This window comes from Rhodamnia argentea, chromosome 1 (assembly GCF_020921035.1).
Source record: "Rhodamnia argentea isolate NSW1041297 chromosome 1, ASM2092103v1, whole genome shotgun sequence".
NCBI lineage: Eukaryota > Viridiplantae > Streptophyta > Magnoliopsida > Myrtales > Myrtaceae > Rhodamnia > Rhodamnia argentea.
In genome coordinates this window covers 8,280,145-8,350,954 of record NC_063150.1, presented here as the reverse complement: position 1 = coordinate 8,350,954, position 70,810 = coordinate 8,280,145, and the positions used below count along the sequence as shown (strand labels likewise).

General features: G+C 40.3%; 7 protein-coding genes and 1 pseudogene across 13 annotated transcripts in view; 5 read left to right on the top strand and 3 right to left on the bottom strand.

The window, feature by feature from the left end:
* The window catches only part of LOC115739969 (plasmodesmata-located protein 7-like), a 6,843-nt gene extending 3,517 nt beyond the window's left edge, over positions 1–3,326 (bottom strand). Inside the window, exon 1 of the mRNA XM_030673287.1 lies at positions 2,956–3,326. Within this exon, the coding sequence (XP_030529147.1) occupies positions 2,956–3,326 (371 nt within the window). The remainder of the gene's footprint in view (positions 1–2,955) is intronic.
* A 9,120-nt stretch (positions 3,327–12,446) lies between these two features.
* LOC115756952 (ankyrin repeat domain-containing protein 2B-like) lies at positions 12,447–17,349 on the top strand. Its single transcript, XM_030696950.2, has 9 exons — positions 12,447–12,632; positions 13,477–13,512; positions 14,392–14,531; positions 15,151–15,360; positions 15,457–15,605; positions 15,739–15,904; positions 16,294–16,386; positions 16,797–16,936; positions 17,035–17,349. The coding sequence occupies exons 2-9, from the start codon at positions 13,479–13,481 to the stop codon at positions 17,132–17,134; spliced, it is 1,032 nt and encodes a 343-aa protein (XP_030552810.1). The 5' UTR covers positions 12,447–12,632; positions 13,477–13,478; the 3' UTR covers positions 17,135–17,349.
* Positions 17,350–23,798: 6,449 nt separating this feature from the next.
* LOC115756948 (F-box/kelch-repeat protein SKIP30) lies at positions 23,799–31,130 on the top strand. 4 transcript variants are annotated; one of them, XM_048280804.1, is made up of 4 exons: positions 23,800–24,156; positions 25,105–25,167; positions 25,927–26,056; positions 29,828–31,130. In XM_048280804.1, the coding sequence occupies exon 4, from the start codon at positions 29,905–29,907 to the stop codon at positions 30,940–30,942; it is 1,038 nt and encodes a 345-aa protein (XP_048136761.1). In that variant the 5' UTR covers positions 23,800–24,156; positions 25,105–25,167; positions 25,927–26,056; positions 29,828–29,904; the 3' UTR covers positions 30,943–31,130. The 4 variants fall into 4 exon arrangements, with proteins under 4 accessions (XP_030552806.1, XP_030552807.1, XP_048136761.1 ...); XM_030696946.2 differs by lacking the exon at positions 25,105–25,167 and having other exon boundaries at positions 23,799–24,156; positions 25,927–26,093; XM_030696943.2 differs by lacking the exon at positions 25,105–25,167.
* A 1,370-nt stretch (positions 31,131–32,500) lies between these two features.
* On the bottom strand, positions 32,501–35,134 carry LOC115756946. 2 transcript variants are annotated; one of them, XM_030696940.2, is made up of 4 exons: positions 34,928–35,129; positions 34,728–34,823; positions 32,906–34,590; positions 32,501–32,823 (listed from the first exon to the last, which is right to left on the bottom strand). In XM_030696940.2, exon 3 carries the CDS (start codon positions 34,577–34,579, stop codon positions 33,959–33,961), a length of 621 nt encoding a protein of 206 aa, XP_030552800.1. In that variant the 5' UTR covers positions 34,580–34,590; positions 34,728–34,823; positions 34,928–35,129; the 3' UTR covers positions 32,501–32,823; positions 32,906–33,958. The 2 variants fall into 2 exon arrangements, with proteins under 2 accessions (XP_030552800.1, XP_030552801.1); XM_030696941.2 differs by lacking the exon at positions 34,728–34,823 and having other exon boundaries at positions 34,861–35,134.
* A 12,596-nt stretch (positions 35,135–47,730) lies between these two features.
* Positions 47,731–48,615, top strand: LOC115756958 (annotated as a pseudogene).
* Positions 48,197–48,971, top strand: LOC125312563 (late embryogenesis abundant protein D-34-like). Its single transcript, XM_048282167.1, has one exon. The coding sequence runs from the start codon at positions 48,197–48,199 to the stop codon at positions 48,596–48,598; it is 402 nt and encodes a 133-aa protein (XP_048138124.1). The 3' UTR covers positions 48,599–48,971.
* Positions 48,972–49,329: 358 nt separating this feature from the next.
* Positions 49,330–59,372, bottom strand: LOC115756962. Of its 3 annotated transcripts, none has more exons than XM_030696962.2 (9): positions 59,236–59,372; positions 57,017–59,076; positions 56,327–56,468; positions 56,171–56,253; positions 55,353–55,591; positions 53,746–53,832; positions 52,804–52,903; positions 51,714–51,927; positions 49,330–51,593 (listed from the first exon to the last, which is right to left on the bottom strand). In XM_030696962.2, the coding sequence occupies exons 2-9, from the start codon at positions 58,916–58,918 to the stop codon at positions 50,050–50,052; spliced, it is 4,311 nt and encodes a 1,436-aa protein (XP_030552822.1). In that variant the 5' UTR covers positions 58,919–59,076; positions 59,236–59,372; the 3' UTR covers positions 49,330–50,049. The 3 variants fall into 3 exon arrangements, with proteins under 3 accessions (XP_030552822.1, XP_030552824.1, XP_048138232.1); XM_030696964.2 differs by having other exon boundaries at positions 57,017–59,071; positions 59,236–59,359; XM_048282275.1 differs by having other exon boundaries at positions 56,327–56,465; positions 57,017–59,071; positions 59,236–59,359.
* Positions 59,373–65,398: 6,026 nt separating this feature from the next.
* Positions 65,399–69,578, top strand: LOC115756963 (NF-kappa-B-activating protein). The gene is made up of 2 exons (XM_030696968.2): positions 65,399–67,298; positions 69,201–69,578. Exon 1 carries the CDS (start codon positions 65,480–65,482, stop codon positions 67,289–67,291), a length of 1,812 nt encoding a protein of 603 aa, XP_030552828.1. The 5' UTR covers positions 65,399–65,479; the 3' UTR covers positions 67,292–67,298; positions 69,201–69,578.
* The last annotated feature ends 1,232 nt before the right edge of the window (positions 69,579–70,810 follow it).

Genomic DNA, 70,810 nt, shown 5'->3' with positions numbered 1-70,810 from the left:
GCGAAGCATGTCACTATCCATCGCCACGAAATTTTTGCAAACTATTACTCAGAAAAATATGCGGACAAAATGCATGGTTAAGCATGAACTAAGACTGAATAGTATGCAATCTATGCAAAGATTTTCACCTGTTTTATTTAATTTACATGCCGGACTTAAGAAAATGCACAAATAAATCCTAAATTCTATGTAACAAAAATTAACCTACATGCATTAATTAAATTACTAAATAACATGATTTTTCGTTACAGGAAGATTATGGATTACCTTAAATTAATCTATATGCATGCTAGAACTAACATACTCTAAATCCATACGCATTATGGGAATAATCATGCATGGCCCTGAATATGCAAACCCTAAAAGTGTTAGCGACGAGTAAGGACAACTGAACCTTGCGCCGAGGAAAATTATTTAGAGTTAATTATTTTTTTTCAAAAAATCTGCTTAATTTTCATTTACGCTGTTAGTTTTGGAACAATCGTTTCTCAGAAGACTATTTCAGTCAAGACCTCTTATGTCCTGCCAAGCTAGAATGGTTTTATGACAGAAACAAAAGCTATAATTGTTTTAACTGTAATATGTTCAGGTGAACAAACCGAAGAAAAATATGTGAATGAAAGATGTTGCTTGACGAAATTATTTTTTCTGCGATAACTGTATTTCTAAGTGCTTGAGATGTAATATTAAATTGATAAAAAAAATATGGACCGCTGTATTTGACAGAATTCATACCATATGATCGTTTACTTGGTTAATATACCCGAAATCTCACATTTCAAACTCGATTTCGTGTCACAAAAATCGAGGAAATTATTACCAAATTTATTCTAAAACTATTATGCGAATACCAATTCAATCCTAAACTTTTCAATTCTACCAATGTAGTCCTAAATCTTTATATGGAAATACAATATAGTCCTTCCAGTTAATTACTGCTGAAAATCACCGACGTCGTGCTCTACAAGTTATCCACATCAGCATGTCATGTAGGTCGTTCGGCAATGACTGGACATCACGATAGCAACATATGGCGGTAATTGACTAGAAGGACTATATCGAAATTTTGCGCAAAGGCTAAAACAAGATTAAAAAGTTTACGATTGAATAGGTCTATCATTGATTTGGTATGTATCCAAAAAAAGAAAAAAAAACCCAAAATAATACACACATGCCACATTTAAACAAAACCATATTCGGTGTTAAAAAAATAAAACTCAAACTAGGTCACATTTACCCCAAACTTTCAAGAATTTGTTGTCTCAATTTTGAGATTATTTTATCACAAAAAAATCTCAAAGTGTAGGTGAATGTATTATGAATGTACCAGTTTGAATTTTTTGTGACACAAAAATTAATTTGGTTGTAGACGTTGGCATGTGTACTAGTATAGAATTTTTTGTGACACAACAAGTAGGTTGGGACGGGTGTACCGGTTCAAGATTTAATGTGGTATAAGCCCAATTGTTTATATGTATAATATATCAAAATACAGATAACATATTCTGTGTATACAATATTATGAAGGAACTCAAAGTCTAGATCGTCGGTCCTAGAGTGGCAAGTTCACATTCCATACAGAACCAACCTTATTCCCAGTAAAACAACTCCGTAGTTATTGATTAACTAAATAATTTTGTGTGGGTGGAGGCACTATTGATGCGAGTAAAGCAATAATCATCTCGAAAGTTCAGGCGCACAAGCTCCATAGCCATACACTGTTTCAATCGATCCGAAGATGAAGTACATTACGATCTCTGTTGCGAGTCATAAAGAGTCCAATTACTATAGATGGCTAAGACCATCTTGAACATTAATATACTCGGCAAACCTTTGTCCAGTTGAGATGATTGGCTCTATTACATTCTTACCAAGTCATGACATTAAAGAGAGATAATCAAATTGGAATATGTTCTGGAACAAAAATCGAAGAAAAATTGTAAGAGTTCCTAAAGTAAGATTGGACATTTCATTGATGTGAGTGGAAGCTGTTCCTTCACCACATTATTGTTTTTTATGCTAATTGTATTCCTAAATGCTTGAGATGTAATATCACATTATGTGATGTAAAAAAAAAAAAGAGAGAGGTTTGAATCGTAAGATCCCTCCATTTATGGAAAGTCTAGAAGGTCTGTTGACGAGAGACAAGTTCACATTCCATGCCAAGCAACACCTTATTCTCGGTAAAGCAAATCCTTAATTACTCAGTATATAAATACGGTTCAATTTAACACTGCAATCTCCGACTTGCAACTGAACTTCTGTGTTATTTGAGGACAGACTTTCTAGGCCGCCGCACTGGACTACTGATGCAAGTAAAGCAATCGACTCTGGAAATCTTGGAGTACAAATTTCGCGGCCATAGACTGTTTCGATCGGTACATGATATGTGTAACAGTCGTTTCGTCTCGTTCCATGCGTATATTACTGTCACGTAGGGGTCCAACTGCTATAAAAGTTAGGACAATCTTGAACGTAGCCGTAACTTAGCTTATGTGCAATTTCTTTCTTCTCTTTTTTTTTTGTTTTCTGCAGAGACCGCGGGTAATTCACCTTTGTCGTCTTGAGATGATTGTCACTTTAACTTTATTCAATGTGATTTCTCTGAGTGAATCACTCATTACCACGTATAGGCAATTCAATCGTAATATATTCTGGAGAAAAAAAATAGAAGAAAAAGGGTTAGAGCTCCTAACCTATGATTTGACTTTTCGTCGATATGAATGACATATGTTTCTTGACCAAACTATTTTATTTTATGATGATGGTATCTCTAAGTGCTTGATACAAGAGGTAATTAAAAAAAAAAATTGTCTGATGGAAAAGAAGAGAGACTATTGCAGTGACGGATTTTATTTCATATATATAGCGGCAAGTTCACGTTCTATACCGAACAACACCTTATTCTTGGTAAGACAACTCCACGATTATTCAGTAAATGAATACTTTTCATACCTGATTCTGCAATCTTCTCCGTACCGCAGCTGAGCTCCTGCGTTGAAGGGGCAGTCATCCATTAAAGGGTTGATCGCACCAACCATGCACGAATAGCATTGGCGTTCACTGTATCCTGCAACACAAGCTCCATGGCCATACACTGTTTCGGTTGTTCCTGCAGACGTGTAGTAGTCATAACGTGCATCTGTGGCAGCTGCTAAATCTTGGAACACCTGAGTCAGATGCTGATGGAAGAGACTTCCATATTCAAATGTTTCACCGTTGCAAATGGGGTCGTATTTGCTCGGATCGAAGTCCGCTCTCACGGAATTGCGAATGATAAAGAGTCCAGTTACTATGGAAGCTACGGCAATCTTGAACGTAGCCATAACTTAGCTTGTTTGCAATTTATTTCTTCACTCTGTTATATTTGTTGAGTAGACCACCAGTAGAGGTTTGTCACTATATATATAAAGGATTGTCGGCATAGGTTTTAGCGTTACCTATCAGAGTAATTTATGTGGTTCACATTAATGTCATTCTCTTAGTAGATCACTCATTACCACTTCAGGAATGACAAATCAAGAAAGTGTTGATGTTGATGTCTTGTATTCTGTTATTCAAGAGATTATGAGGCGGTTCCAAAAGGCCCCCTGCGACTGGACAGCACGGGGGTCCCGCTCCCCGGTGAGCGAGCGGGGGTCCGGGGGGGCCGCCCGGGCGGGGGTCGCGGGCGCAGCGCCCCCGAGCCGCCAGAGGTGTGACATCCCCTTGTCCCACATTGCTTAGGAGGGGAGTCTTGGGCTTGTTTATAAGGCAATGGGCCCTCTTAACTTGCAAGACGCGTTTTCCGGGCGTTGTATGGGCGACGCTCGGAGGAACAAAACCGTGAGGACTGTGTGTCCAAAGCGGACAATATCTTGCAAAGTGGCGCAGCGGAAGCGCGTGGGGCCCAGGCCGTTACAAGAGGCGTTTTATGTTCGGTTATAGAATGATTTCTATGGGAAAATTAAATATTTGAGGCTATGTGGGCAATTTTGTAATTTGTGCCATGTAGGGTTTCGCTATATATGTTTAAGGTGAAACAGGTCTCTATGATATAGAGAGGGTGTGAGAAAGAGCGGCTATACACTTTTCTACGTTATTAGTGAAACAGATTTCATCTCCCCGTGGACATAGGTAGGTGGAACATCTCCGTTGCCGAACCACGTAAATTCTTGTGTTGTGCGAATTTCCATTACTTTCTTGCATCGTTGATATGATCGAATTTAGATATTCGACAGAAAGGCTTTTACCTTGTATAATATTCGGGGGGAACAACCGAAGGAAAGAAGTTTTGGAGATCAAAAAACAGGATTGGACTTTTCATCGATCCGAGCAAAAGATTTCTCCTTATCCTATTATTTCATTGTACGATGATTGTATTCCTATGTACTTGATATATAATATTTAATTATCCCATAAAAAATATACTAGAGTGTGGTTCATACTTCCAATCAAAAGAAAGGCACGGGGCGGGTAGGGGGGCCAAGGGCCGCCCCGGTGGGGGTTGTAGAAGCCAGAAGGCGGCGCTTCGGGACAAACAATCAAGCGGCAAACCACTTTCAAAGTGGTACTTAATGTATTACTTCAAAGATAATCTGCAAATTTGATTGCTCTTAACCCAGATAACAAAATATGCCTTTTTGGATTTCGTATTGTCGGCAATAAAATCTACCGGCTAATTCTTATTAAGAGCATATGAACTTTTGCCAACTTAATCCCAAAAATAAAATCCGCGATCCACTTTTCAAAGTTTGAACTAGTATGAACCTTAATCTCAATGGAGTTATCGTTTATAGATAAGGTGGCTAATTTAACAAGCGATATATACAATTAGCATCTTGTGAGTACTGTGTAACTAGGACCTTATAAGTACGCATCTTGAGGGTTAGATGCATTATCATGTAATCGCTTTTGGGTAGCATACATGACATGCACTTTATACATGACAGCCACCATGAGAATATATTTTAACTTTCGTGAATTACCATATTTGAGTGTATGAACCACTAAGATTAGTTACTCTTCAACCATATACTGTACATGTGACCTTTTATGAATCATTATTGTGTAATTTGAAACTGCATAAGTACACATTTCCGAGAGTTACATATATCATCATATAATCACCTTTGTGCAGAATATATGATATGCGGTTGTAAACTCTCCACATGACAACGGTCGGGAGAATATATTCCAATCTTTGTGAATCATCACATTTGGATGTATGAATCACTAGAAATGGTCAATCCTCAACCACATGCTGTACATGTATCCCTCCATAATCAATACATAATCACCTTATTTAGGAGTATGATCACGTATTAGAACAAAAGACATCCCACCACAATATGAGATCGATACTTCTCAAACTCAATCAAGTGTGCCACTTTGGCAGTCACTACTCAATTGGATCTTTGAAACTCTCTCACACGAAGGATATAAACTTTACGTCTTACATTTACCATATACTTACGATTTTAGACTTGATTATAGGGGCACTTTATCCGAAAATCACAAGCGACGCCAATAACATTGCTCCACTTATTGATACATGTTGAACCTTATACATGCCAACACTTAATAACACTATACACATTCTATATGTGGTCATGTTCATGTGAGCTAGCATTTGCATCTCCGGAAACCATAAGGAAAAACAAGAAAAAATACCAACAATACCCCCAAAAAGTATACATATATATGGTATTTATGCATTCTTCTACCTTCAAAATTTTCAAACATTTCAAATAAATATACCGCAATGTAGAAAATCTTCATACGAGCATGCCGGTACCAAGATCGCTCCAAACGAAGCCCGAACATGCCCACATGCACAGCCTAAAGTTTTAGTGCTTGGGGATCATGCAACGCACGGATCATCCAAGTACTGGGTGTGCCTGCCGGTCCAATGACAGGTCCAACCGGCTTGACCATGACCGGTCCGACAGGCCAACGGTCGGGTCAATGCCAAGTCGATCAAATGGTCAAACCAGGTCGGGTAGATCCGATCAAACCGAGTTGGTCAACAGGTCGACCTAGCCAAACCTGAATCTAGGAGGCGATGGCTCACCGACGTTAGCGGCTACATGGTACATGTCGCACTCACGTGTCACGCGCGTAACGCACGCACCGGGTGCACACGAGAACCGAGGCGATGTTACTAGTGCTGCGCGTGCGGCCTCCTCCGAAGGCGCACCACCCATCGAAACACTCATATCGACGAGCACAACCGGAATATATGATCAAAAATTATTTTCATCCAATAAAATTTTTGAAAAACGGATAAAAATCGAAAGTTTCAGATCTAGACTATGAAAGCTCTAATACCGCATGTAAGACGCTATAAAACCTTAGAACGACATCTTAGGATTTTCTTAGCTAGAATCTAGAAACACACTAATGGTTTAAAGGAATTTGTAGACCTAATTTGAGATCCATCATTCCCGATGCAGAATAGCGATGATCTAATGCTTAAGTTTTCTCCTTTATGACCCTCTGTATCTACGGTTTAATGAGATAGCCCATCAACGACGCCAATCTGTATGTGTTCTATATGTGAGGTTGTTATGAGTTCATTAGGGATAGCGGAGGCAAATGAGAACTTTTTATAGAGTTTTCAGCCAGGCATCTTTCATCATAGATCAAGCTCAACTCGACCTACACAATGCCAGGCCCATATCGGAGCGATTAAGAATCCTTATATTTTATGTTATTAGACGAATTCCGTAAACGGTAAATTAATCCCAAAAAACGGTAATTACAATCTCAATTAATATAAGCCCACATCGGGAAAAATTTATACTTTATCCTCTTTGTAGGTTCACTGGGATTCGTACTAGTTTGAATTTCTCCAAAGGTATTTTTAGGCTTTTTTTTGGAGTTTTATAATAAAAACACTTTAGGGATCGAGTGAAACACTAGGATACCATTAATTTTGTGTAATTTGGGACTCTTTTCAACTAGTGATGTTCTTCTCTAATTAATGCTTTCTCTTTAGCCACTAAGGCCCTGTTTGGTTCAACATTTGATCAAGGGACTTTGAGAAAATGCAAATATATTTGGTCTAAAGGCATTTTTTAAAATGTAAGTGGTGTTTGGTAAAATGTATTTTAAAGATACATTTGGAAAGTAACTTTGACGTAAATGTTGTTTGGTGAAAAATAAACTTTGTAAAGTATTTTTACTTTTTGAAAAAAAAAGCGGCGGCGGCGGGTGGCGGCTAGCAACGAGGGGTGGGCGACGGCGGCCGGTGAGTGGACGATGCCCGGGGGGGGTGGTGGCGGTGGCAACAATCGGCGACAGGCTGTGGTTGGGAGCGGGACGGCGAGTGGCGTGTGGAGGCGGGCGGTAGCGGCGAGTGGGCTGTGGCGGGTAGCCGGCGGGGGGTAGACGGTGGCCGGTAACGGCCCGGCGGCTAGCGGTGGGGGGCGGTCGGCGGGTGAGCGGGCGATAGGGGCTGGCGGGCTGTAGTCGGGCGGCGGCGGCGGCAGGGGGCGACAGGGGGCTGCGGTAGGCGGACGAGTGGTGACTGCTGGTGGCGGGCGAGCGGCGATTGCAGGTGGCGAGGGGCGGCTAGCGAGCAGCGGCAATGGGTGGGGGCGAGCAGGCAGCCGGTGGGCGGGTGACGGCAAGCAAAGATGACAAAGTTAAAAAAAAAAAAAATTGTATTTCGCAAAAGCCCTTTAGCCCGAGGGGGTTCTTTGGGCTAAAGAACTTTGGAGAGCATTTGAGATGTAATTGTATATCCTCAAAGTGAGCAAAAAAATGAACCAAACACCATTTGCATTTGGCTAAGGGACTTTAGAACCCCAATACTCATTGCCATTCTTGAATCTAACTCGAAACGAAATTTAGTGTTTGCTTTTATGTGAAAAGTCAAACTTTTCTCTTGTAAATACAAAGTTGAACTTTGCTCTCCTTATAAAAGCCACCTTGTTTTCTTGGAAGAAAATAGACACATCAAATGCTAATATTTATGTACGGGTGCTCACTTTGGTGTCGATATTTTTTTTTATCACTTAAATGCTAATTTTTTAAAAAATAATTATTTAAGTGCCAACTCCGGTGACCGTCACTAGAAATCTTACATGGCGTCTACGTGGCTCGCTGGACGATCCCGATCAGCAATAAAAAAAAAGAAAAAAATTAATAAATAATTCCACATAATATTAAAAAAATAAATATAACCTAAAAACTAAAAATTAAAAAAAAACAGAAATTACAGTGGCGAAGGCTTGCATAGCCCTCACTACCGCCGCCCCACCATCGTTGGTAATGACCGGCAAGAGTCGCCAAGCCCCGGACAATGGCCGGTGACCCCCGCCGATGGCTAGCGAGGTTGAGACTGCCCGGGGTTGGCAAGGCCTGGCTGTCGCGGAGTGAGGTCGGCCTTGCCCGGCCGCGGCGAGGCTCGACCTCGCCCGGTCCGTCGCCAACCCTAGGTGGCCTTGCTCAGGCGCGACGAGGCTCGAACTCGCTAGATTTGCAAGGTCGAGCCCTCGTCAGCCATTAGCGAGGGTCGCTGGCCAATCCCCCACCCTCACCAGCCATTGCCGACGATAGTGGGGCTACGGCGACTAGGGCAGTGTAAGCCCTCACCACTATACAAAGAAGTTCCATTTTTTTTTTAGCTTATCAGCTTTTTTTAAAATTTTTAATTAACATTAAAAAAAAAAAGCTTAATTTGTAAAAGTCAATCCTCGTGAACTGAATTTTCTAAAAATAATTTGACACGTGGACTTATTTTTAAAAAAAATGACACTTGAACTGCCTTTTTTGAAAGAAAAATCCACATAAAGTTAAAAAATTAATAATAATAAAATGCCACGTGGACTGTTTGGCCAGAATTTCTCACCGTTGGCACTTGAATGATCGTTTTTCTCCGATTTGACACTTAAGTGATCCAAAAAAATAATGGCACCAAAATGAACGCCGTAGATAAATATTAGTACTTGAGGTGTCATTCCGTTGATACTAAAAGCCATGAGAAAGAAATCATGAAAAATGTAAGGTTACGCTTGATAGTCGGAATAAAATATAAGATAAGATAAAATTTATTATATCATGTGATTTGGTCCTTGCCTAAGACAGGATAAAGTTGGATATAAGAGAAATATAACGCGGATAAAAATATCCCAAGGCATAGGTAAGATAAAGGTGTAGATGATTTCTAATAACCATAATATAAATGTTATTTAAGATTTGAGGTGTATATGATTTCTAATATCCATAATATAAAATTTATTTTTCTTAAATAACAAAATTATTGCATTAATAAAATTCAAAAAAAAATTGAATTCAAATATAAAAAATAAAATTCAAAATATAAAAAAAAACAACAATTTCGTTTTTAGTTATTCTTGATTTTATTTATATATTTGAATTTCTTTCTATTATATGTTTTATGCATTTTTGTACTAGGTATATTAGTACAATTTATTATTTATTAATATTTTACTAAAGAATGATGGAATGGGAAAAAGAAGAAGTAAAAAAAAGAAAAGAAGTGAAAAAAAGGAGAGAAAATAATAAGAAATAAGCAAATAAAACTGAAATATGTAAGAGTGTCGTGAGAGATTCTTATCATCTTCTTTTTTGCAATTTTTACGTTCATTTACACCGATATGCCTTTTATACTAAACAATGAACGTAATAATATGTGAAAATATCTGACTTTATTACTACAATTCACCAAACAATGAATAGAATATAACAAAGTCCCTGAATTCATATGTTAATCATGGCTAAAAATCCAGACAATCAAATGCAATCTAATTAAGGGTTCTTAATTAGGTCTTCGATTTAATTGAGATCGTCCTAGCAATTCTATACCATAAATCGTGAAATTGGATGTTGGCTATTATCCAATGAGCTCTTCGATTTTACTGTGCTGGAATTGAAAGCAAATTGGTGAGACGGGCTTTTTCATATCCTTCTCAGCGAGCCGGAATCGCTCGCGGCATCACGGAGATGATGCCGATATGGGCTTCCATATTCAGATTTTCTCCATTGCAGCCGGATAACATGGCCTCATCCGGGCCTTGCTCTCGCGTGACAGACCAATCATAGGTTTTGAAGTTATATGCCATATCGACTAACTATGCATTTTTGGTCTGAATATTTTTTTGGTTAAAGAGCTCACTTTGTCCTAAGGGGATTGTCCTAGTAGTTAGGGGTGAACATGGTTCCAGAGTAGAGTTAGGAACCTGAAAACGAAACCTAAACCTATGGGAACATGTTTGGTTTAGGTTCTAAAATTTGTAGGATAGGTTTCAAGTTCCAAAAAAATGAAAAAGCTATTATGACATATAGGTTCCAGATTCAACCACCTAGAACCCGAACCTTGAAACATGAAACAAGTTTTTATATTTTTCTTTATATATGTCTTCACGCAATCCTACGGTATTCTATGATATCTGATAATGAGTGTATAATCTAGAGCCACTAGTTTCGACCCAAAAAAAAATCTAGCCGGTTACATTTACGACTGAAACTTTTACTTTATAAATGTTTCATATTTTTACTGTGTAGGAATGAATTGTGGTTAGTCGATTGTAACAGCAAGTGGTGGTCATTAAATACGATCAATCATTATAATCGTTCAATTAAGAATACAGGTGAAATCCGGGTAGACCCTAAAATCAACTCTGGAACCCGTGATAGGGTAGGTTCCAAGGTATGTAAGATAAGTTCCAAGTTTCAAAAAATAAAAAAAGCTGTTCCGACGGGTAGGTTTCAAGTTCTAATTGGAACCTATGCGAAACCTAGAACCGCTCACCCCTACTAGTAGTTTTCACTAATTAAAAAGTTGATCTCGCAAATTCATTCTTAAATACTCAATTATTGTTTAGTCGATAGCACCTAATGTTTCCAAACTTTGGCAGTTCAATCTATGATTTCTCATTCTTGGACGTTGATAAGATCTTTCCACTTAACAGCACCTTGTGATGGTATAGCCATAAAAGTGAAGTGCGATATGCATGGCTTATGAACTAGAAACCATTTTAAGTTAGATATCAAAAGTGAAACTGCGTTTAGGCTTATTGAATTCTCTTCGAAAAGACAAATTTAAATCATTTCTGCTTGCACTTGAGCTCGAAGCAAGAACTATAACAATAGATATAGGGGAGAATGACTCAATCGGTCCTAAACTTGATGAACATATGTCAAACTCATTTTTAAACTTTTCAATTTTGCCAATTTAATTCTAAATATTATTGTGAAAATCCAATTAAGTTCTTCCTGCCAATTTTCGCTGAAAATCGCTAAAGCGACTATCCGATCAACGCAATAAAACCCACCGGGAAACCTATAAAATTGCTTAGAGTGCGTAGGAGGCTTAGCAATAGGCTGCGATCTTGTCGGCGAGGCTCAAGTGTAACTACTGAAAATCGTCGGAAGACGGTCCTACGAGGGGTCGAAAATGTGCGAACAAGGGCCAGCAAACATCAAGAGGCTGTCCGCGGGGCGCACCCGCAGAAGTTGTAATCGTGGGTTGGACTAGCCCGCCGAGGACGTCAAGGCACCAGAGAAGGCCCGGTGGCGAGACACCGGCAATGGTGGAGCGGTGGCAATGACTATCCCGGGAGAAGACGTTCTCCACCATGGGCCTCCTTATGTCACCACAGGCGTTGGCCGTGAATTGCTGAGTAACTTGATGAACTTCGGCTAACGGCATACGTTTGTTTTCCTTTCAAAAGCTTAAAGCTATGAAAAATTTCGGATCGTCGCATGTAGCCCAAGCCCAACCCCATCCTTGATATTATGGGCCGGGCCCTTGACAATGGTACAAAGGTTTGTACTCTTTTCATTCCTGATAAATACAAGCTGAGAAATGAAGATGAGAAATGACATTCCATTCTCCATGTTTGGTATCCGAGGTCAATCAATCTATCTCTATAAGTTAAAAGGAAAACGCATTTGAAGGTGGTGGCTAATCTTGGGCAATTCTACATCAATGCCACATTAGCTTTTTCGTTATGAGTTTCGTAATGTTTAATGTTGCATAAATTAAATGATGAATTCTACGAGCATGATCATTCCTTTCCATCCCTCGACATTTTGTCATATATATACACTTGTTCAATTTCTCGAATATTAGCTCGATAATTTCTTTCCACTAACAAGTAGAAGTTAAAACCTCGAAGATACGCAAATCGGATCCGAGTAATAGAAGCTTCTCACCATTCATAATGACCTTACCGACAATATCCCCGATCAATAAATGAATTGAAAAAACTAAAAATATTTGAGTAATTTTTTTGTCCCAAAACTTTATACCGGAAATGTCGTACACAAAGAGATCCTCCAAATGTGATTTCTATGTTATTTAAGTGATTAGAATGTATATTTCTTAATATTCCGCAGATCCATATATAAGGAAAAAAAAGTGAAAAATATATATAAAAAAAAGTGAAAAATATGAACGGAAAGAAAGAGAGAGAGTAAAGCAAAGTGACCAGTAAGGAAGGAGATAGAATACACAGAGACATCCTCCACCCCAAATTTAGAGGATGTTGTCACTACTTCGGATCGGATAACGAGATCGACACTGGGGAAGAGAGCAAGACAAAAAGGGCTTTAGCTTGCGCTGCAGGACGGTGGCAAATCGGTGGCGAAACACCCGGAAATCCCGGAAGCAACCCATTTGGGTAAGAACCCGAACCCAATCCTTTGTTGGTTTCTTCAATTTCGTAAGAGCCACGATGAGCTCGCTGGTCGACCGATTCCGACCACTTTCCGGCCAAACTTCGAGACCCCTTGAGTCCCACCATTAAAGATCGTCTTTTTTTTATGTTTCTTTAGCCTAAAATGGAATTTGCTTTGAGTGAGCTTTTCAGCGTCACGAGAATCATCCTGCACGGAGACTTGTGGAGTGAGGAACGGATATATATAAATATAGGTGGCGCAGCGGACACAGACGCCTAGATTGACCTCCTCCGGCTACCGATTCATAGCTGGACTTGAGAGCTTCCAGGGACACCAAAATCTCTTCAAGCGGTGCCCTGTGGAGAGTTATTGCTTTGGCTAGCTGACCCGTGAATTTCCATATGCTGACTTGTTATTATTTGAATTTAGAGCTTATCTCTTGTATGCATTTGGCAAATGTTGGACGAGATGATTTAGGAAGATTTATGTACGGTGATAAGTATCTCATGGCATGTTCCTGGGATTATCGGAAACGGAGAAATAATCATTGCATACTTTTTTGAAAAATGCATTTGGCATCGGATGTGTTTCGAGCATTTGAAATAGCATTGAAATTATCATTGAAAATCAAAAAGCGTTTACTGCTTACAGATATTTGTATTTAATTACACTCAACAAAGGTATACGTTTTACACAAATGTGTAAAAAAAGTATGTTTTTCTCTTATGGCGCGTAATCCCGAACCTTCAACTTTCTTGTTCAGCCCAAAAACCAAAAAGTTCAATTAACCATTACCGGGTTGTTCCTAATAAGTTCATGTGATTCTGTTCTTGTGCTCAATTGCAGATATGGCGTCAGATTTGCCAAAGGGTGCTCCACCTGGTAAGCTTTGACACTAACCAAATTGATTCCACTAGTTTAACTTGTTATTATGTTGAGATTTCTATCCATTAATTGGTTTGATTGTATCTTGTATATGGTTTCGGCGAGTTGACTTGTGAACTTTCTTCTCTCTTTTTCCCCACTAGATTGGGAACTTCGCAAAAATTTGTATTCTAGATCGTGGCTTGTAAAGATCTGAATTTCGAGTTTACTTAATGAAGCATTGATTGCAACACAATTACATCTGCAGTGGAATAGTTGAAGATCGGTTTCGATATGACCTAAGATGGGAATTCAACTTGATTTTCGTAGATTTGAGCTTCGAGTGCTTTTGTCGTTTTAAATGTAAATGAATGTTAATGTTCTGTCATCTTTGATATTGGCACGAGAATAACTGTGCTTTTGATGTTGGTTCACTCTCATATTGCTTTTACCTAGTTGATTGTAATTTTCAGGAGTGTTGCTTGTACGCAAGTCGACCTTCAATATACCTCATTTAGAAACCTTGTGGTCCAAGCCCAACTTGGGAGTTGAGTATAGACCCTCTAAAGTCATCCCTTAGATTGAAAACATTGGCTGGTGTTAGAGGCTTGCTCGAGGACCTAATGCACATGTCGTTGAAGAAATTCACCAATCAAAGTTCCAAGTTCCAGTTTTCTTGATTCTTTGTATCTCATGAAGTTATGTGTTGTACTGTTTTTCGCATTGTCTTTTTTGCATGTAATGATATGATGTGCTCATAAGACATTTGCAAGTACTGGATTTGTTTTCTGCGAAGACTTCCTTCTCTAGTGAAGTAAATTGTTAAGTGGTTTCTCTGCTGGTTATAAATGCATTTGCTAGAAGCCATATGATGATTGTTGTTTTGGACTTTTTCAGGTGATAAATCCAGTGATGCTGACGGCATAGGTCCCGAGTCTGGACCATCCGTTTCGGAGGTGTCATCAGATGCTTTTCCTCCCGAAGTTGGGTTGGCTGGCAACCCTTTTGATTTCTCAGCCATGTCAAACCTTCTTAGTGTATATTCTGCTTATCCGTCTCCTCCTTTTCTCTTTTCGTGATTGTTTCTGAAGGAATTTAAGCATATTTTCTGAGAGTTATCAAATGCAGTCATCCTATAACTAAACTTATTAAAGATATGCAACTTAAAGAAGAATACACATAAGATTGATGATGTAGATTAATGCGGTTAAAAGGAAGCGGTTGGATGATTTACTCTGGTTTAGAGCTTGAAGTTAACTAATCCTTCAAAATAGGAGTTTTATGCTTGTGGCAAAGATTGTTTTTGTTCTGATAGTTGCTCCATTTGGAAAATGATATTTGGAAATGTTGGCCCTAGATGGGGCAAGATGCATGGGGGAGGTGACAGTACCGATCTTGTCTTTTTTCTTTTTAACATGGTCTTAGGAGTTGCTCGGAATTCAAGTTTGAGATGAAACGATGTCTGTTGAAAGTCTTCTTTATTTTTTTTCTCGTGTTGTTACTTTAAGTTCGTCTTTGATGTCTGGATGTTTCACCGTGTTGTGTTTTGTCTATTGTATTGTCTGAAGGTTCACTTTTGGATTTTACTCCATGTATATTCTTCATCTAGTGCATGCTATCTCTTGATCTTGTTTATCTGTTGTGCGATATGTATAGGACCCTAGCATCAAGGACTTAGCCCAACAGATAGCTAAGGATCCTGCATTCAACGAGATGACGGAGCAGCTGCAAAAGACTTTTCAAGGCTCGGCTGAAGAAGGCATTCCGCAATTTGATCCTAGACAATATCAGTCCACCATGCAGCAAGTTATGCAGAATCCTCAATTCATGGCTATGGCTGAGAGACTTGGGAGTGCCCTAATGCAAGTAATGTTGCTTCGCTTAGTATACATGCTTCTGGCTTTCTTATCTGAAGTATTAAGAATGTTGTCATGCCAATATCTTCTTTCTTCTTTTTCTTAGGACCCATCTATGTCTAGCATGCTTGAGAATTTGGCAAATCCATTAAGGAAAGAACAAATGGAGGAAAGAATGGCGCTTATGAAAGAAGATCCATCTATCAAGCACGTATTAGAAGAAATAGAGACCGGTGGTCCAGCTGCCATGATGAGGTTGGAGATGCTTATAGATCTTACAAAGATTATTGTCAGTGTCCAGAGCTTGAGTGAAGAATTATTTCTTGCATGACCTGTGGATTGGGAGCATGATGTTGTGGTGGGTTTTTACGAACCATTCTGTTTACAGGTACTGGAACGATAGGGACGTTCTAAAGAAGCTCGGGGAGGGCATGGGTTTTCCAATTGCAGGAGATACAGGCACTTCAGCTGAAAATATACCAGATGAAGAAGAAGATGTGGGAAATGAGGATGAATCAATTGTTCACCGCACTGCTAGTGTTGGTGATGTGGAGGTATAAATTAAATTTATTCGATCTGCAGATTACTACAGCTTGCTTTAGATATTAGTAAAATTGGTTCTTATCCCATGTATAACATATTATGGTAGTTTAGATGCTATTGCGCTTTCATGACTTTACTCTTGCTTTTAAATTCTGATAAAAGTGAAGTGGAACTTTTCACCTTGTTGACACTACACCAAATATTGCAAAAAGGTTTTCTCTAAGCCTAATGCCTTTTCAGTAAATCCTGGAGGTAAGAATGTATTTCTTTTTATCATAATGTGAATAATGAATAATTATTCTTGTCTTTCTGTTGAAATGTTGAATGAGGATTATTGCCCCTTAATGGGATTTTGTTTTAGATGAAGTGCAAAAGTTGAGATTCACATTTTACTGATCAGGGGTTGAAAAAAGCGCTGGAGTCTGGTGCTAACAAGGATGAAGATGATACAGAGGGAAGAACCGCCTTGCATTTTGCATGTGGATACGGTGAGGTACGGTCAATCTGATTAATGAGGAACTTGGGGGTTCCAATTATTTGTCGCCTTCCTTTTACCTATCTTTCATTTGAAAAATGATAAATATTTTTGTACCTCTGTACAATCTAAGCCAGAACATTCAAACCATTGCTGTCCAGGGTAAATTTTATGTTAGCATAAATATCTATGGCGAAGCCAAGTGGGATTATGATAGCACAACATAATTGGGGAAGTTTTATGAAGATTTTACAGGAATCTGTGTGTTTGTGTGTGTATGTGTTGGATGCTAATATTCAGCAAAATATACCGGTTGCCCTCTCATTGGCCCGTCTCTTTGTGAATTGACTCTTTGACGTAGGTTTTGAGAGTTTGGGATCTTCGTAATCCAAACAAGAAACTTAAATGACCATTCATATCAATTGCAGGTCAAGTGCGCTCAGGTACTCCTTGAAGCTGGAGCGGCCGTGGATGCGCTGGACAAGAACAAGAACACTGCACTTCACTATGCAGCAGGCTATGGCAGGAAAGATTGTGTTGTACTTCTGTTGGAACACGGTGCTGCTGTGTAAGTAAATTGCTCATTTTTCCAATATTTTCTCCAATTCACAAGTTATTGATTTGTGTTTTCCCTTTGCTTTCTTCTTGTGCTATTTGCTGTTCCAGCACTCTACAGAACTTGGACGGAAAGACTCCTATTGATGTTGCAAAGCTAAACAACCAGAATGAGGTCCTAAAGCTTCTCGAGAAGGATGCCTTCCTGTAATTGATAGGTGAGGTGACATGAGTGAGCATCAGTTCTAGAGCTTCGCTGTGTCCTATGCAAACATTTGTATTTTGGTCAGCTTGCAACTGCAACTCAGAGTTTTATCTACATTGCTTTTCTCCTCCTCATTTCTGCTGGTTCACTGTAATTGTCATGCCTGCGGGGGGACTATTTCTAAGGGAAGTACCGTCCAGGCGTTTGCATTCCCTTCCTCACTTTGCGCCATGTCCCATAAACAGAGGTGTATTCTGATACGTGACTGCATAGTGTGTTCTGATACGCGGGTAGTCGTCACCATTTTACAGTAAGATTTTTATGAAAATGTACCTACACAAATCATTCTTCTGCTCGACCCAAAAGAGCTTTAGATAGGGTCCTCATTGTGCAGAAACCCACACCAAGTAGATGGAGCATGTGTTGCTTCCCCCTGAAATTGGTTGCAAATGACATGGTAAGTTACCGATAATGCTTTTTCCACAGGACTGTCCGTTAGACTACAGGAAACCATGGTTGTTCCACTGATGATCTGGTCTGTGTCTAATTTCATCAGAAACTAGAGGAGAGTAATCACCTGAAATTGTTGTACCTTGTATCATTGCCGGATTGCTTCTTGTATAAACTTGTCCAAAAAAATCAATCATTCGATTATTTAGCGCCGTTAGGAACACCTGAGATTGCCATGTTAGTCAATAGAAAATCATTAGGGTGCGCATAATAACCATTCTGCTTTTTCTTCCAAATCTGTTTTTGAAATAGAAATATATTTGATAGCGCAATTTCATATTTTTTTATTTCTGGAATAAAATTTTACTCTAGAAATAGGTTTGGAACAGAAATGGGAAGAAGAAATTTTCTACTTTTCTAATTTTACAACAGAAACAAAAATAAGGATTCTTCTTGTCACTCACTCCGTCTCTCTAGTGTGCGGTCTCCCTCTCAATTTCTACGGTCGCCGGTTGCCGGTCAATGTCCGACGACCGACAATCATAAAAATGTTATGCTGTTATCAAACAAATTCTTGTTCCATAAATAGAAATTTATTGTAGTTACCAAACGTGTTTCTCTGTTCAGAAATTTGTCCAAGAATAGAAATAGATAGTTAGAAATTGTTGCTAGGAACAAAATTGTTACCATTCGCGCCCTTAACGGCCAAAAAGAATATGCATTTTTAAAGTTAGGAAATTGAATTTCGTGACTTGAAAAGGGAAAGTATTTTTCTTTATCGTAAAGTTTTTGCGGAAACAAACACACACCATCAATCACATTCTATTTTTGTTTCCTGAGTTGATCTGCCTGCCGCAATTTGTCAAACAGAATCACCCTGTTCTGCTCTTACTCCGTATTCTTTTGGAATCATGCTCTTCAATAAGTACCATAAAAAGCTACTTCCATCCTCATTTTGCTATTGGATGGGCCGTCTCATTACAAGCTCTTCCAATCTACGCTGCTTTACACCTTCTAGTGGTTATTCCATGCGTATCGTTCAACAAAGAAAGACATTAGGAATTTGACACAAATGCTCTTTGAACTTTATCTTAATGTGTAATGTGATCCCCAAATTTTTTAATTAATTCAATATGCTCCATGAACTTTAATTTAATGTGCAATATGGTCTCTATACTTTTAATTTGTCCAATGTGATATCTGGACTTTTAGTACATGTTTAAAGTAGTCCGTGAATTATATGAAATGTTCAATGTTGTTCCTGATTTGGACTTAATAGAATGACTATATTGAACATTTTTGTATAATTCAAGGACTAGATAAAACATATATCAAAAGTTCGAGAACCACATTGAACAAACTAAAATTTCAGGGACCACACTGCACATTGGGCTAAGATTTATGGACTATATTCAACAAATTAAATGTTCAAAGACTACATTGCACATCGAGCCAAATTTCATAGACGACTTGTGTCATTTTCCCTAGTTTTACTAAGTTTTAATGTTGCACATACTCTAATATTTTCCGTGATACATGTAACGAAGACAATTAGGAATTTTGTAGTTGTTGTCATATTCCTATATCGTATATTGAGATGTGACATGTACTAATTATTTCGAATTTGTTTTGTTTAAAAGAGGAAGATTCTTACGCAATACGATACATTGACGAGTTATTTATGTCATATCACACATTCGAAGTTTACCCAAAGTTTGGGCAAACACATTCGGGATGCCAACAGCATCATTGTAAAGTTGGTTTTGAACTCTTCTAATTGCCCCGGGTACGGACGTGCAAGAATGGTTACGTGACACCATTGTCGGTCAACATTGCGTCACGTGTACATTAAATGTTGACGGGGACGATATCATTTGCATGTGTCAATTGCATCTTTTTAAACGTAATTCCAATCAGATCGATGTGTACATTTCATCGACTTTATTGATGACAGTCTCTTGAATTTTCCTAGCAGAAAATGAAGTATTCCAACAAGTAAAATAGCTCTAATATGTATAAAGGAATTTGAATTTATTACCGAAAAATTTGAGTTTTTTTAAAGACACCGACTGAATATTTGGGAGTTATTTTTTGCAACCCATCGCTTCTAAGAATAAAATGTATAATGAGACACATTAAAGTGATTTTGTACATTAACTAAATTCAAGACCACAAATAAAAACAAGCATAAGAATAATTTTTGGGAATTATTAAGCGGTCAAGCTATTCCCGGACCAGCTTTTCCACATCTCGATTGGTCCACCTATCTCGCGAACTTAAGGGCGTACTCCTCCACATTGGTCTTGTGCATTTAGAAATGTGCTTCCCAACACCTTGTTGGTGGCTACATTTTACTTATATATACAATAAGGAACACATACTTTTAATAGCTTTTTTTTTTCTGGATCATAAACCTTTAATTGTGACTTATCGTCAACTATAACATAAGCAGATACAAGTGGACAGTTCAAAAGGAAAATGTAATAAGTTTGATACTATCCCATATTTCACGTTTAATGCTATAGTTATATAACCATAAGTAGGATATTACATAATAAATAAACCATCCTAAGGTTATATTGGCATTTTAAAAAGTCTAAAGACAAAGCATTATGAGAGTCTATGACATTTTGGAGACGATTCATCATTCATATGGACTAAACCCTAAAAAGAGTCCTAACTTTAGCAGAGTCTTAATTCTACTCTAAATTCTATTTTGTCTCGTAAAAAATCTTCAATTTTTTATCTAGCCGTAATCCTTTTTTTTTTATGGTCAAAATAACGTTTCATTTCATTCACTTCCTCAGGATACAATAAAATAATCGCAATTCAATTGCAAATCAAAACAAATCCCAAACAAACAAGCTTCGGATAAAAAACTACAAAAAGATACCTGGAGTGTCAATATTTATATACGACGCTTACTTTAGTGCCAATATTTTTTTTTATTACTTAAATGTCAATTTTGTTGAAAAACGGTTATTTCAGTGTCAACTTTGGTGAGCTTCAAGTTAATAATGAAAAAATTAAAAATGAATAAAAAAATCAGCGTAATATATAAAAAAGTAAAAATAAACTAAAAAACTAAAAACTAGCTAAATAATAACTAAAAAAAAAGCAGCTGCAGCGGCGAGGGCTCGTAGCCTCGCCGCTACAACTAAAATGTTTCTTTTTCTTTTGATTTTTTTTTTATTTTTAGGTTATTTTTCTATGTAATTTTAATTTTTTTTAAAAAAATAAACTTATTTTTAAGTTTAAAAGTCTATGTGGCTGCCATGTGGACTTCACGTGGATGCCACGTGGCTTGATTTTTGTAAAAAAAAAAAATCATGAAATTAATAAAAATGCCTTGTGTACTGTTTGATCAAAATTGGCACTTAAGTGATCGTTTTGTGCTGAAATTAGCACTTAAGTGATCTTTTTTCTCCAATTTAGCACTTAAGTGATCCAAAAAAAAAAAAATAGCACCAAAATGAGTGCCGTACACAAATATTGACACTCCGGATATCTTTTTGCCGATAAAAAACCGTCAACTTTAGGTCCACTCTCAATTTCATCCTTAACTTTTTTTGTCTCATTAAAAATCATCAACTTTTACTTAAGTCTTCCATCTGCCCCCATTAATCCTCCATTCAAAATCGCCTTTAGTGATCCGGCATTTTCACGTCATTCCTCCATTTTTTTCCTAAATATCATATTCAAAAAACACACCTTTTGAAGATAAATTTCCTTGTCATGCCAAACGGTGTCTTCTTCGATCCGAAATTTAAGGAAAAATTAGAGTAATTAGGGTTGGCTGTCTTGTTCTATTTCACTCCCAAACGCAGCCTGCTTGGTGAAGGGTCATATCGCAAACCGATTCGAAACGATCACACAAATAATAGAAGAAAAATAAACGACACACGGTTTTTACCCGGATTCACCCCAGAATAGGGCTACGTCTTGCAAAGAAATTTCACTATGATTTAAGTTTACAGCCATACAACTCGTTACCATGATCAGTCAAAACAACGAGCAAATATATATGCCCTAAACAGGCCCAAAATCTAAACCTATATGAAACCCCTTTAATCTCTCAATAAATGGGCCAACTTAAACAAAAGTCCAAACTCGTTGTTGTTAACCTAAATCATAGTGAAACCCCAACCCGCCGACCGGGCAATGGGACACCCGTGTCGAGGGTGTTGCCCTTGACTGTCATTGCCGCCGAAGAGGAGGCCCTCACTAGAGAGGTAGCCCGATATGGTGGAGAAGTGGCCCCACATGGAGGAGAGGCGGTGATTATGGAAAAAACTTAATTCTTCTTGTGTTTGCTCTCTTAAGAAATCCTATCCAAGTCTATCTCACTTCCTCTCTTACGATATTTTTATACATGCTATATCCTCTTTATATCCCCTTTTATCATATCATAGGCATTTATCAAACACAGAATATGATAAAATATATCATATCCTGATTTTTATCTTAATAACCAAACATAGCCTTAGGGTATTAGGCCCATTTTGTATGGTACAATAATTCATATTTGAAAAGGACGAGTAGGATAAAAGCCGTGGTCAAGTGAGGCTTGTGCTCCTGCATTACACCGACTATTTTGCAATTTATGAAAGAACTACAACTTAAAAAATGTGAATACTAAGCATAGGTTCAAGAGATATCGTCACTGTACTGGGTCTGGCTTTTTTAATTGCTCCCAATTCATGTAGGAGAATATAGTACTATACATTTACCGGGAACCCATGCACAAATAGATGTACGATAATATATCTATTATCAAAAGGCACCGTCATTCAATATTATATTTTAACTTTACAATACACTTTTTTTAGTTCAATTGTAGAATTAAGTATTTTTATAATTCTATTTGAGAATTAAACTTCTTAGGGTTAATATCATGAAAAACTCCAAACTTGTCCACATATGGCAAATTTACTCCCAATTAATTTTTTTTTATCATAAAAACCTCAAACCGATACACACATGACAAATTTTGCTTTCATCGGTTTCCGTTAAATTCTCTTGTCAAATTATTAAATTAGATGACATATGGCGGTTGACGGGTGTACCGGTTTGGGGTTTGTACCCTTCATTTGTCACAGACTTACCAGTTTGGCGTTTGTAGTATTAACTCAATTTAACAAAAATTATCAAAGGGTAAATTTATCACAAGTGTGCCAGTTTTAATTTTTTCATTGTCAAAAAAATTAGCTTGAAGTAAATTTATTAGAAGTGTACCGATTTTACCCTACTTCTTGAAATAAGAGGTGACCACAAATGAGGAGATAAAATAATGAAGCGAATGGGAGTGACGGAGGAAAATGTGAAAGTCATAATTGAATTACAAAACTAATTACACGAAGTAACGATACATACAATATTTAGCACAAATATCAATTTTTTAAGAATGTCCTGTGAACTAAACTTTCATGCTCCATTTAAAATAAAATAAAAAAGCCTTTGGTCAAAGTAGTCGACAATCAGAATAGTTAGGCAAAAAATTAGGATACATCGTGAGAAAATAAATCTTCCACAAACGAGAAGCAGATGAAAGGCTGAATAAACATTCTATTAAGAATCGAGAATGGGATTTTCATTTGGTATATGATAGGTCGTAAATTAGTAACCGCATTTATCTCCAAAAACGTTCCGAGGGGTTCAAAATTTCTAATTTAGGAATGAAATATTTACGGAATCCCCACGAATAGGACCAAACTTTATCCCATGGTATTATTATTTTGTTAGATTTTATGTTACATTCCATTAATACCGCTAAATTGATAAATAATTATTTTCCATGTAAAGAGGGAAACTTCACCTTATGTTGTGGTTCGTGATAGGGGCACTGATCCCGATCCCAATCCCATGGCTTTGCCAATTTGCCGTCTGTCCAACAACACCATCACTCTCGCAGGCAAACTTGGTAATTATCGGCGTACTCTTTGCAAACAGAGCTAACACATCATTTATCTCTTATGAATTGGGCGATTCATGAAAAGAAGAGAGGTGGGGAGTTCGCATCCACCCAACTGCGATACTCGGTGTCGAAGACTAGAAGTAGACGACGACGATGGTGATAACAAAATAAGACAAAAATGAAAAAAAAAAAGAATGAGATGAAATGTGAAGTCCCCTCCTTGTTTTGAAGTGAATTCGTGGGTTCTTTCCCATTTTGTTGTTACACTTTAGCAACAAGGGCGCGGCGCTAATGAAGGGAAGGCGTGGGGGAAGGGAATGAGGAATATCCAACACGGCTATTCCCTTTTCTTGAGAGGGAGGTGGATCGGAGTGTGAACACGGGATGGACTTCGCTGTTTCCCATTTCTTTATTGTAGATTTCGTGTATGGCTCGGATACGACAGGGCGGAATGGCGTAGCGATCCCAGAAATCGTTCGGTGTCGCGCAGTTCTCACGGTTCCGAAACGACAACATCGACTTCAGTTTTCTTGACGACGCCCTCCGTTTCTCTCCTTCCTCACTCCACATTAACCCCCCCTTGTCTCTTTCTCTCTCGCGGCTCGCTATTCAGCTACCCAGACTCCCGAATCTCGTCCTCGCCTCCGCTGGTCTTCGGTTTCAGGTGACACCCGCTCTCTCTCTCTCTCTCTCTCTCTCTCTCTCTGGGTCGAATAAAGTTCGTCACTTGAGAGTATCGGACCATTTCTCGCGTGCTGTCTCGGCTAACTCGGGTGCTTTTCCCCCTCTTATCGAGGGTTTTGATGGTAGCGTCGGGGTTTCTTGATTTTCCGTTTGTCCTGCTCGTTTGCGTGAATTGCGGGGTAGATTGGATTGGACTGATCGGCGGTTTTGGGTGGAATTAGTGAGTTCCAATCGGCGGTTAGGTTTCAGGGTGCATTTGCTTTTTTATTTTTATTTTTCCTTGGTGGGGATGAGAATCATCGGTTCTTGGCATCATTGGCTGTGTACCAGTTGCTCTCTGAGGTGCAAGGGCTAAATTGTGATGTGTTAGTGCATGACTTAGGAATTAAAGGGTGCTGAGGAATTGTGGGAAAGAATGACGCTTGGGTGATTTTAGCACTGCATCGATCTCGCTGTTGTAATTGTTAAGCTAGAATTGATTGATTTAGCCCCACCTGAATTGGGACATTTGTTTATGTGAGTCATCTGAAGTGAGCATTGGGGTTTCCTTGTCTACCTTTAGCTGATTTTTCTTTTCTTTTGAGACTGAACTTTGATATTGGGCATCGCTTGTGGAAATTTTTGTTGAAAGCATGAGCGCCTATCTTGAGCTGTTTGGTTGTTTAATTCGTGAGGGTGAAATAGAGAAACCTTCTGGTAGTTTGTCGTGAAGTTGATTAAGCCGTTACCAATCATAGAGATTTTACACGACTGTACCAACTATCATGTGAAATTACCCGGTGCTACCCATGCACAGACATGCATACGTTAAAGCCTGTCTAGCAGAAAGTTTCTGCTATTGAAAGCTTTAATACATGGAAGATATTATTACTGGTCAGACTCTTTCTGCACTGCGATAAATTAGGCTCTTTGCAATCAATATCTGTAGAATTGGCTTATATGGCAAAGCAGGAAATCCTCTTTGGGTCCTGAGTTGGAGATTGTTGATTGGGTGAGATTGTTTCCCAGAGCTAGTTTTCTTCCTTGAGATATAGGTCGGAGCTCCTTGTGCTTGGGGTAGTTTAATGCAACCCCGCGACCTTGTCTAGATCCAACATTGCTTAAATTGGTGATGGGAATTCTTGTGTATTGATTAAAGTAGCCAAAACCTTTAGTTCTTCAAGAGCCTACCAAAGTGTGTTGCTGCTTATGGATATTCTAGGACTAAAGCCTACTTATATTTGCTTTTGGATAGAATCCGGTTTTCTATATCTGTGAAGGTGTCATCTGCCCCTTAGATAAAGTTTGAGACTTTGTCATCATACTTCTAAATGGTTAAGGTTTTTTGTAAGAATTTTGAATACAGAAGAAAGAGTTTAAGTGCAGTAATTGCTGTAGATACTGCATCAAGGTTGAATTATCATTGTTTCTTCCATTATCATGTTTACATGTAAAAATTTTGCAATCAACAACCACTGCGATATAGCTTACAAGAATTATGACCCTCTGTAGTAGTTACAAGTTGCCGAAGCTAGGTCATGGTTATTGTTCCCATCATAATTTGGAGGCTAGCAGAGCTATTTGTCTTTCCACTGTTATAATAATCTTGCATCTGGACCTTATAATCACTTTCAACCATATTTAAATCTGGAGAATGTGACTGATTTCTGATGACTGCTACACCACAAGTATGACTTTTGAATATCGAGCTGTTTCTTTCACAACTCTCTAATGGCCTCTTTATTTGATTGGCATTTTCTTTAATAAACAGTGAAAGGAAGCGCCTTTAGGTATTGGAAAACTAAAGATAGCGAAGACCAATTACGTGTTAGAAGCAAGGGAGTTTCCTGAAGATTAGCGACCCAAGTTGTGAAGGCAATTAGACTGACAAACTAAAGTTGGTAAATTACTTCGCTTTGGGAGAGAGCTTCTTATTAGGTGATATTGAGTTTCATATTCTAGAAATTGCTTTTTAAGTTATGCAGTGGAGTAGTATCTCAGCAGTAAATAATTTTGAGTGCTAGGTGATTGTGCGGTTAAGCATAATTCCTCGAATGAAATTTAATTGACAATAATACTACTGAAGTTTCTAATATTGCATAAGCTAGGCTCCTTTCCAAGTTATGTTGCAGTGGCATTTTATCTTTTGAACAATTGATCCATTGGTATGACATACCTTACTGGTTCTTTGAAAGAATTTCTGCCGTGATGCCTAAGAATGCCTATTACTTATCTCAAAATAAGAAGCCAATTAACAGTTTCACGAATATTGAGGAGCCTTCATGCCCAATTTATGTAACAGTTGTATTATACTTGAATCTTCTTAGTTCTTTTCTTCTATCTGTGGGACCATTTATTCCATTTGTCATGGGTGATCTTGAATTTGGTACTCACATCTGCTCAGGTAAAAACTACTAAAGTTTGTTTATGATAATATTCTGTCTGAGGGTTAGTGTCGTGTATGTTGGTGCTTGGATATAATTTAAGGGAATTTGTCTTCTGACTTCTCTGTATGCTCAATTTCTTCTTATCTCAGGTTTACTTTTTTTTTGGCATCTGACATTCCATTGCAATTTTCAATAGCATGGATTTTGTTGTTGGAGGAAGTTTACATGTTACTTCTCTGGTAGTTTTTGACAGTTAAGGTCTTTTGATAGGCTATGCAATTGAACAATGAGATGGTGCCTACGTGATGATGCAGTTAAACAGCATAAACCAATGTGCTGTTTCAAGTAGCTACTAATACAAATCTTAAGTGCATTGGTTGCTTCCTGATTAATGATAATTATTCACTTTATTCTTTGCCTCTTTCCTTCTTACCGTATCCTGCCTCATAATAAAATAAGAGAGTTGATGTTTACTGAGTGTATTGTACCTTTGTCTAATGAAGTTGACCTCCTTTGAGTTCTATTATTGATTGCCAGCTTCCTGATTCAGCACAGAACTCGCCTAGAGTTTCTCTGAATGATAATAATGTTTGTGTATTTAGAAGATGCTCTAATCATAAACTTCTAGAAGAATTTGGCTACATTTCCAGCGATGGAATTTTTAAGGAGCTGTTTGTTACCTAAGGGTTCCAAAGTTGATGCTTCTTATGGTATATTATCATTTCGGCTCTACTTTCTCGAGTGGCAGATAATATATCTACCTGTTCAGGTATCCTTGAATTATTTAAGCTTAAACTTGCATGGATTTGCAGTGATGAACATTTGGCACTGGTAACTCTCTGGGTTTAGAATGTAAACAATACTGGGAATAAAAAAATGCCACATAGTTTCTGCTTTGTTTGAAATAGATAGGAAACATGATAGGTGTCCAAGTCTTTTAATGGGCATACTCAATGGATGAACCTCCCACGTGCATGTCATAAAGAATATGATTAAAATTAATGATATAAATCATGTGAACCGCTATGTTTTATTTTGAGGTTTTGTAATCTAAGGTATTTTTCTCTCTGCAAGATATGGACTTTCTGTTTCACTCTTATGACAGCAGCTGATCCCAATATGTTGATTGGAGAAGAGAAATTAGGATACCTCATTTTATCGAGCTGGGTAGATTAAATATTATCGTCTTCTCATTGATTCATGAGATAGTGAGTTATATGTCTCGCTGTATTTCATATGCCATTCTGGGAGGCAGTTATAACTTGCCAGCTTGAAATATGTATGAGAGAAGTATTTATTTTGCATCATAATTGGTCTATAACTTCCACGTATATTGCTTTTGCTTCTAATTATATTCTGCATACTGTTCCCTTTTTCATCTTAGCAGGCAGATACATTATATTCCCTGCAAAATTAGCAGATGTTTCAAATTAATTTTCTCACATGCTTCTTTTCTGAAATGCTTGAACTACATCTCCTTTGTCGAATTCTTAATCATCTCTAATGAAGACTAGTGATGTCTTTATGGTGTCCTCGCTATAAAACATTGTTCTCAGACTTCGGGCCAGCCAAACTACATACATACCACTGAGAGACCACCAAAGACATCGTTTCTTTTTGTGGTCCTTCTGATCATCATTTATTTTGGAGAATGATTGTAGTATGGTATAAAATGTGTCTGAATAGTATGTTTGTGAGAGCAAAAAAGAACAAGTTTTAAGGTTGTATTTAGTGCATGGTGCATCTGGTGCCCTGTGATTCATGCTCTTTCTTTTTGGCTGAAGTGATTCTAGTAATAAACTTGAATATGTTTTGTCCAGCTTTTGTGTAAGCTGCTAAATAATTGAGACATCATTTCTGTGATCGCAAAAACAAGCCGTTTGTGTAAAATCTGTTTCAGAAACAGTTGTTGAAACAGTTGGCTACACCATCTTGAATTTCTTGTTTCACAAACAAGGGATAAATGCTTAGTTGATTCTTTGTACTTTTTGTTTTCTTTCAGTTTAAATTCTTACAAGTATTTATCATGCCTGTAACATTTGGAGAATTTTGGAAGTGTCAAAAAAGGCATCGAAGCTAAAGCAGAGCAGTAGTTTTAGGATAGGCATTAAAGCTAAACAAAGCAAAGCAGTAGTTTTAGTACTTTGTATGTCATCGGCAGTCTCAGGATAAATGTCTAATTTAGAGATATTGAAGGTTAAATAAAATTCTTGAAAGGAACAGGAGAATCATGTATTTATGACATGGGATTTCTTTCAGTGAGCGCTTGATTTCATTTAAAGTGACGAGTAAGGAAGAATGATTTTGTTCTCTCTGTTCAATGGTTTTGGAGGACATTCATTGCTTGCTCCAGAAAATAGCTACATCTGTTGTTGTACTTTCCTTGGTAGCTCACATGTATGCCATTCTTCTACATCTGGGAAATTTGGACTTGGAGGGAAAACGGTCATCATTCCTCTTACTTTGTACGTAATAGACTAATTAGGTGATTGGCACTGATCACGGCCCTGCCAGCCCTGTTCACTCCTAAGACTGGGCCACTAGTGGGCTAGGTGTTTCGTTTGTGTATGGACCTCACCAGATTAAGTTACCCTGCTGTCTCAGCTGCTTAAAAAACGTTCAATAACTTTATTCTCCAATATCGATTGCTGAGTAGTTTCTATTCAGCTATGCATTAAATTAGGTCGATTGTCACATTTAAGGTGATATTTTCTTCATGAGTAAGTTTCAGATATGCCTGATGAGTTACTGAATTGCCGAATTATGGGGATCTGAACATAATTACTCGGAAAGATTTTTCCATCATTTTACTTCTTGTTGAGCAATTTGCTGGTAGATAATGAATCTGTGATTTAGTCATTGGCATAGTTTATCGTTGTATTGCACGTTTGGTATTAGTTACTTACACCTCGCCAACTATCTCTTCATTAGGGAGGATGTTATTGGCTCCTCCCTTCCACTCCGGCCCAAAGAGTATTGAATACTTGCATCAGAAATTCCCCAACCCAGAATTTTTTGGATTTTCAGCATGAAAATAGAAAAAGAATAGTCTTGGGCTCAGTTATAACTGGGTTGAAGAAATGTTTTTTGAAGGATAAGAACTCTTCCAGTTGCTACATTCGAGTACAACATTATGGCTATACTGTCCTTTTGAAGTGATATTCTCCAATTATCTGTACAAAAATGGCTGTGCTGTATTCAATACATGGATGCATCTCTAAAATTTTAACTCATTTGGACATTGATTATGTAAATTTGATTTGTTAATGTCATACTTTCTGACAGGTCACTTGGAAGTTCCTCCAATATTGTGATAAGTCTGGGGAGTAGAATAACCAGTGACGGATGAAACAGTGTATATTATGTCTGCACTGATTGAAGGCCTTCCAGACGCTGTTGCACTGAGGTGCCTTGCACGTGTTCCCTTTCACCTCCATCCAAAGCTGGAACTCGTTTCTCGGTCGTGGAAAGCTGCCATACATAGTCTTGAACTTTTCCAGGCCCGGCAAGAAGTTGGCTCTTCAGAAGACTTATTGTGTGTATGTGCTTTTGACCCAGAGAATTTATGGCAACTCTATGACCCTCTCCGAGATCTTTGGATTACTCTTCCCGTTCTTCCATCAAAAATCAGGCACCTATCCCATTTTGGCGCAGTCTCCACTGCTGGAAAATTATTTGTGCTTGGTGGTGGCAGTGATGCAGTTGATCCGCTGACCGGTGACCAAGATGGAAGCTTTGCCACCAATGAAGTGTGGTCGTATGATCCAGTTACAAGGCAGTGGGCTTCGCGTGCTTCCATGCTTGTACCTCGTGCCATGTTTGCATGTTGTGCTTTGAATGGAAAAATTGTTGTTGCGGGTGGATTTACCAGCTGTCGGAAATCAATTTCCCAAGCTGAGATGTATGATCCTGATAAAGATGTGTGGGTCCAGATACCCGACCTCCACCGGACCCACAATTCAGCGTGCTCAGGTATGGTGATTGAGGGAAAAGTGCACGTACTGCATAAGGGGCTATCCACTGTGCAAGCCTTGGACCATGTGACTCTGGAGTGGACCGTAAAGGATTACGGTTGGCTCCAAGGTCCAATGGCAGTAGTTCAGGGTTCCCTCTACGTTATGAGCCATTGGCTCATTTTTAAGCTAGATGGGAATGAGAGGAAGTTCATAGGCTCTGCCCAGGAGTTCCGCAGGAGAATTGGGTTTGCCATGTTTGGTTTGAGGGATGAAATTTATGTGATCGGAGGGGTTATTGGTCCCGACAGATGGAACTGGGACATTAAGCCACTTTCTGACGTGGATGTTCTCACAATTGGGAGCGAGAGGCCGACTTGGCGACAAGTGACTCCGATGACTCGGTGCCGTGGTACTATTCTCGGATGTGCGCTGTTGAGAGTTTAGGTGAAGGTTGTAATATCTTTTTCTTTTTCCTTTTTTGGCAGATGGATGAAATGTGAGATGGTAGTCCTCTTGTGGTTGTAGGGTTTGGTTTCTCATTGAGCACAAGAGTGTCCTTTTGCCGTCTCCTCATGTGTTTGTGAACCGTAAAATATTTTTTGCGTCGTCTATGTTTTTTCATCTGTTGAAAAGCTGGAGTATGCTGTTTACTGATACAAATCCGAATACCAGTGAAGCAGGCAAAAATTTGATCCTTCTTGGATCTTGACCCTTAGGAAGGAAACTCGTTTCTTCGCATGCTATGGCTGATCAAGGCGGAAACCCTTCTGATATGTTATTGTGCCTTTTGAAGCCACTGGTGAAATTACTAGGAGTCGAAGATTTAGATAGGCGATGGACGAGATAACTGGTTTTCCGTAAGACTTGACAGAAGTCAACTTTAGGCAATTGCACCAGAGGACACTATTGATAGTTATGTCTCTCAGCAATCAGTGTATCAGCGTGTGGATATCGTTTGTGCGCTGACATTGTTGCTATGAAGAAAGCTGGACAAGGAAAATATGTCCTGGGAATGCTTGTACAGGTTTGACGGGGAATTAGTATTTCAAGACGTTCGCCATTAGATACGTAAGAATGTCGAGCTCATGTTTTAATTCGCCATTAGATATGTTACGCGGCTTGCCACATGACAATCATAGAGGCAAAATCGTTACCCGAAAGATAAAGACATAATAGATTTTCAAGGAGTACAAATTTGAAATTGATTTGCTTGTTTCCTTAAATTGAAATTACGCAGATGATCTTACATGACTCCCCAGGCTTCGACTTTCTTTTCAATATTCATCTCTTATCACTACAGCACGCCTCCATAAACTTTCAAGGTTAAGAACCTTGTGCTGCAGAGCTTGGATGAACTGTACGTCGAGATCAATTTCGTGAACGAGGAGTCGTCCGATTGATCAAAGGTACATGGGGATCCTACAGATAAAGACGTGGTTTTCTCGGGATCCTATTGAATTATATTCAGAGGATGACGCAGGCCTTAGACTCTTGAGGGGTACATCAGAGTACAGAATGTAAATTAAAATTGTGGAAGTAGACAAACGAAACACTTCATGCTTTCTACCCAGTGCTTTCATGCAAAGAGAAAGTGCGCGTGCGAAAAGCTAGAGAATTTCCACTAACATAGATGCCAAACCTCGGCACGCCCAAAAAATAAAGCCTTGGAAAGTGACAACGACAGGTTCTTTCTTCTTTCCAAAAGAAGCTTGATGCATAATGATCAACACTAGGAATCTATATAGACATAAGGAAAACATATCTGCCACCCTAAAAAACGATTATATTGTTTTCTGTCTCTGGAGAGAGTTCACAAGAGCAACTTGGCCAGAAGATAGTGATCCCTCGGCTGCCATCGCCACCATCTTCAGCTGAAAAAGCTCAGGGCAATAGTTTTACTTCCACCGACAACCCCACGAGGACTTTGAAGCAACAACGGATTATACCATAATTTATAAGCCATGAGAAACTTAAAAAGAGTCTAAAAACAAAGCCACCATTGCACAAAGTCAATACTTGATATAGGACGCTAGAGTTCGTCTGAAGGAAAGCACATAAATGTAAAGCACAATAAACTTCAAGAGACATGACGACACCTCCATTGCAAGTGTTTAACCGGCTATAACTCTCTAGATATACAGTGATCAACATGAAATACGGCATACAGGGGAAAACTAGTTCTTGCAGCTAACAGACAATGCTAAATACACAACTGGCTGGACCCGAAGAAAAAGCTAGTAGTTTCCCTTCAAAGATTTTCCTTTGAAAGTGCTGGACTTTATGAGCATTTCCTTTTAGAAAAAGCAACCTCTTGATACTCACCACCTGGAAGAGAAAAAGAACAAAGTTACTGGTACATGTAAACCATCATCATCAGTCAGCAGAACAAACTAAGTAGAAAGCATACCTGGCAAGTTGTGTATAGGTCGGTAAGGTCAATGATCTCCAAGAATGACAGGATAGAGAAACTACTTCCGAGAGGAAGATACGGACAGAGGGTCTCAGAAAGGACAAAACCAACACAAAGCGATTTGGAAAGGGTCAGGAGCATGAAGTGGCAAAATAAACATGTTTGCTTCCCCTTCCCACTTTTCCTTCTAAAAACAGAAAAATGGCGAAGGGAGGCAGCACCCTCATGCAGTGTGAAAGAGTCAGATCCTACCTACAAGGAATCACATCATGAAGGTGAACTCGAAACATACTACAAACTGAAGATGGGATACGAAAATTGTTGACTTATCAGCAGCCGAATAAACAAGTACGAAGTCAATTGAGGAGGATAAACAGAGAAGCAGGAAGATGACATCACTGAGGACATCAGGGAGAGTCGAGAGAGAGGAGTCGAATAGACGATTGTACAGTATCTACATGATAGCTCTTGCTAAGAACTATACCTAGTCAAGAAAGGACTTGCAAGATTAAGATTATATAAAGATATCCCAAAAGGGGAGGACTGGATTATTATAATTTCACCTCCGAATAGAAGATAGATGCTTCAGGCTCGCAATATCAAGAGGTCAGTAGATCCACCAAGTGCTAAAAAGAATGTCTACCAGCATTCTTCACAGCTACACAAATATTATTAGCCCTTTTGCTTTTCATCCCACCAATTTCCAAATGCAGCATCACTGTTTGTCACAAACTAGAGCCATCTGAGATAACCTCACTCGTCTCTTCAGAAATTCCAACGACCAAAAACCACCTCCAGAGCACATACTGCCCTACCATTTGCCAGGAGACTATTGACCCCACCATGGTACATACTACCCAACCATTTGCCAGGAGACTATAAACCCCACCACAGCCATGAACACTCACAAGTCGCAGTTACTTCAACGTTGAGCTGACGGAACGCTACAGACACTACCTACCAAATTATTCATCTCATTTACAATCTATCTAAAGTCACTTCTATGGACAACCCTTCTTCCACGAAGTCCAACAGGGACTCCCCACCACCTCATTCATCAGTGACATCAAGATTCAGAATGCGACGAAGTGTCTTAGTCGCAGAGTCAGCACTGTGGAACAAAGCCTTAGTGGATGATTTGCAGTCCCTAGTAGGAGAAGCAGGAGCAGATTTTGCAATGGGATGCATCACCATATCATCAGAAGCGGAGTTAGGCAAATCAAGAGAGACGGTCCTCTTTGGGCGGAGGGAAAACTTGGGAATTGGCAAAGAACTCGGCGGGGGTGAGTTCGAATAAGCTGGCCCGGCCCACAGCTCGGAAAAGGATATGTTCCCACTAGAGAAATCGTCATAGAAAAATTTCTCATCATTGACAGGTTTGGCTTTGATGGGGATGGGTGTGCTCTGAGGCTTCAGTTTTAAGTCGGTCTCATTAGACAAGAAACTGGCAGAAGGTGGAGTTATCAAGGAACAAGGAGGAGCCTGAATGATCTCGGCTGCATCACAAGCCTTAAGTGGGGTCGGCAAAATACCTGCCCCGGACTGAAAAGTTCTGCAATTGATCTCTCTGAAGCATTTGGACGGCGAAGAATCAAACCTAGCCAGGCCGTTCGGCTTCGTTCGACTGCCGTATTGATTCCGGTGCTGCGCCACCACCACGAGCGTCTCCATAACGAAAATCACTGAAACCAGACATCACAAGTAAGCCGCTTTCAGTCGGTTGACACAATAAGCAAAAGGATCGAAATCTCAAGCCTTAAACTCCACACACCAACAAGCAGATCTACATCGCAAAAGGATCGAGGATCAGTTCCCCTACCGAATCAGTGAGAACGATGATTCCACGAGTCGAGCATGAACCAGATCTTCGCAGATTGCGATCACAGGCATAGATCACACTAAACCCCACCAGTTACTACACGGAAAGAAAGAGAAAAAAGATGAACACGAACCGCAAACGGAAAGCAAGGACACCAGCCAAGCTCTACTGGATAGCACACGTAAATAAACAGCGATCACCTTCGGGACGAGCAAGTATATCAGAGATCCCGAGCGAGCGAGCGAGCGAGCGACGGTGAGAGCGAGAGGGAGGATCGATAAGATCTGAGTGAAGATGACGAAGAAGGAGGAGGCGGAGGAGGAGGTAGCAGGTGCTACGGATCTGAAATGACACCCATAGCTGGATTGAAATGTGTGTGACGTACGCACGATACTTCACTTGCAGCGAGTATTTACGCCTGTGCCACTGGAATTTGAAACTTTATCCTTGATTTTCTCACTCTATTTTCCCCGATTGGGTCGCCCAATCATCTCTCTGTTTTATGGCGCTCAAGTCGGAGACGACAGAATGTTCGCTTTCGCGTGGCACTTTGATCTGAATGGATCGGATCGAATCAAATTTAGATGCGATCGAATCGAATCGAATCGAATTCAAATTGATCGAGTTTCATAAAATGCACATTTAATAATACATATTTGATTTAATTCATATTTTCAAATTAAAGTGAGAGTAGAGGTATGAAACGGATGGATCGAGTCGAATACGGTCCGATCCATATTGACACATTTAATCTGTTTTAATCTATTTTTATACAGTATAAATTTTATGATCTATACCCGTCTCGACCCATACCCGACCCAATCCATATTATTTAAATACTTATATATTTAACCAAATGAAAGAATTTTTTTTTATAAAATTAAAAAATATAAAAACTGTTTCGCCTATCCCGGCCCGCCACCGCCTACTGCTGCCCCCGCGGCCCACCCACCCCCGCCCCCGCGGCCCTCCTGCCCGCCACTGGCGACTGGGTCTGCGAGGAAAGAAAGAGAAACTTGATCATATAAAGCAGAGGTCCAGTTTTGAAGAATGTACGACACGAACACATTACCCACAGCATCGCAAATGGGAGAAATCCGTTTGGCCGCTTCCTTGTTCTTTGAGAAGAACTAGGGTCGAAGAACACTGCGCAGGCCGAGTTCTCGATCTTGAGCAAGACCAAACCAGGCCGCGTCGTCAAGAGGGCGTTCAGCGAGCACCGCCAGCGGCGCCACCCGGGGTGCGCGACCCTCAACTCGGAGGCCGAGCTCGACGCGGACCGCAACGGTTATCTCACGTTTGAGGACTTCTTGGTCTGCTGCTACTTGTTCCAGACAAGGCCGGTCTGCAAACAATGCAAGGCCATCGCTAAGCTCATCACGACAAGTCGAAAGGGTTGACCTACGATCTCTGCCCCAAATGCTACCGCGATAGGAGCAAGTCCTCGCACCCGCACAATTTGTTCGTCGATAACTATGCAATGGCCAACATCATCCTCGGGGTCTCTGGCAAAAGACCGAGTTCCCGCCAGTGGGCAGCGGCGCATGGACTGGCGTGCGCGCGGGCAGCGTTGGCGGATGGTGGAGCGGTGGCGGCAAGCGGTGGCGGGCAAACGGCGATGGGCGGCAGTTTATAAGTAAATAAAAATAGTCTTACGAAGCTATAAGTCACCGGTCAAAAATGGATTGAGTTAAAATACATATTTAAATAGGCTTTATAAGCCTAAACCTATTTTTTTTACCCATATTTTAAATTTATTAAACCTATATTTGATCCAAATGAATAAAAATAGGTTAAAAAATAGGTTAAAGACCCATATGACACCTAAGTGAGAGCACGAAGTGAGCGATCGCAAAATCAAATGAGGGAGAGAGAGGGTCATAGAAGAGGTGGGTTAGGTATAGATCCGTCAAACGAGCAAGTCGGATAAAAATTGTCCGATCCAAATTGATTCATTCAACTCGTTTTAACTCATTTCCATGCAATATAAATTTAAAGACACATTACCGACCCAACTAGTAGCCAACTCATCCCTTATTGTTAAAATACTTTCATATTTAACCAAGTTTAAGAAAACTTATTTCTTATAAAGTTTTTAAATTTATATTACTAAAATATTTCCATGCAAGTAAATCTAGTAGACAATTTTTACGAATTTTATAGAAATTTTATGCATTTTTTTATATTTTCTTTTCTTTTTCTTTCTTTACGTTCCTTTGTTCCTTCTAAGTCCGATGAGGGCATCCGACCCTCACCGGCCATAGGGCATAGGGGTGTGCAAACTGGACCGGACCGGGCTGGCCGGGTTGGTCCGATCCTTGAGGGGGCGAGTCCGGTCCCCGATTCCATGGTGGATGGGACCGGACCGGACCACCCAAACCGCTCAAAATATATATAGAGATTCATAAAATTATAAAAATAATTAGAAATGTTTGACTTCAAACAAAATAATACAATAATAAAAAAGAAAAAAAGAACCAGCTAACATGAACCAGTAGTTACATTGTTTTCAAGATCCTTCATATTTTTCCATGTAGAAGCCTTACTTCTAGAGCATTAACGTGATGTCATTTTCCATAGCAAGATGATTATATTCCAACTTGTTTTTTTTTATTCAACCGAGGGTATAGATTGTAAATTAACATGCAATTGAAACATATTATATTCAAAGAGTTAGATTTTTATAAGTAGCTAATATTAGCGGTCCCTCTGGGCCAGGACCCGGACCGGGCCGGACCACCGGTCTCGGTCTCGTCCGATCCCGGTCCGATCTGTAGTCCCGAAAATTTGGGGCCCGGGACTACCGGTTCTATCCCCGGTTCCATGTCGGGATCGGACCGGCTCGGACCATACACACCCCTAATAGGGCATAGGGGTGTGCAAACTGGACCGGACCGGACCGGCCGGATTGGTCCGGTCCTTGAGAGGGGGGGTCCGGTCCCCGGTTCCATGGTAGATGGGACCAGGCCGGACCGCCGGGACTGGACCGCTCAAAATATATATAGAAATTCATAAAATTATAAAAATAATTAGAAATGTTTGACTTCAAACAAGATAATACAATAATAAAAAAGAAAAAAAGAACCGGCTAACATGAACCAGCAGTTACATTATTTTCAAGATCCTTCATATTTTTCCATTTAGAAGCCTTACTTCTAGAGCATTAACATGATGTCATTTTCCATAGCAAGATGATTATATTCCAACTTGTTTTTTTTTTATTCAACCAGGGGTATAGATTGTAAATTAACATGCAATTGAAACATATTGTATTCAAAGAGTTAGATTTTTATAAGTAGCTAATATTAGCGATTCCATTGGGCCATAACTAGGACCGGATCGAACCACCGGTCCCGGTCCTGTCCGGTCCCAATCCGGTCCGTGGTCTCGAAAATTTGGGGACCGGGACTACTAGTCCGGTCCCCGGTTCCATACCAGGACCGGACCGGCCCGGACCATGCACACCCCTAATAGGGCAAAGGTCGTGATCCTCACCCTCTGTCAACGAGGGCCAAGATCCTCACCGGAATTCTTAGGACAAAAAAGGGAAAAATGAAAAAAATTATTGAAAAGTTCAATTTTTTTTTTTAAATAGTAGTTACAAAAATTGTTTTGACATCTCCAACTCCACCCAATGCATTGGTCGCTTTATTTTCTACTAAAAGACCGGTGAAAAAGTACTCTTTTTTCATATGGGTTAGTTCTCAGCCCATTTAAAACTCATTAAGTTGTTAGACAATACATTTGTGACCCATGCAAACCTATTCTTATAATTTAAGGCAACTCATTTATGACCTTCATAATCAAATATTAGCTTAAACATGAGTTCTAGACCCATTTTGTCATCACTAGTTAAATATAAGTAAGTTGTGAACCCATTTAACACTCATATTATTATGTGCTTCGCCATAAACCCATTCATTAAAACTATTTGATACCCATCAAATATGGGCTAAGAAATGGGTCTACGATCCATTACACTTAACTTTGGGTGCGTTTGGTTCGACTTTGTAGAATGCCTTTGGGAAAGTGCAAAGGCCTTTGAGTTAAAGGGGTTTTCGAAAATACAAATAATGTTTAGAAAATTGTATTTTGAAAACACATCGGGAAGCAACTTTGACTTAAATATCATCTAGTAAAAACTACACTTTGTAAAGGACTTTTATTGGCTTTTTTTTTTTTATAAAAGAAATTCTTGAACTATGTGCTAGTGAAACTAAGCCGAAGGCAAGCCAAATCGGCCGCGGGCCGGCCTCGCCTAAAGTCGCGCCACCTCAGGCAAGGCTTGGGTTGCGCGACCCAAGCGACAATCACTTGGGATATGGCAACCTCGGGTGCGGCTAGCGATGGCTCGATCTGCCCGTCGATCGCTTGCGAAGGCATTCGCCGACAAAATTAGGGTTTTCGATGACATTTTCGGATGAAAATTGAACGAGGGCAAAGCTGGAAGGAAAAAAAAATTGTACTTCCATTCTGGAAATGCAACGTTCCAAAGAACCTCCACACCTTTCTTGGGTCAAAGCCTTGGTTGCATTTTTCCAAAGTTCTCCAAAAAAGGAACTAAGCACCGTTTGCATTTTCCCAAGGGAATTTAGAGCCCCAAAGCTCCTTGAAAATGCTAAACCAAAAGGACTCAATGTGATTGCCGTGTGCCGAGCCACGCGGTATGATCATGCTACATGACCTATGCTCGATCAATTAGTACCGATTTCTTGATCTATCATCTTGGGATTTCTATCACTTACTAGATTAAACTAGTTTCTAAAACTTATTTACTATGAAATTGAGATTATTCGGCAGATATCTTTTTTAAAGATTAGTCCGCGAGTTTTAATTTGCTAGTTTATTATTCAACAATTAGTCAATTACACAAATTAAATTGACATTTGCAAGTCGAGTTTCGAATGGATTGAATATTTGGTTAAGCCCAAAAAGATAGATGGAAAATCTTGAATTGGCCAATCAAGTTCGAGTATGAAAATCAAAAGCTCCTCTCATCCTCTTCATCAACAGGAGGCCCTCCATTTGTTTCGACACCCCTGACTAATGGAGATATATATGGACTGATGGAGCAAAATTTTGATACCAAAAGATCGCTGAGTCTCTGCTAGTTGTAAGCACATTCATTTTATTCTTCTTCACAACAAAATTCATCGAAAACTATCCTCGAGATCACGTAAGAAAAAGTTATCTCGAAGTTGCCCTTTTTTAACTCAAAGCTCCTCTAGTAACCGATAGGTTACGAGACATGATCATGATATATGAATTCATCGAGGTTCTAATACGTGTTTGAGTGAAAAATCACACGAGTATAATGAACAATTATGTGCCTTCGTTGCAACTCTTTTGTATTTAAATATCTTAGTATGGAAATGTATTTTCTTTTGTTTTTGTTAACTAGTTGATAGCGTTTTTAATCATATAGTTTATGTCCGAAAAGTCTTGTGGAACGATAAAAAATATGAAGAGCGTAACTAGGATGACACGACAAGTGTTTGTTTTAGGAAAACGATGTCAAAATAAACATTTAACATCATGTATAACCCAAACATTTCGTTTAATCAAGCAATATTTAAATAAACTAGAAGATAAGTTGAATGACCATACTGTTGATAAATGAAAACAACACCTAAGTTCCTAGATGAGGGGGAAAAACGTATCCCTGCCTAGTTCTATTGAAACTCCTAGGCTCCTAGCAGCAAAGTAGCTAGGGCTCTAGAAAGCGGTGAAATTGGTCACGTGATGGGAGGGTAGCTAGCCTACTACGTCCTTTCATGTCTAGAGTCGTCATCGATCAATCTCCTAAGTCGATTGGGAAATTAAAGATATCCCTCCGTGGCGGCCTTTCAGTGTCACATTTCTCGGGTTCTTTCTTCCTTGATAATTGCTTAAATCAAATCATTTCATGTATCAATAGTTATAGCTATCTTTTTTAAAACCGAAATTAACCAGAATTATGACGTTGGCATGTGGGAAATGACCTGGCCCCATCTTAGTCTACCCATTTTTCCACTCCACCTCTCTAATTGGCGAGATCCGGTGATGCATGGTGGAGTTGAGAGATTCGAAAAAGTTCTCATTTATTACGATAAGTGCATGGAAAAGTGTTTACTGGGAAGTGCCCAAGGTCCAAGTTTATCACCTAGCTCTTAAATGGCCGAGGAAGTGCCCGATAATCATTCCGTTCTCGAAATACATTTCTCTATCTCTATTTCTGGATGAGTTTTTGAGCAAAAAAATACGTTTGATAACGACTTAAAATTTCTGATCCCGAAACAGAAGTTCGTTTGACAACAATTAAAAATTTCTACTTCTAGAAATTATTATTTACTATTTAAAAATAAAAAATCATTATTGATTTTTTACTCTGGCGGCGACTATGGTTGCTGCGGGTGGCGGCAGTGGTCGGCGGCGATCGGCGATGGTTGCGGCGACCGGCGGAGGGTGGCGGTGGGCGATTGAGGTTGGCTGCAGGCGGTGGCCGATGGCGGCGAAGGTCGGCGGTGGTTAGCGATGGCGGCGGCCGGTGGTTGGTTGTGGCGGCGGCGGCCGGTGGTGGTCACGGTTATGGGCGACAGCGGCCGGCGGAGGTCGGCGGCAGGTGGCAGAGATGGGTGGTGGCGGCCGACAGTGAGGCAGGGGGGACGATGGGCGGCGGCGAATGGTGGTCTACGGCGGTAGGTACTTAAGAAAAAGTGAGGGGTTATTATTTTTAATTTCTGTTTCTCCGAGAAGCTAAAAAATTTTATTTCTGATTTCCCTTCCAAATCTATTTCTAGAACAAAATTTTGTTTTAGAAATAGAAAAATAGAATTATATTATCAAACGAGTTTCTGTTCCAAACTTGTTCCAGAAATAGGTTTGGAATAGAATTAGAGAAGTAGGATGGTTGTCATGCACACCTTAAGTCACCAGCCAATGATAAAGAACTTCGAAATAGGAGATGTTCACCACCAATGAAGTCAAGGATAAAGGATTTCCGGTTCACAGTCAAGGTATAAAGGCACACACAACTAAACAATGATAAAGAACCGGTATAAGAAATTCGCCCTCTTGAGAAAAATCACATATATTCATTAATATTCAAGTCTCTATTACATTTGAGAATTCGTCTCTTTTATTGAGGAATTTTAAGCATAGGAAATAGCAAAAATTTAAAATACCGAGACTACCCAAAAATTAAATCATAAGAACCAGAAAAACCAAAAAAAAAAAAAAAACACACACACACACACACACACAATAAAGACTAAAGATTTAGAAAATGCACTAAAAACACATGGGAACTTGAACTTTTAACTCTTCATCCTTGCAAATCAAATACCCGCTGTCCATCGAGATTCTTCAGGATGTAAAAACTTCATTCTGAGTGTCCTTATTGCATTGAATTAAGGGGGTGCACAAAATTATCTGCATGGTCACTAAATTGGCTTGATACAATGATCAATTGAATGTTCATGTGCTGATACTCCAGCATCAATTACCTCAGGTTGATGAAGATTTGACCTCAAATCTGACATGGGTTCGTCTCTGAGATTGAAAGTAGCCAAGTTGACATAGCCATTCGGTAAAGGAACTTGATTCTGATCATTTCTCGGACCGTTTCTCCGACAAACTAGATGATAAATCAACTTCCCACTAATAAATAGCTTCACGGTTTGCCGAAAAGATGAAAAATGTAGCAAACATATTTTGACAATTGATGAATACTTTGAGAGAGAGAATGTTTCGAGGCATACGGAATGAAAGCGGTGGGTAATTTCTTTGGCCATTATAATCATTACCTATCTATTTAGAACCTCAGTATTTGCCTCAACAAATTTACTTGGAGATTCATCATCCATAATATCATAATTGCTTGATGACCCCAGGAAAGAGGGATAAAACCCGACACCATGGATTCGATCCAGAGAATTATCGCGCCCTACGTCGTCGGAATCCTCTGTGCATGCGACGCCGCGAGAGGCGCTCCGAACCCGGCTGTGGGGTCCTTCTACTGCATCCCGATAACGTACATGGCGTACAGCCCCTACGATTTCACCTTGAGGCAAGTGCTGAAGTACATAACCGACAAGACTGCCGACTCGGGCTACAGCGCTTCCACCGAATCCGACGACAATGGCGACCCGTGCTACGGCTATGGAGCCTGCGACGGAGTTCTCACCCACCCGGACTGCACCTCGTGTCTGAAGACAGCTATGAGCGATTTGTCGGACCGGTGTCCGATGAGCGTCGGAGCACAGATCCAGCTCCAGGATTGTAGAGTCGAATACGAGAACCATCCCTTCGGTGGATAGGAAGAATTGAATACTAGTTGCCGGATGATTGGTGCTTGAAATTTTCTTTGTTAACCTCGCTTGTTATGTTCTGATTGGTTAAAGTGAGTTTTTTTTTTTTTTTTTGGTGCCAATGATGGTAATTAATCAGTTTCTCCACGTTATCTCTACCACTTGATCTACCCAACTACAAAAGTGATGACCGCTTAAGTATATGCATTGGCTTACGTCTCATTCAATAAGACATCTGATCATTCGTTGTGAGAATCGTAGATCCGTCGAACCAATGAGTCGGATCAGAATTGGCCCATTTAGCACAATCCATGTCTGACCCATATTATTAAAACACTTATATATTTAATCAAATCTAGGAAAACCGATACTCAAATTGAAGTGAGAGCACGGAGTGTGCGAGCGCGAGATCGAGTGAGGGCGAGAGAGAGAGACACACATAGGTGGATTGGGTCTAAGTAAGCTATGAATCCATTTAACACATATATTTTCGGTTTTACTATTATAAATTTATCTAATACCCATTTACTAAACATAGCTAATCCACGTAACAACACGGCTCATGAAATATGGGTTGAGAAATGGATGTATGACCCATTTTGACAAGTTTAGAAACTCGGGATGCTAAATTTAAAAAAAAATGACGTCCTCATCTCGCCCGATGTTACTCCCGCATTGGATGCACTGAAGGCTGATCTATTGTCTTTGTTTGATATATACTCACTTTAGCCACTATCACCTCTTTTGTGGCGGCGGCGGTGGCTGTGGCGGCCGCGGCGGCGGCGGCTATCTGTGCATGGCGTATCTGCAGACTCATGCCGCTCAAGCTTTGATTCGATTATTCTAATATTCATGACAACTAGTTCGATGAAAACTGCACCAAGACACTACTAAGCTTCGAGATTCTCATGAAAAGACCCAAATGCGTGGGAAGGTGATCATGCGGTCCTGATGCGTCACCGGTGATGTCAACAGAACTTTGGGACATTATGCTATGCTGCCTTAATTTAAAGATGATGAGATCCTTAAGGGAGTCAAAACCCTCGACAACTAATTATATCGAAGAATAGTTAATCATGTAATACCGACCATTCCGTGGCGGCTACGGAGTGAAGAGAGCCACTAGCGCCGATCGCCCTTCTCCACCCCTCTTTCTCTCATATTAGTTAAGTATGAGATCTTACAATGAGAACATCGGCTGGCCCGTGAAATCTATTTTCTGTTGACATGACTAGACTATCTACTATCATCTCAATTAGTCATTTGTATCCATGCGGAATCGTATGCAAAGAACTTCTTAAGCGTGTATCATTTGATTGGGAGAAAGTATCGAGAAAGTCATAATCCAATTACAATTGTGTCAATCCAATCATGTACCTTATCTTTTTGCCAATTTAGTCCAAAAACCTAGGGCCGGCGAGGGAAAAAAAGGCAAAAGTAAAGATGTCATGGGTAATTATCACAATCGCAATAGGGTCGGGATTAAATTAACATAATTACAACTTACAATAGATTGAAGACTTTTTTGGCAATTTTCCCGTTTGATGGGTTTCATGTGTACTTAGAGATAGTTGTATAACCGCATTAATGCGGGAGTCGTTTACATTAGTATGTACCTTAGAGATTAGTTATTTCTTGTACCATGAAACATAATACGACTTGGAATCTATCCCGTTAATGTGGAAGTTGCAAGAAAGGTGAAATTACAAGGAAGAAGTAGAATATAGCCGAATCAAAACGATGGGAGGGCGTTGCATTCTAGTTTTGGAAAATCATATGGTACGGACGAACATGATGATGTAAGAACCAGCAGCTCAAAGTCCTCTTATAACTGAGCCATTAGGGAGCAAATTGAAAGGGCGATAAGCACAGAAGCTAACAGCTAGAGAATTGCAAGGTAAGGATCATGGACTCTATTCGGCGACTCACAACTACCGCCACCCGTCGCGTTCTTCTGCATTTGCCGAGGACATCGTGTCCGGGGGATGCAGCCCGGTGACCTTTACGCCCGGGAGCGCCTACACGTCGAGCGTGGAGCAAGTCCTGAACTACCTCAAGTACAAAACCGCCGACTTGGGCTACAACTGCTGCACGCAATCCGCAGCCGAGGGCACGAGGTGCTACGGCCACGGAGCCTGCAACGGGGACCTAGCCGTGCATGACGATTGCACGTCGTGCATCAAACACGCCATAGACATGATAACCGCCGCGCGTTCCACGAACGTCGGGGGGGCAGATCCAGCTTCAGGACTGTAGAGTTAGGTACGAGAACTACGAGTTCATGGAATAGTCAATTACTTCCTTGGCGAGGAGGCTTGATTTTATTCTATTTCACTAAATTGCTTTGTATGCTGCACTCAAAATGCTTACCGAGGTTGAGAGAAAAAAAAAGATTATGTTTCAAAAATTTTGCTTTGTATGCTGTTTTGTCTCACCCCGTTTTGTCTCCCTGTCTCTTCCTATGAAGTCAATTTTGTGAAAATATGCGTGATCCGTTGCTTTCACCGCATGAACGATGTATTTCGCATGAAAGACACTTTTCTTCAAAGAGAATGTTAGATTATTCATTAGATCATCAGGTGTAGAGAGATTCCATACGTACGATCACATCTCTCGTAGACAGCCAACACGGGGAAACACTTCCTCGCATGCTAAACCCGACTAGGAACAGCGCGTGGTATTGATCTAATACCAATATTAAGGCATATGAGAGAGTAACAAATGAGATTTCTGTATTGTAATCTATTCGATGAATCAAGATGAAACATCGAGTTAGACAATCGGAGACAGGGAACATTAACTTCGTATGTTGTTGCAGTTCACTGTGTGCATAACTTTTGTTGTCCTAATTCGTTATGGTTTCCTTTCTTAGAAGCCCTTGATCGAATCCACCCGCAAAATTTGTCAAAAAAAGTCTTAAACCTATTACACTTTTGCTAATTTAATCATAAACCTTTTAAGTTTGTCAATTCAGCCCTAAAACTTTTTACATTTGTGTCAATTCAGTCCATCCAGCCAACTTTAGCTGGCCGACCACGACGTGAATGTCGGCCGGTCTTGACATAGATAATTTTTAATATTATTATTATTTTTTTATTTTTTTTCTTCCCTTTTTTCTTCCTCTAGCCGATCGCTCAACTAGAGGCTAGGGTTGGTGAGCTTCGCCCTTGCCCAAAAATGGCGGGGCACAACTCACCCGGATCCGGCCCGGGTGAGTCACTCCTCGCCATGGCCAAGCAAGGGCAATCTTGCCCGAATCTGGCCTAGGCGAGTCACGCCTTGCCCGGCCACCGATGGAGGTGGCCTTCTTGGCGACCACGACAAGGCGCAACTCACCCAGATCTAGCCTAGGTAACCCTCGCCTTGCCATGGCTAGGCAAGGGCAAACCTTGTTGGCTCTAGCCTCCAGCCGATCGCCACGATGGCGACCGCCTGGAGGAAGAAGAAAAGAAAAACAAAAGGAAGAGAAAAAAATTAGAATATTATTATAGTTGCCCATGTCAACACCGGCCGGCATTCACATCAACGTCGGCCTACCAAAGTTGGTTAGATGGATTGAATTGACACAAATACAAAAGATTTATGACTGAATTGGCACAAATGCAAAAGGTTTAAAACTGAATTGGCAAACTTAAAAGGTTTAAGTCCGAATTGACAAAAATGTAATCGGTTTAGGACTTTTTTGATAATTTTTTCGAGTCCAACCCCGGCCGAGAAAGGACATCCGGTGAATCAAAGTTCAATCGAGGGCAATATTAGAAAGAGCCCTTTGAGTAAAAATATCCCTAGCAAAATTATCAAAAAAATTTAAATTATTGCAATTATGTCAATTCAATCTTAGAGCTTTTCTTTGTAATTAAGTCCTAAAGCTTTTGTATTTGTACAAATTCAGTCAATTGGGTCAATTATGATCGAAATCGCCGACATGAATGCTGGCCATCATACGTGGCGTGTTCAACGTCGATATGAATAATTTTTAATAATATCTTAATTTTTTAAATTTATTTATTTATCCATTTTCTTTCTCTTTCTTTTTTCTTCTTCCCTTCATTCTCTAACCCGCCGAAAAGAAAAGAAAAAAATAAACAAAAAATTTGAAACAATTTTGAGATATTATTAAAAATTATCCACGTCGGTGCCGATCGCGCCACTTAAGATGGTCGAAGTTCATGTTAGCGATTGAATTAGCATAAATGCAAGAGATTCGGGAGTCAATTGGCCAAAAAAAGAAGTTATGATTGATTGACACAATTATAACAGGTTCGGGAGTATTATGATAAAGGAAATGCTTTCTTGATAATACTGTCATAGATAATATAATATGAATCGTAAATCTGCATATCATCATCGTGAATTTTGTATAAAATATTTATTAATCGAAAGATCGTATAATAAAAAGTAATTGACAGCATTATCTGACACTCTTAGGCTAATAGCTTCCTTGCGGTGGTCCTCGCAAACTCCCCTCGAACATCGAAACGATCTAGAAGTCAAAAAGCGTGACACAATCGGTGCCCCTCAAATTTGACAAACAATCAATTACTCCGACATTGTGTCAGCACCGAGACGTCCCAAGTGCATGCCAAGTGCCAGAATTTCCTAAGCGGAAGTGTACACTCATCGCCCCATATGTCTCTCCGCAATCGGCGGTCGTTTCCTCATAAATGGCCCGCCATGCAGCGCGATTCCGAGGCGATGCGCCGTGGCTTGCAATTGCAACCCCGTCCCTCTAGTCGGAAAAAATGAGCCAGCAACAACCCCAGAGGGCCCAGGGTGACGCGGACCCCATCAAGTACGGCGACGTGTTCGACGTCTCCGGCGACCTTGCGGGGAAGCCGTTCGCCCCGCGGGATGCGGCCACCGCGCAGGCTGCCGAGAACGTGGTGCTCGGCCGCCCGGTCGGCTGCGGACGTGAACGTGCAGACTGGGGCGGTGAGGCCCAACCAGGCGAGCGACGTCGCGAGGGACCGAGGCGTGACCATCTCCAAGGCCAACATCGGCGGCAGGCGCGTTGTTAGTGAAGCAGTCGGTGGCCAGGTAAAGGCAGAAGACCCACAAATCTCAAATAACAATACGTGAACTCTATCTCCGGGACAGGCTCTTTAAGGACGGCCTTGCCGTCGAGCGTTATTGTTCTTTTAGTTGTGATGACAATAGCTTGAGGATTTCTGTCCATATTGCATGAAGGTCGTGGGTGGATACGTCCAAACAGCCGTGGACGCCGGGACACCGGGAGGAGCTCTCGACCGCAACGCAATGACCATCGGCGAAGCGCTGGAGGCGTCCGCTCTATCTGCAGGAGACAAGCCATTGGAGCAGAGCAACGCTGCCGCAATACAAGAGGCCGAGGTAAGAGCCACTGGCTCCAACAAGACTGTGCCCGGAGGAGTCGCATCTCTGGCTCAGTCTGCTGCGACGCGCAACGCCAGGACCGCGGCTGATGAAGACAAGACCAAGCTCGCTGATGTTTTGATGGTAGTTAACGACGGATTGGAGTTTGGCTCCTCAGTAGTAGAATTTCACTTTGGCGTCTACAGAAATAGCATGATACTTAAAATTTTATCTATTCACAAAATTGATTAATGGAAAGATGGTGGAAATGGCGGTGCCATCGATGCGGTAGTCTTGTCAATATGATCAAACCTTTTCCTTCGCAGGTTGCGACGGACATACTGCCCGAGGACAAGGCGGTGACGCAGGAGGACGCCGACAGGGTGACTGCAGCCTAGATGAGGAACTAGATCGAGATGACGACCACTCCCGGAGGTGTGGCAGACTCCATGGCAGCAGCCACCACACTTAACCGTATCAAGTGATCGACGGATGGGCCGAAAAAGAACAATGTGGTCGCGAGCTTTGTAAATAGAAAGAACAGATATGTTTTTGGAGAGAGTGGTAGTCTTATGTTTTAGCACCTGATGCCTCATGTAAGCCATAGGAAATACTGTTTATACTTCGTGTTGGAATAAACGTGGGGTTTTTTTCAGTGGGAAGCAAGAGAAGTAGGCGAGATCATAATCCGGAATAGTTTATACTTTGATGAAAACCCAGTTAAAAAAACAGAAAATAATTGCTATTTGCAGGAGATTAAGATATCAAAGTTCAAAAAATTAAAGAGCTAAAGAGATGACCTATCAAGTGGAAAAAGCGGGTTTACATTTGAAAATTGTTTCTGTGCGCCCACCAAACAGATTCTTTTCAAGACAGTCAAAGCTGCAAAGTGCAGATCACAACTCAAGACACACGTTAAAGCTGCCCCCAAACTGATGTTGATGTGAGAGAAAGACTTCAACTGTTTCTTGTTCTTCTCTATCCATCACCTGCATCGCTCTACCGTCGTTGGAGGTGATCTGTGTAATGGGAGACAGAAGCAGCAAAGAGAAGAGAGGACCTGTTCGCAGGTACAGCAAAAAAGGTTGTGCAAAAAGGAAAACCGGGGGGGATCTGTAACGGGCACTACTCTTAAAATCACTATGTACAGTAAACAGGCTGCATCCAAAACTCAAAAGCATGAGCCAAGCAGCCACTGTGTCCACAACTACAAGCACAGCACTAGCAACCAAGAAGCTAAACCACAGCATCTCACTCTTATCTACAGGAGCGCATGGGATGACATTAACATCTCTCGGTGACTCTAAAAAACTCAGCTTTGTGAGAAATCACGAATCTTTTTAACACTCCGAAATCAAAACCCCCTCATTGTCCTTCAATGGACACGGTCCTTGTAAAGCTCTCGGCGAGCACCATACGGCATCAGAAAGTTTGCTACAATACCTAAGCTCCTTCGCGCGAATCACTCCTGCTTTGCTAAGGCAGGAGCAGGAAGAAATCTAGTTAGATTAGAACGTTACCTATGCTGGTTAGCAAGTTCCCACCATCCCGGCATAACCTCAGGCATCACCGTACATGCGCACAGTGAGCAGCCGCACCTGGTCACTAAAGTCAGCTAGCGGGTAAGAATTGGAAAGGCAATCAGTATCTATCACAAATCCAAGTACCGAGAGCAGAGTCAAGTTTGTCAGTCGCCGATTTGACTAGTGGATACCGTCCACAGGTTGCTTCTTCGAGTCTGACTTGACCCCAAAGGATATCCCATGTCCATTGCTGGTCGGAGAGAGAAAATGGGGCTTCTCAGTGCCATTCTTGGGAGCCTCAAAAGGTTCTTGATTCCGGACATCGACGCAATCAGAGTCAACCAATCCTTGGGATGTAACCACTCCATTAGCTTGACAAGGACTAGGATTGCAGTCAACAGGTGGAACTGCGAAACCACCATTTGCAACAACCTTCGACCTCTCATCAGCTGAAGGGCAGACTTCATTCAAGTGATTGCTATGCGTCACTTTCAGAAGCTGATTACAAGATCTTGTTGATGGTGTGCACCCATCGGAAGGTGCAGAGCTCACTAGGTGCGTGCCTTTACAGGATTTGAGTTCATCCAAAAGCATCTTTCCACCTGAATCAGAAAGACATTCAGAAGTGCTCAGCATATCATCCCTTGCATCATGAAATGTCTCACTCTCCGAACAGGTGGACCCATTTGCAGAAGCCGACACCTGCCTTTCAGCGCCAGCATCTCCAGAACTTACTTCAGAATGCCCAGTGTGAGAAGTGGGAAAGCCGCCAGTGGGATTACTTTTGCAATCAACATCAGCGTCTACAATTTGAGCGCACTCTTGCAGGGCAAAGTGATCCACAAAGTCTGCTCTATCAGAGCTAGAGCAAGATTCTGCACATGTATGGCCTGAGTCAGCACGCAGTTTGGCATCCACTTTCGAAGTTGCGATATGTGAGATTGGAAGAAGCAAACCGCATATACCATTGTGATTGCAATCAGTCTCTGAAAGATGGGTAAAATTGTCAGATGCAGAAGGCATAGTACTCAGGGGAACAGTCTTCCTGTCTGCAGTATCATAAGGCTCATCTAATTGGGCCAAATCTTTTCTCTCATTCTGATTGAGATCTGTCTGTAAAGGATGAATAAAATTCTCAGATACAGAAGGCAGGGTGTTTGCGGGAACATTCTTCCTCTCAGCAGAATCGAAAGGCTCATCTAAATGGGCCAAATCTTTTCTCTCATTTGCCAAATGTTCTCTTTCATTCCGATTGAGATCAGTCTCCGAAACATGGGTGTTATTGTCAGATGCAGAAGGCGCAGTGTTCAGGTGAACATTCTTCCTCTCTGCAGTATCATGAGACTCATCTGATTCGGCAAAACCTTTTCCCTCATCCAGATTGAGATCAGCATCTGAAACACGGGCAAAATTGTCAGATAAAGTTAGTTTGTGGGGATGGACATCATTCCTCTCTTCAGTGTCATAAAGCCCGCCTAATTGGGCCAAATCTTTTTTCTCTTCCAAACAATCTGAGATGTCAACACTGTCACTTGTTATGTCAGATGTATCATTTGGCGAACTGTCTAAGAACGGAGTAGATTTATCAACAGTAGGTGCGGCATTGATATCATGCACATCAGGGGTTGTTGCTGGTGTTCCTCCCATCATATTAATATCAGGAGAAGTTGTTCCTTCCATTGTATTCACATCTGGAGAAGTATCTTCACAAGTAGCATTCAGATCTAGCAAAAGAAAAGCAAGGGCACATCAGGACTTGTTCGTGCCTCAATTATAATGATCACCACAATTTAATCGAAACAAAAACAAAAGTTAAATTTTATTCATATAAACCTTAAAATTACCTATAGGAAGAACTGCTTTTTCTTCAGCATTATCATGATTCAACAACAGCTTCTGCAACATATCTACGCCTGGGAACACCACAATATTCATCCTTCTCAAGCTTTTCTTAAGTGACACATCCATTGGCTCAAACCCGAATACAGAGGTCCACGTTTCCTTGAGTTCTGAAATTGCAGGTATGACCAAATTTCGAACCTTTAAAGAGCGCAATACCTGAAATTTTGGCTTGCAGAAGTTAATCATAAAAGATTACTCAAGTATATACAATAAACTGGAACAAAAAGTCATGTAGATTCACAACCACACAAACATATCTCCTGTCAAATATTTTACATGGAGAAGAAAAAACAACAATTCAGTTCCACTGAAGCAAACTTATTAACCGTATTGAAGCATACTTATCAACCAACCATCAACTGTCCAAAACAAATTTCAGTGATCCCACAAAATGTTAGATCGACCAGGAATAGTGCTTCAAAAGTTACATTTGTCATTTAAATTGAATAAAGACAGAAGGGACTAAACAGAGGCCAAACAAATAAATTACTCTATGCAGGTACGTATTGATAAAGAGGGTTCTGGCATAATTCCAAATTTACCAAGTTGGCCATAATATTCATTCTGATTGACATCTAGAGCAGTAAAAATATACGCATTTATGTAGCAACCATATGACTATTTATACATTAGCATAAGAAGCTATCCCCTTCAACCCCATCCCCAAGCCCCAACCCATTCGAGCACGGCTATGCATGTGACAGAAATGGTTATCGAGCAACACTGCTGGAAGCAAAATCTTTCTCAGCTACAACAGATCGTTTTTAACCAATAAGTCTGTAGAGTGTCATATTACAACAGAGGATAATGCTACTGATCATACCAACAGATTCCAGATCACTAAAACTTTGAAAATCCGTAGATGATAATAAAATTACCAAATTCACAAGAAAAAAAAATCATTGCAAGGAATCCACAATTCTAAAACTTTATGTAAAACTTCTCACGACGACTTGAAAACATGTTTCTAAATTGCATCGACCAAGTTGTATGTATGTGAAGACAAGCAGAAACTGCAATGTAAATGCTCACAGATTCAATTGCATTTAGCAGCCGACGGCACATCCCTCGACGCCGATATGCATAACGGGTCCCAATAAATGGCATCTCTGCTAATTGATTCCCGTGGATCCTAAATCGTATGTGGATAAAAACTGTCAGTAGACAGAGTAAGAAACTCAAGCACACATCAGCACACAAGCCAATAACCTCTCTGTTTCCAGCAAGTTTTAGCAGCATAAAGCACTTCAACCAAGCAACTTTTGATGGCAACATAAGCACAATAAATCAAAGCCAATCATCATTTATTTCAAAGAACTCCATCGGAAGCAAATCATCAAGCAAAAGGCAAAAGAGGACTAGCAAAATGACCAAAATACATATCTAGAGAATGGATGCTTCTTCATTGACTTTAAACGTGCTAGAAGGGGCAAACTACAAAGCAAACTACAAAATTTTGCAATTGCAAAAACATGATGTCATTTCACATTGAGTTGGAAGTAAAAAAACATGTCAGACAATATTTTGAAAGAGCAAACCCATCAACTAATCTGTGCATTCCATCCATAGTTCCACCAAATGAAAACTTCCCTTTCAGGTGTAATATTATTGGCTAAATTGCATATTTTCCCTTATTCCATATGCCTGCATTTACTAAAATCCAGTGCTATGTAAAGGTCTCTTTGATTGATCGGGATATTAGAAAAGACCTCACGCAGGATATGATGCCATAGATATCACATCACAAACTAACGCTGGTTCCATGCAAATCACATGCCAGATATGCAAACTTCAGCATCATCCAGAGGTTTGAGTAATCCCAATTGAAATGTTTTAATACAAAGTGATAAAATCTGCAGGGCATTGACTTCTGTTCAATTCCCACAAACCATCAAATACACAAAACTATCGTTAATTACTGTGACAAACAACGCTCATTGATAGCGGAAATGAGGTAAGTCAGCCAAAACTTACCTGATTGATGCTGCAGCTATCATCTCTTCCCCCTTCTCTAAAATTGCTGTATAGAAGCCACTAAAATCTAGCCGACTGAAATTTGACCTGGAGATGACAATTCTCAGTTTTAGCATACATCGAATATATTGACAATAATACTGGGAAGAGATTGTAAACGTCCTCCTGATGAATGTATCAGATATGAGGTGTCCAGTAATTTATATTTGAAAAAGGAAAGCATGGGACTCCGACAGTCGCATCAGAAAGCAAAGAAATCATGTAAGCTGCCTTAGTTCTACAATCAAAGAAAGCATAAGACTCCGACAGTCACATCAGAAAAGCACAGGAATGCACCTAAGAGAACTTGTCAGTTTAAAAACCTGCAACCACCACAAAATAAAGAGCAATCTATTTTTTGAGGGACAAGCCTCAGCAAATGACCACAGAGCCACCATGTTGTCTCTATTCCAAAAATAAAAAGCACAAAGAGTATATGAGTGGGCAAAAGAAAGTACAAAAAAGGTCGTGAAAGAAAGCAAGAGCACAATCGACACCCATACTTGCAATTTCGAATCATTGCAGTTTTTCTCAGTTTTTAAATGATAAAATTAAATTAAGCACGAAAAGGCACGAAGAAACAAGAATGCAACTCGTTCATATCACCAATGATAAAATAAAAGGGAAATAAATCTTCCAGTGTCAATGAACACTACTAGTTAATAGTATAAAATTGAAGGAACGTGACCGTTCACTTTCTAAAAATAAAAGAATGGACATTCAATTCTTCTACGATATATGGAATTTGCGGTTTCTGTGAATGCATTGCGTTCCAATGCACTCTTCATCTATGGTTACCTAATGACGCGGCCATGCTCCTATTTGGCTCTCACATGTCGTGGGGAAGGAGTAAATTCGCATAATAAATTTCTCGTCCATACCATGGAGCACAGCTAGGCACTGACAAGCCAGGCCATGAAAAATAAAAAGCCTTTATGGAATACAAGGCATTCATGCTTGTCCTGCTTTCTTTTTTTACAAAACATCTCTTCAAAACCTTGATGATAAATGAGCCACTTTTAAAGTTCTTTAATTCCTTCGTTAAAGTATGCCACATCGCTTGTCCACAAGATTTGCCGAGGCACCTTATACATGAATCTCGCTCCACATAGCATAATTTTTTGGGCTTAACACGTTCAATTCTTTAAAATTTCATTTCACTTGTGGTTCGTCTATTTTATACCTTATCATCAATTCCACAGGCCATCCTTTGTCCGATTTGCATAGAAGAGGGTAAAAAGAAGTATCTCACATTACTTGTTTGCCGAATTTGTTTCGACCTTCCTTACATGTAGTTTCCTTCACCTAATAAATTAACCTTTTCGATACCACATTCTGACGTCCTCAATCTCCAAACAGATTCTTAACCCACCTGTGCATAGAATTTAAACAATCACTGGAAAACTTAACCCTCAGGACATACTTGAACATGAGGTACACTTCTTAAAAGCACAAAATCCACAACATCCCTGACCTTCTGATGAAAAATGAAACTAATTACCTGATTGTTCAGATAAGAGTGCTAAATTTAGTCGAATACAAATACAAATGAAGTTTGCCATTCTTACCCACAATTGTAGAGAATGTTATGGATCATATCGATCCCACTTCTGTGGTCGGAAACAGGCAAAAAACACTCGTCCATTACGGACAGTGCAACAGCTACCTTGGAATTGCATTGAACCTTCCTTGATATGTCAGTGGAACAGATGTCTATGTCCATTAAAAACCGGTGCACAAGCGTAAATGAATATCCTTCCCCCAGTTCATGTTTCACACCGAGAAGCATCCCAATATCTTCATACAGCTGGCACAGGACCGGCACACAGTTCATTTCAAGACATGGTATAGAGATATAACACTAAGTACAAATAGCTTATGAAAAATGCCATGCAGCAAGAAGTAAATGAGTAACCAAATCCAACATGGACCTCACACTCTGTAGGAAAACAACTAATAAACAGAAGATATGCAAGAAGCAAAAACGCCGTAGTTAACATTTTTTTCTCAAAAAAAAAAACTGGAATTTCTTGAATGATAACAATTAATGAGTATAATAAAACACAGGGCTCACACGTGAGCACCAAATAATTCCAATACATCCTTTTCATAACCGTGCCACATTTATTACCATTTACTCAAAAAGAACACAAGACTTCTTAAAAGTTGTTTTAACAATCTTCTTGCACACTTGAATTGAGCTAACTATGTGGACACTCTAAAACAGATGGCGGAAGATTCACTTAAAACAAACAAAGAATGAATTAAATCTCAAGTTCAAAAAGAGTCACATTGAGTGCATCACAAATTTCCGGAGATGCTGATGCAAGTAGCAATGACTCTCCTAGCGTATTTACTTCTTTGGAGAAAGAAGGAAATAAAGTACTTTCTGACAGCTCTTGCCACAAAAGGAAGACAAGATCTGAACACCCTCAACTGCATCCTCGGCAAGTACACATGTGCTGTGATCTGCAATAACAGAAGTTGTTAAAATGCTGAGCCAATCTACAAAAAAGAGCATAAATGGACACGATATGATTACATTTTTCCTCGCATAACTGGCATTTGAATAATGCAGAAGATGTTGTATCTTCATCACTATCCTTTTCTCTTGTACTCTCACCAATTGTTCCACAGTATTTGCAGGAGCAATATAAACAATGCCAATCACCTGAAGGAAACTTCTGCAACAAAAAGGGAAGGATAAGTGCATCTTCATTAATGTAACAAATTAATTCTAGATCATCCAAGATAAAATAGAATATTAATGCTATCAAAACCTTCTTCAGCTGCATATACAGCAGATGGGCAAGCAAAAAGACACAATACATGAACATGAGAAAGGGTGGGAATTCCCGACAGAAACTCAAGTGTACAGAGTGCCGACTTAGCGACTACAAATGATAAGCTCCAACTGCGCTTGACATACTACACACATGGTTAAATTATCCGACCAAGTCAAAAGAACGTTCAGCAGAAAACTAAGCGCCGGAAATCTAAGGGCATAAACTCAGTTCATGATAACAAACTTCATAAATATCCGACAGCATGATTAGATCATCAGCCATCAACCAAACCTACGTGTGAAAAAGCTAATAAGCATGAAGGTGGAAAAGTTCTTTTCATGAAATGGAAGCATGCATTACATACACACAGAGGAAAAGGTACAGATGGAGAATGCAACTAGCACAAGGTAAAAGAAATTCAAGAAGTTACAGTCTGCAAAACATACTTGTATATCTATACAGCTTTGATGAAAAGTTGATGGGCAACCATCGCAGCAAACCAAGTTCCCTCCATCTCCACAGATGCCACAAGTGTCATCATTAGGATCGTCTCCACCAACATCTATAAAATGGAACCGTTTCTGCCCAGTTTCCTCCTGCTTTTTCCAAGAGTCCAGCTGGCACTGCAACATAGACATTCCATTCTCCAAATATATGTTTTCAAGTGGCTGGCGAAGCTTGCTGCCTGCATGAGCTTCAAATTCAGAAACTGTGATCACCTCACCACAGCAATCACAACGAATACCATCTCTTGTGATTGTACCCCCAAGCTTTGCTAGCGTCTTTTCCGGATGCCAATACTGGACCTTTCCTTTATCTAGGACAGTGCCCAGATCAATCATCCATGCTAATATAGTCCGTTTGCCACTGTATAGAACATAATTTTCAGAATCTGGTTGCGTCCCGTCAGAATTGCGGACCAACAGAGCAAATCTCTTTCTGTCTTGAGTCTCTCGTCGTTTGCGAGTCCCAATCAACAATGGTGTTCCTTTTCTAGTTGCACCACTCATGTTTTCCTTCCCAGATAGCAAAGTTTTTCCTTTACGTTTTCCTTGGGATTGTTTATTTGCACTTGCACCAAATCTGAGTTTTCCTTTGTGCTTCTTCTTCTTGATTGCTCCAGCAATTTTACTACTGGCCTTCTTCTTTCCCACCCTTTTCTTTGTGATTACCTTGTTTAGTATACTAAGTTCTTCCTCTGGTATAGGTGAGAACACAAAGCCAGTCTTGTAAGCCTTAGATTCAGCATCGCCAGCCTCATAACGCATTTTAAGAACATTATAAGCCAGAGTCACCGACCAGTGAGTTTTTCCATCAGGGCTCAAGTAAACAGCATCGTTGTATTCTCTATTTTGCCTAGGCCTGTATTCAATAGTCCAACCTGCGCTCATAAGCAACTCAACTACTCGGTCTCTCACTAAACCCTTCTGCTCACGTCTACTCAGTCCTACTTCTCCATCTTTTTTCCGTTTCCGTCCTTTGGTCACAATATGCTCATTACAACTACTTTTCTCTAACTTCAAACTCGGCCCTGATGAAGGCAGATTTTCACCCACTTCTAAGTCCACATGTTTTCCCTTTTTAGCTGGTGATGTCCTCTTTACCTTATATCTATTCCCGTTTGATCTCCTACCTCTGTTTGAACTACTGACAAGAGAAGTCTGCTTCACACTATGTTTGGTTTTTGAAATCCTTTCATTTTTTCTCAATCCAAGAACCTTTCCTTTTTTCTTTCCAAGCAACTTAGGTGGCCTGCCACGCTTCCGCTTCAACTTCTGAAAAGATGGCTCAACCAAATTAGAAACCCGATCCTCTTCAGCCTGTGCAGTAACGATCTGAAACCCAGGACCTTCTCTTCTCTTTTGCAAAAGCTCAGCAGCTCTCTTCTCGGCCTTTGCTCCTACTTTCCCGACCACACTACTGATAACAGTCCGTGACCGCAAAACTCGTGCTACAAAGTGCACTCCACCGTCTAAAGCTTCCTCCTTCAAAATTTTCTTAATCGGCTCATGACACTGAGTCCCTTCTCCACAACTTTCCCAACTCCTTTTCCTGCTATCCTCCAGTGCACCGTTGCACAGACCCTCACCTGTCAACACAACTTCACCACATTTGCTCCCCGGAATCACCATCTTGTCACTCACTATGGTTCCATCTTCCAATGGGACTGATGACTCCTCACATGCCTCCCCATTGTCGGATGCCAAAGCTGGCGTTTTCTCATCGCCCAAGTCAGTACCTTTAGGCATCGTGTTGACCAGCTTCTTCTGAACAAGCATTTTTCCGGACACAAGCTCACCTTTCTCTGGTTTCGCCCGCAACTTGCCGGATCTCAAACCGTCCCTCATCCTTCCCCACACAAAAACTGTCAACCCACGAGAAAACCTGCTCCAAATTCACGACGATCTCGCCATGTAAGGCACAGAAATCGTGAACAGACCAGCTTCCGCCACAATAACCACTAGAATCGGAGAATCACTCACCGAGCGCCAGCACTTTTACTGCCCTATCACAGCAAATCGAAATCCGAAACGTTAAAAAGAGAGAGAATTTCAAACCCACAAGAAAAATAATAACAAAGAAAACCGAAACAGGAGGACTGAAGCAAAAACGATCACAAAGACAGCGGGATCAAAATCGAAAGGCGATGCACGAGAGCTCTCACCGGTGGCCGCAGCAATGTCGCAGCAGCCGTACGGTCCGGCGACGAAGCAGCGCGAATCGGTGCGGAGGAACCCGCTCCGTACGGACATGTCGACGAGAATTTGGGTCGAATTTGAGAGAGAGACAGAGAGGTTGGGTTTAAAGAGGGAGCATCGTTTTGGGGGGATTTTACTAATAAGACAAACCCAAATACAAAACAGGGTTTAAGTTTTTAACGCTCGGAACCTCGGCCAACCAAAACGTCGTCTTGGACTGAATTTTGAACTCCTTACTCTGTCTTTGTTTCCCTCTTTGCAATTTTTGTTTAGCAATAACAATCTTCTAAGTCGGAACTAGTTCAAAAATCATTACCTTTCGGCACGAAAATGAGTAACGAACTCCGGTAACCGAAATCCGACCGTCGGGTTTGTTGCCAAATCATGTCTTGACGAGACTCATGTAAATCCGAGTCCGGGCGGCAATGATTTCGAATTCACCGGCGAAATCACGCGCGAACATCGTTGCCTACCATGATTAAGCGATAAATATTTTCATGATCGGATGAATATCGGATTGAAAAGGCGGTCGAACACTAAATACCAAGCTTGTTCTTGGAGTAATGTGGGCCTAACGTGGAATGGGGCGGGGAGGAATGTGAATGTTCTTAGTTTTCCCTCCAAATATGATTTTCTTTCGTTCATAGCCACTGTTTCCCTCCACGTTTGGATGGGCCTGTTTTAGAAGGAAATCTTTGGTTTTGGGCATTTCTAGGCATGTTAGCCCCACTAGGAAGAACATATGGATACCAAAACGAGGAACCAAATCATTGGTAAGTCTGACAAAAATTAGTTGGCTCAGGTTTTGGTTTGAACCGGAATAATCCACTCATGAACAGGCAAGGAAAAAAAAAAAAGTTATATCGGACGTTACCACACGTGAGGACTGCTGTTGGCGAGGGCGTTGCGGCCCTCGCCTCGTTATCGACCACAACGGCCCTCGTTACCGATCGACGAGTATGTCGCGACCATAGCCTGTGGACGGATGAGGGTCGCCAACCATTGCCGAGATCCCGATGAATAAATTTATAACAAAACTCGAAAATTGTATTTAAAAATTGTTCACGTTATTGCTAGTCATGTCACGTCGGATGGCCGCCTTCTATGATATCAATGTCGAGTCAAAATTGATTGGAACGACTAAATTGATAAATTGTTAAAATATTTAGAACTAAATTGGTCGGGTTGAAAGGTTAAGACTGAATTGATTATCGTACAATGCGTCCGTGATTTTTTTGATAAATTTCCTTCAATTTGAGACCTAATCTAAAGGCTCGAAGTTGGCGAGCCCATCTCCATGATCACACCAATATTGTAACAACCATAAAGTCTCTCTGAGGAGGTATGCCCGTAGCTAGACAATACAGTCCAAGTGGTTTGGAGATTCGATCATCACGTAAAATCGACTTCTTCATTTTGTGGAAAAAAGGGCTACCTCGCTCCGTTTGTTTTATAGAAAATTATGGAAAATATTTTCGTCAAAAATAGTTGTTCGTACCGCTTGAAATAGTTAGTTGATGGAAACTATTTAATTTTATCAATAATAATAATATATGTTAGAGTATTTTAGCGGATGATGAAAATATTATTCGTTCATTCATTTTTTTTAAGTAATATAAATAATTATTTTTTAAAAAGTGCTTTATAATTCGTTCATTTTTCGCCACAAAAGCAAAGCCTTGGTATGAATTTGCAAGTTCGATTCTGTTATTATTTCTTCATCTGCACGGAGGCCATCTCCTTCCCCGGTCACATCTTGGGCCCACAGTGCAACACCGGGTACTTCCACTGGTCGGACGGCCCAAAACGCACGTTCTGATCATCGTCTTGGTCGCTCTTGTCATCCCCATCACCGTCGTCCAACCACCTCTCCGGCTTGAACTCCCTGCACTCCGGGCCCCACACCTCCTCGCTCCTCCTTATCGCGTAGGCCGAGTAATCAGCGAGCCATCCCTTCCCCTTGCTGGTCCCGTCGGGCAACACGTCGTCATCCACCGTCATTCTCGAGTTGATCGACACCGGGGGGGTTTTTTTTCCTTGGGGGGAGGGAACAGCCGCATGGACTTGGTCGCCGCCGCATGCAGGTAGTGGAGGCTCTTTAGCTCGTCGTAGCTGAAGACCTTCACCTCCGACATTGTGGACGCCGCTGAGATAGTTCTTCGAGGATTTTGCGCTCGCACAATGGGTGTTCGGCGATTAGCCGGAAGAACCAGGTCAGCGCCGTTGACGTTGCCTGCGAGAACAAAGCTTATGACGATGTCTCACCGGAACTTCCTCTTCTCCTCCAAGTCCCGGAACTCCAAATCGGCGCTCGATGACATGAACCTCGATAGCAGATCTGGATCGTGGCTCATCTCATCATCGTTCTCTCATAAGGTCGCCAATTTGATTTGATGATGTTCATTGCGAATTCGCTGATCACTCGTACGTGCGATCTGAATTGTTTCTCCCACCCGAGATTGGAGAATCGCTTCAATTTCCACGGAGCAAGCAGGTAAGGGCGATATGAATCGAGACAACCGATTCTCGGCTGAGGCTGGCCCTCGCTAGGTCTGGGCGAGAGGCGGAGGGAAATACATAAAAAAAATAAAAGAAAGCGATGAAAATGTCATTGATCATGCCCTTCTTTGAAATAAGGAGAGCACTTCAAGCCATTCTTTAAAATAAGGTTCACTTTGAGCATTTATTTGTTAAAATGAGAGCGCTCCAAATCCTTATTTAAAATTTTCCCTTAATTCGATGTATTTAATGAAAATAATACCCTTCTTTAGATATGCTTTTGAGTTTGTACTTTCATCATAAGAGTCTTTTTGTATTTGCCAGTACATCACCTTTCTAATCTAAATATTTATTATTACCTTAGAAATATTTATGATTGATTTTTTTTTTTTTGTATTTTAGGCCATTATTGTTAGGATGCGTGTATGAGTTGTATTAAAAAAGTCTCATATCGAAAGATTTGTATAGTGTGGAGCTGTTAATAATATATCATATTTGTCCATAGCTCATTAGCTTAAATTTTTGAATGAAGATAGGGCTTGGACTTAGGCTTTGTTGTACACTCCCAACAAATGGTATTAGAGCCAATGGTTGATTGGTGGCCCTCCAATTTGTTTCGATGTTTGGTGAATATCTCAATGAAGGAATCTAGTGACCAACCCAAGTTTAGAGAGGTCATCTAATAAATGGTATTAGAGCTATTGGTTGATTGGTGACCCTCCAATCTGCTCCGATGTTTAGTGAATATTTCAAGGAATGAATCTTGTGACAAACACGATTTCAAAGAGGTGGGTGCAAAAGGATACTGGGCGTTGTATTAAATTGAGACTCGTTGGTCTCCTTGCTGAGATGTGTTGGTGTAAAAGAATACCCGAATTAAGGGAAAGCAAACCAGAGACAAACCCTCCAAGCCCAACACTAGACACTCTAGATGATAAAGTCAAACTAGATTGTCGAGAAAGATTTGATATGTAATAGCCCAACATTGAATCCAACTAGATATGTTGACGGGCCGAGACTTGGACTTTCTTTGGGCAATCTCTCCGAGTGAAGGTATCGGGCTTCTAATGTGCGGTCCCAACAATTATGATACAAGATTCTATTTTATTCTCAAATTCTATGATTCTATTCCAAAAAATAGATATGAAGTAAAAACAAGAATAAAAAAAAAAGTTGTTTGTTCCATAATCACTTTTGAGAAATAAAACCAATAAAGCGAGAATCCCTAATGAATCCTCACTTTGTTCCCTTGACATTTATGTTTGATCAACAAATTATATGATCATTTTTCAGGAAATAGATTTGGAGCAGAAACAATAACAAAAAATAATTAGATTATTTGTTCCAAAATAATAATAAAAAAGTTAGATTCTTTATTCCAAAATCACTTTTGAAAAACAAGATCAACAGAGCAAGAATGCTCAGCGAAGGCTCTCATTTTGTCCCCTCGAGCCCCCTCCTCTCCCCCCCCCAAAAAAAAAAAAAGAGAGAACGAAATCTCAAGAAAAACGCTTGACTAGCCAGCTCCTCTCACTTGTCCGCTGCTCCCATCGCTTGATCGCCTAGCTCCATCACGATCGTCTGCTGCCGCCAATCGTCGTCCGCCCTTGCCTAACTAGAGAAAAAGGGAAATAAAATAGAAAATAAAAATGAAATAAAAAATAAGTTTTGTGAAAAATAAAATAAAAATGATTTAAAAAATTAGAAAAATAATTGACTATATTTATACTGCATGAAAATATTTTGGCGATATTATTTTTCTTAACAAATTATAAAAAAAAAAAATTTCATGATTTAATTAAATATAAAAGTATTTAAATAATATGGGACAGGTCGCATATGGATTGGGTCGGGTATAGGTTGTTAGATTTACTATATAAAAATGGGTCAATATTCGTCCCAAACCCGAACCGACCTACTCATTTGATATCTCTACTTGTTGTTCAATTCCATGACTCTTTGTATTTCTGACTTTTGTAATCTTGTTTTTTAAGTACTTTGCAACATTCTTGTCTATCGTACCAAGCGATTTAAGTGCGAACTTCGTGGAGTAGTACCATTGAGTTTATGTTCAACCGTATTTACATTATCAACACCATCATGGACCAATCTAGAGATTGTTCAAATTTCTTTCATAAGCTAATTTAAGTGTAAATTCGTGACAAAAGTCTAAGTATAAATTGCCTATGTTATTTCTTAAAAATCTTGCATATATCTGTATGCTCCATAAAATAAATAGACTACTTATGGATTATGCATTATTTGTATTTATTTTATTAATGATGCTATATCGATTGACGTTATAGTGATAAGACATAATTATTTGGCTTAAATGAAAAAAAAGAAGAAGAGAAATTGTTCATGGGAACAGAAATTTTGTGCAAATACCAAATGCATTTTTGTTTCGAGAATAAAAATTTTGTGCCATTACTAAACACATTTCTGTTATGAGAACAAAAATTATGTATAGTTAACAAACGCGTTCCGATTATCGAAAACTTGTCTAATGAACATAATTGATTTTTTGGATCGGAATGGTTGCCAAACGCATCCTAAGAGAGTGAAAAGAAAACCGCGACATAAATGAATGCAAGTAATTTGAAACAAGACTAAACCAACCTCTTGTTGAAGAGGCAAATAAAAGAATGAAAAAAAAAATTATAGACATGTAAGCTTTGTTTGTTTCGTGAAAAACAACTTTCAGAAAAATATTTTCTGAATTTTTCGATATTTGGTTCGCGAAAAATAAGATAGTTAAGGAAAATATTTTCTACCCATGGAAAAAACTCCTTCAAAAGTATGGAAAATATTTTTCTTTTATTGAGAAGAGGAAAATATTTTTCTCTTCTATCATTTATCCTCTCTTTCACATTTTCTTTTTTTTTTTTTTACTTTATTTTCATTATTTATTTATTTTTAAAAATTCAAAGTATTTTCAACTTTTCTCTTTTTATTAATTTTTTTCTTTTCCTTTTTTTTCTGTTCTCTTCTTCTTCCGCCGGTGGCCGCCCACGACCACAGCTAGCGACCCGTCATAGGCGAGGCATTATCGGCCCATGGTGAGGCTTGAGCTCTCTAGTAGCCGGTTGCTTGACAGCCCCGATCAAAGAGATGAAAAAAGAAAAACATATTAAATAAAAAATAAAAAATTTGATTTTAAAAAAAAGGAAAAGATAAAAAATTAAAATACGAAATAAAAATAAGAAAATTATTAACATGAATTGACGAGGAAATTAAATCAAAATTTTCATACCAAAAGGCAAAAGATATTTTCCCATTTGTTTTTAGGTTCCAGCCAAACGTCGAAAAATATCGTTATTTTCTTGGAAAACGGCTTCTTGACAAATATTTTTAAAAAACGCTGCATTTTTGACTAAACAAATGGAGCCTAAGTACCGTAGTGCGAATTATTTTTCAAATTCAAATTAAGCCTAAACCTTTTGTACATAAACATGCTCAATAAAAAATAAAACCAAGAAATAGAAAAATGTACATTAAATGGCTAAGAAAAATATTATATTATGAATTCGAAGTTTCGAACCCTGCGTGCGTAGCAAGTAATATCTAAATGGATAATTATAATTTCAAGCACCATAAAATAAAGATTGAAAATATAAGTATCCTGTGAAATTGACGATTGCATCCAAATCCTCTCTCTTCCCAATTGCAACACTGCCGACGCTCCGAATCCATCCTTCTCCAAAGCCGAAGATGGGAGGTCCGTACTCCGGCGTCGTCTCCGGTCGCCGAGACCGTTCCTACGGCGAGAACGGCCGCTACACCCCCGAATCGGACCGCTCCGCCGAGTATCACCGCCGCCTCAGTCCCTCCTACGACTCCTACGACCGCCACGACCGCCGCCGGGAGCCCGATCGCCACGGCCGCGGCCGCAGCCGCAGCCCCTCGTACGATCGCTACGACGACCGCCGCGACAGCTCGAGTCGGCGGCCCTGGCGGGTTTCGCCGCGCGACTCGAACTCCAGGAGGAGCCCTAGGGCCGACGGAGCCCTAGATTCCTTGCCCATGAACTTCGGGAAGAAGAGAGCTTATCTCGATCGCGATTATAGGGGCAACGGTAGGTTCTCGGAGTCGGATTCCGATGAGGAGCTGAAGGGGCTGAGCACTGAGGATTACAGGAGATTGAAGAGGCAGAAGATGAGGAAAGCCTTGAAGTTCTGTATCTGGAATTGCACCCCGAGCCCACCGCGATACGAGGGGGATGAATCGGAGGAGAAAGCAGAGGAGATTGATGAGAAGTACGGGGAAGATTTGGAGAAGAGCGACTCGAGCGAGAAAGAGAATGGAAAAGAGAAGGGGAAAGGAAAATCTACGTCTGATAGCGAGGAGTCGAGTGACAGTGAATCCGAGTCAGAGCCGAGTGGTTCCGGTTTGAGGAAGAAGAAGAGGAGGTCAAGTTCCAAGCACAGGAGCAGGGAATTGTCTGGAAGTGAGAGTGAACCTGAGAGCGAGAGGGAAAGTGGTTCTGATGATACTGCATCGAAGAAGAAAAAGAAGAAGAGTAGGAGCTCGTCTTCAAAAGGGAAGAGTGGCAAAGCGGATGATACTGAGAGTGAATTGGAGAGTGAAAGTGAAAGCGAATCGGAGGATTCCACTTCGAGGAGGAAGAAGAGGAGGTTGAGTTCTAAAAGAAGGAGCAAGAGAGAGCACTATAGCGATAGTGAATCGGAGGTTGAGAGTGAGAATGAATCAGATGATGAAGAGGATAGAAAAGGGAAGAAAAAATCCAGGAAAAGGTCTAGTAGGGGGAGGAGGAGTGGGAGAAGAAGTAGCAGAAGACGAAGCAGTAGGAAAAGCAAGAGGAGATTTAGTGAATCTGATGATAGCAAGGGTGAAGATGGTGAAGCTGAGGATTCTGATGCCAAACCAAAGAAGGGGAAGGGCTCATCGAGATCACACAAGAAAAGTAGTAGTCGGAGTAAGAGAACTCTTGAGAATGATGGCGATGTTTCTAATCCGAGTGAGAGATCACAATCTGATCTTGATGTAAATGGTGTAGAAAGTGAGGTCAAGGCTGAGATCAATGCGGAAGCACTAATGTTCAAGGAGATGATCGAGTCCCAGAAGAAGCCCGCTTTAGATAACGAGCCGGTGGTTGGTCCCATGCCACTGCCGAGAGCTGAGGGGCATATAAGTTATGGTGGGGCTCTTAGGCCTGGTGAAGGTGATGCTATTGCGCAGTATGTGCAGCAAGGGAAGCGTATCCCACGAAGAGGTGAAGTCGGCCTTTCTGCGGAGGAGATTCAGAAGTTTGAGAGTCTTGGGTATGTGATGAGTGGTAGCAGGCACCAGAGGATGAATGCCATTCGTATTAGGAAAGAAAACCAGGTTTATAGCGCTGAAGACAAGCGAGCTTTGGCCATGTTCAACTATGAAGAGAAGGCGAAGCGGGAGCATAAGGTCATGGCTGATTTGCAGCGGTTGGTGCAGCGTCATATTGGGCAGGATATTGGCCCTACTCATGATCCTTTTGCTGCAAAAGCTGCTGATGGTCCTGAGGCTTGATGAACATGTATGTTCGTGTTTTCTTCTTATTTCATGTCTAATCTATGTGATGCCCTCATTAGTGTGGCATGTGTTCGACTTTGTCGCCGTTCTGGTCATTTGGACTCATCTTTGTTGCTATGTAGTTGAGGCATTTCTAGTATCTCTCCTTTGATGCTCTTATTAAATTGAAATGAACTCGATGAGGGATCATTAAATTTTCTTTCGAATGGGAGTCTTGCATGGACCTGCATCATAATTTGCTTTTTTAAAGAATACAACAATTGATGGTTAGAGATGAATGTACAGGTGTTTGTGAGGGCAATGCAATTGACTTGTCAAATGACTTCTGGTTGTGTTTTTTATTGCCATTGTAATTTGCATGATATTTCTGTAATGAATATGCATGTTATGAGATTATGGAAACCCGATGGGCTATATCCATGACTGGTCCAAATTTGAGAGACCCTATATGTAGCCGGAAGTTATGATTATTTGATGTTTTAATTCTGAATGTCACTTTTTTATCAGGCGAGATGTTGCTTTTCTATGTTGAACTGACTACACTAGTATAAATTTTATTTGGGTTCTACTCTGCAATTTACAGAACTTGCAATGTCTGCCAATCGAATGTTCTATTTTTGATGGCAAATAATTTGACCAAAATGTGAAACCTGGTGGCGAGGGCGACTATGATTGAATTTGATTGTTAGAATCATTAAATCGGCTTTAGTTTTGGTCTTGCAAAAAAGTTCTGCACACCAGCTTAAGACAATCTGGTTGGAGTCCTCCTTTATTGGAATTTTGAATATCAAGGGCCACGTAATTTTGGTGAAGCCACATATTGTCTATAGAGGCAATTTGAATGCAGATAGAATATGGAGTTCATTATTAAGGTCAATCTATGTTTTTATGGTAAAGCTACTTGTGGTCGTGAGAGACAGTAACTTGCTGTCTGTATTTTGTTCATCTGCTGAAACAAGCCTCTTTATTTCATTCCATCTTTTTGTCATTTTGATTATGGAACAAAAGTGGACATGAGAGTATTTCTTTTTCTTCCGAATGTGGTAGGTGAGTCTCTCTTTTCATTCCCTTTATTAGCTTTATTAAATAATAGTGAAGTATCAGTCAGAAATTAAGCATGTCTCAATATTTTTTGGTCTGTCATGGAGATTGTGTTGTGATACATAAGACGGTGCAATATTTACTAAGTTAACGAATGATGGCGTTGGTAAGTTCATAGGAAATAGATTGATTGGCATGGAGAATAACTATCTTGGCAAAGCAGTTGGGGTGAGCTTTTGTGAACTTTGTGAAGGAACTTTAGGCTTAAGAATATCTTGGCAATAGATTGATTGGCATGGAGAATAACTATCTTGGCAAAGCAGTTGGGGTGAGTTTTCGTGAACTTTGTGAAGGAACTTTAGACTTTAAGAATGAAAACTGTTGGCGAGTAACTCATTCAGAAGACTTTGCGGATCCAAAACTACTACTCAAAATTTTCCAAACTCATCTTTTTTCTAGCCAGATTTATGAAAATCTGGATGCCGCTGCTAATGCAATGAAGTAGAAACATCTTCAGCGGAACTTAAAAAATCTCTCAAATGGGGCTAATTTTTTATGGTTAGGGAAGGATGCATAGCTTAACGATCTAGCTAGAGTTATGTGGGCCAAACTCTCACAAGAAGTCTTTGAAGTGACTAAACCAAGTGATCAATTATGAATCACTAGACAAGACATTTTCCCATTTGACGGTCGGTCTTAGGAATATTACCATAGGCTTTTCCTTTTTCAGTTATTGTGTGGTTCCGTCAAGAGCATTGGCCAGTAGCCTTGTTTCCTGTTTTCTGTTGGTTAGGTTCTTTGATAATATGGCTCGAATTAAACTCCGAAGCTGATGTATCCCTGATCAATTGTCTTTCTGGGTCAGGGATCGGCGGTTTTATCACAGGACTTTGTTGATGGTGGTGCTGCGGAGATCCGTACCTTGTCTGATCAAGCTGCTTCTCACTCTTCGATGTGACAGCGTGTCTCTGGACGGGAATGTTCAAGCATGGAGTAGCAGCATACATCCTACGGAAACGTCTGCTTCACTAGATTGTTATAATATACTTCCTTTGGCTATAGCACGGAAGGAAATAAGCCACTGTCTCTGACTACTTTAGTGTTCTTAACTTGTTCCTCCTGCATTTGCTGCGATAGCTATTTAGCCTTTTGAGTGACGTGATATTTTCATACTACAGTTCAGCAGTCAGCAACAATATTTAACACTCCTTCCCTTCTATGATTTCGGTGTTCGATACTCTTACGACACCTGACCGATTTCTTCGTGTCACGAGTCTCCTGGCCACCTGTAACAGGTAACTATTGGCGCAAGAGGCTATCGGAAGCGGTTCGATCTTCGGGCTGGAAACCTATGATCTTGTTTCTTGATGCCTAGTATGGTGTTTTGAGTTAAATCTTTTCTCCTTGTTGATGTTGCTCGATGACGCTTTGGCGGAAGTGACGCAGAAGGCCGAATGGGCAAACCCAACTATCATATCGGCTCCGTTAGACAGTAGCATATCTGTTTAGTTTAGTGGTGCCCTCGCACAATAGTGGTGCCCTTGCTCGCTGGCATCGAGTGATGGGGGGCATTTGGTGGTTGTGGTGATGTTTCACATGAAGGGCTCAGGTGTGTTTTTTCATGGAGAATGGAAGAACAGTAGCTCGTGCTGAGCTACGGTTTAAGGCTTTAAGCTGTATCTCGCAACAATGGTCATCGTTCTCAAATTGGTGGCATTGCTTTTCTATAGCGAGAAACTCGAGATTCATAACGGCCACAGAAGCCTGAAGTTCTTGTTTAGACAGCAAGAATTGAGTATGCTCCAAGAGCTATTTAAAGATTATGATTGTTGAGTCGTAAATCTTGCGGGATAGAGCAGCTCCGATAGTCGGTGAGTGGTCGCTGCTGGTGACATGCGGGATTCGGAGTTTTTAGGTTTGGTCTGATGAGCCCAATGATGATTATTGCAACTTAACGAGTTGAGGCGATCTTGTTAGAATAAAATTGAAGAACGACCAATAACCCACAAGTAAGAAGGGCGGTTGTTGAAAGATTCTTCCACGTAGGGTTGTAATAAAATGTAGCATTGTTAGAATAACCACGAACGAGGGACCTACGACGGTACCTATTCGTGTTCGCTAGTAATTCCTCAAAATGTGGTGTTTAACTTGATACTGACAACTTTTAGGGCCATCCTTTCCTCGCTTATGTGGATACTGTTCACGATCCGTAACCCATCAATCACAGATATGGTTGGAGGATCTTATAACCCTATCTTCTATCATCTCGAACGGAGGAGAAATTACATTTTTGGTCCTTGCATCGTTTCGTTTCGGACCTTGTACTTTCTCTGTCCTTGTACTATTCTCCGGAGACGATTTCAAGTCCTCCCGTCGAATTTCCCCCCGGTTCAATCCGATGGAAATCGTCGAGCCGACGCTAGGTGAGATAAGACAAGAGCGACAGATAAATGTTCTTTTCAAGACTTAAAATGG

Excerpts from the sequence above, each read along its gene's own strand:
- LOC115756952 (XM_030696950.2), top strand. The coding sequence starts at position 13,479 with ATGGCGTCAGATTTGCCAAAGGGTGCTCCACCTG. Across the intron at positions 13,513-14,391 it reads GCCAAAGGGTGCTCCACCTG|GTGATAAATCCAGTGATGCT; the intron begins GTAAGCTTTGAC and ends GGACTTTTTCAG. Across the intron at positions 15,606-15,738 it reads GGTCCAGCTGCCATGATGAG|GTACTGGAACGATAGGGACG; the intron begins GTTGGAGATGCT and ends TTCTGTTTACAG.
- LOC115756948 (XM_030696947.2), top strand. The coding sequence starts at position 29,905 with ATGTCTGCACTGATTGAAGGCCTTCCAGACGCTGTTGCACTGAGGTGC.
- LOC115756946 (XM_030696941.2), bottom strand. The coding sequence starts at position 34,579 with ATGGAGACGCTCGTGGTGGTGGCGCAGCACCGGAATCAATACGGCAGT.
- LOC125312563 (XM_048282167.1), top strand. The coding sequence starts at position 48,197 with ATGAAGGTCGTGGGTGGATACGTCCAAACAGCCGTGGACGCCGGGACA.
- LOC115756962 (XM_030696962.2), bottom strand. The coding sequence starts at position 58,918 with ATGAGGGACGGTTTGAGATCCGGCAAGTTGCGGGCGAAACCAGAGAAA. Across the intron at positions 56,469-57,016 it reads AAAGCTGTATAGATATACAA|AAGTTTCCTTCAGGTGATTG; the intron begins GTATGTTTTGCA and ends TTTTTGTTGCAG. Across the intron at positions 53,833-55,352 it reads AACATTCTCTACAATTGTGG|GTCAAATTTCAGTCGGCTAG; the intron begins GTAAGAATGGCA and ends TGTCATCTCCAG.
- LOC115756963 (XM_030696968.2), top strand. The coding sequence starts at position 65,480 with ATGGGAGGTCCGTACTCCGGCGTCGTCTCCGGTCGCCGAGACCGTTCC.